Here is a 72089-nt window from a genome sequence, read left to right as displayed (position 1 = left end):
AAGCATTTGGTTGGATTTACTTGCTTCAGAATGCTTTAACTTAAGAGAGTCAACCCCAAAAATGAGTTGAGGCCAATTCAATTTCTCCCTGATAAATAGAGCCAGGGGTGTTGATGATGTGCGTCAACGGAGAAACCAACCTCATGGATCCTTCTCAAGATGTTTATGGAAGGAGGTCATGGGGCAAGAGGGGAAACTGGGCTCAGAGGGTGGTGCTGAGAGCTCTATTTCCTCCACCAGGATGTTAATAGCAATTTCTGGCCGAGCTTGTGGCTTGAGCTGCCCATTTTGGATTTGGCTGGTGACTCTTCTGGGCAGGCTTTGCGTCTCTGCCTGTTTGTGTTAGAATGCGACACATGGACCCAGCAGTCAGCCAGGTGCCAACCATGTAATCTGACACCATATGTTCCCAAATCAGGAGAGAATAGAGCAGATTTTTTTTTTCAATTTTGGAAGTAGGTTAATTACATTCATCTATATTTTCAGCTCTAAGGGTCACAGATGCAAGATTATTTCTGACATATTTAGGTGGTCATTTATGACCAAAATTATTAAGTATGAACTTTACCATTTACAAGACGGGGCAGAGAATATTCTCAGAATGAGACCACAGCTCAAAAAGATATTCCCTTAGTAAGACTCCTCATTGGCACAACTTTTAAAAATAGATTTAAAGTGTTGTTTTGAGGGGAAATCAGTGTTGCTCGTTTTATTGGCATCCTTCTCTGCCTAGATGTTGGTTTATTTATGATATTTCACTGTTTTTTCACTTGATATTGATGGATGGAGCCAGCTCTGTCATTTCTCTGCAGCTTTTGGTTCTTTAAGTATCAAAGCCAAACTTCTTACTAAAAAATGAAGTCTATTTGATTCAGGACATTTAACCAATGCAAGCTAATAACAGTCTTTCACATGGCTAACATTTGTTGAGAGTTTGATCAATGCCAAGGAGGTGCTGAGATGTTTACAATATCTTATTCAATCCTTGAGCAACTCTTGTGGCAGGGACTCTTATTATCCTCATCTTACAGTTAAGAGATGGGATATGCCCGTCATCTTGCATTAGCCCCTCCAAGTGTGTACCTTACACTTCTCATCCACCTGCCCTCTGGCTTACTTTTGGGTTTGGCCAGTGAAGATCCCTGACAAAGAAAGCTAGAAAGATGAAAGAAAGAAAGAGAGAAAGAGAGAAAGAGAGAAAGAAAAGAAAGAAAGAAAGAAAGAAAGAAAGAAAGAAAGAAAGAAAGAAAGAAAGAAAGAAAGAAAGAAAGAAAGAAAGAAAGAAAGAAAGAAAGAGGAGAGTGACCTAGAACTAGAATAGTTTGGATGTAAACCCAACCTCTTTATTCTGAGTAAGCCACTAAACATCTCTGCTCCTCAAATTTTTATCTCTGAAGTAGAGATGCTTTTACCTATCTCTTAGGTGGTAGTCAGAAGGATTACATTAGATGATACACATGAAACTACCTGGCCAGATTTCTCCATTGTAAAGGTATATTTTTCCTTTCCCTTTGCATTTTGCAAGTAGTCTGTGGGGGTGATATTTTGCAGCGTGTTCCCTAATGCAGCAGATGCCCACCTGCATACAGTGCATTCTGTCATAGCTACTTTTGTCTTCCTTGCTGGAGGGAGTGTGCCTTGTCCTCAGGAGGAACAGGCCAGGAATACCAATATTTTTATTGGTTCCCGTATTTTAATTTTTTTTTAATTTGCAATTTTATAAATTTCACAAAAATTTGAGTTTTGTTAAATGCCTTCTCAGTGTATATACTTCTATGATTTCCCCCTTTGATTTATTAGCATGGTGAATTATATTAATAAATCTCATGTTGAACTCTCCTTGCATGGCCAGAGCATTACTTTAATTAGCTATTTGGTTGTGTTCGCTAATATTTGATTTATTTTGGTGTCCAAGTTTACAAGTGAGATTGGTCTGTAGTTATTTGGTGCAATCTTTACCAGATTCAAGTGTCAATGTTATACTTGTCTTATAAAGGGAATTGAGAAGTTTTCCTTCTTTTTCTATTTTCTAGAAGTTAAATAACACTGGGATTATGTTTTCTTTGAGGGTCCAGTTTCTATATGAAATTATTTAGGCCTGCTGCTTTGTTTGTTTGTTGCTTTGTTTTGTTTTGTCGTTTTGTTTTGTGGTAGGTCTTTGATAATTTCTTTTTTTTTTTCTTCTAGGAAATTGGTCTGTTTAAATTTTGTCTATTGGGATCACATTAGTAAGTTGTATTTTCTTAAAATCGTCCATTTATTTAGGTTTTCAAATTTATTACACAGAATTATACAAAGTATTTTCTAATGATGTTTTCAGTTTTCTGTTTGCTTTTCACTGTTTCTTACTTTGTATATTTGTATTTTCTCCCATTTCTTTTTCTTGATTAACTGAGCTAGTGGTTTGTTTATTTTATGGATTTCTTGAAATGCCAGCTTTTTAATTTATTAGTTTTATCTTTTCCTCTTTTCTAAAGTATTAGTTTTTTGCTATTTGTTTTGTTCCTTCTGCTTTGTTTTGGTTTCTTTTGTTCTTTTTCAAACTTTTGATTTGGTCATTTAATCTAATTTTATTCTTTCATCTTTACTACAGATCTCTGCTTTAGTTGTATTTGATAAATTCTGACATATATAGCTTCTACAAATGATCACCATAGTGTGTTCTTTATTACACATTAAATTTTCATGCATATTTGAGCCTATTTCTCTTCTATCTTGTCTATATCATTTGTCTGCCTTTTTTTAAATTTTAGCATCAAAAATTTTAAGTTACTAGAGTTTTGTTAGTTTATAAGAATAGTATGGATTTTTGTGTATTTCTTTTGTAAACAACCACTTTATTAATGTTTTTCTTTTATTTTTTGTTATTTTTTTAGAAACCAATTTTTTAGTGTTTTTTTATTTTTGAGAGAGAGAGAGAGAGAGAGTGAGGAAGGAGCAGAGAGACAAAGAGAGAGAGAATCTTAATCAGGCTCTGCACTGTCAGCAGAGCCTGATGTAGGATCCAAACCCACGAACTGTGAGATCATGACCTGAACTGAGATCAAGAGTTGGATGCTTAACTGACTGAGCCATCCAGGCACCCCTATATTTTGTTTATTCTTTTGTTTTAAGTCATGGGGATAAAAGATACCGTGTAGAGAATATAGTGAATGATATTATAATACTGTATGGAGACAGATGGTAGCTACAGTTGTAGTAAGCTTAAGTATAACATACAGACTTGCCAAATCACCATGTAGTATGCCTGAAACTAACATAAAATTGTGTGTCAACTATACTTAAAAAAGAAAAAGAACACTGCATGTCATATTGGTGGCTTTAATGGGGATGTTTCTTGGGTCTCACTAGTTACTATGATTGTTAATTTGGGGGGACATGTATGTCTTTTTTCAAAAAGTAATTTTTTTTAACTTGGAGATGGATTTAAATTTTATCAAATGCTTTTGACAGGTTTTTTTTTTTTTTTGGTAATCATAGTTTTCTCCTTTGACCTATTTGTATGATGAATTTCATTAATGGATTTTCTAAGATTAAAATACTTTTGAATTCCTGGAATGAATCAATATGCATAATGTACTTCAGGATTCTCATTGTTAATGTTTTATTTAGGACTTTTTACATTAATATTTTTAAAGTTATGTTGGTTTGCATGTTTTCTTTTTATAATATCTTAGCTGTCAAAAATTTAATTCTTAATGGATTTCTGATAGTCTGTCATGTGGATGTTCCACAAATTAATGTCACAATGGTTCCTTTATAGATACATTTATGTTGCTTCCAGTTTTTCAGCATTGTAAATAAGTGACAATGAATACTCTTGTTAATCCCTCTTCCCCAGTCTCAGGTCATTCACTGCTTCCTAAGAGAATCCCTTTCTGACCCTCTGACTACACCAAACCCTTCAATGATCTGGAGTTGTCTTTTCTTCACAGAGCTTGTTATGACTGTAATTTACACGGACTGTATGTTTAGTTGATTGCTATCTATCTTCTCCTATTAGGTGGTAAGTGCCATGGAGTCCAGGATTGTGTCTGATATTGTACCTTTCCAGGAGCTCAGTGCCTGACCCAAAGTATAAATACTTTCTGAATACTGATTACCATCCATCTACATGAATTTACTTCTAAGGAGAGTAGACCTTTTACATAAAGGGAGATTTTACATTTAATTTTATTTTCTGACTCTGCATGTTGAGGTACCATTTTGGTTGGAGCTGGGAGTGAACTGTATTGTCATAATAGAGGAGAGAAGAATTTGGTTGGAGTTGGGATGGTGGAGAAGGGTCAGGTGGGCAGGAGTTAGAAAAGCTGTGATCTGTGAGGGGAAGCTGAGACACAGGTCCTAGAGTTGGTAGTGAGGAGAGTAGAGAGTTTCAGAGAAAAGATTTTTCATATGAAGTGCCATACAATGGAATCTTTCTCCATAGCTCTGAAGTCTTACGAAAAGACTATGCAATTTATCAAATGCTTAGTCTGAAAAGATTTCTTATGAAAATCATTTTTGTGAAGCTAAGACAGGTTATTCAATGAGTACAAAGATGACACTGTGATCTGAGTTTCACCAAGATTAACAGAGGGAAATGTAAAGCCCTGCATGCACATTAAAAAAAAAAAAAAAAAAAAAAAAAAAAGATTAGTTGTCCAAACAGAGGTTTGAGGAGCACCTGACTTTGAAAACATGGGTTATTAGCTGAGTCCAACATGAGCCAATTCTGTGTGGTGAGTATTGAAACAAAAACAATAAATGCAGTAATTAATAGGGGCACAGGGTCCTTGTCAAGGTAGGTCATGGTTCTACTTTACCTTATTGGTCAGACTCCATTTAAAGTATTCTTTGTAGGTTTTTACTTTAGTTATTGGCAGACTTGATAGAACCCCTAGTAGAAAAGAGTTTGGGAATCCATGGCCTAAAACATAATGTTTGAGGGTTTCATTTTGTTTTGATTCTTAAATTTTTTTAATGTTTACTTATTTTTGTGTGTGTGTGAGAGAGAGAGAGACAGAGCATGAGCAGGGGAGGAGTAGAGAGAGAGGGAGACACAGAAGCAGGCTCCAGGCTCTAAGCTGTCAGCACAGAGCCCGATGCAGGGCTCGAACTCAGACCGCAAGATCATGACCTGAATCGAAGTTGGACACTTAACCAACTGAGCCACCCAGGTGCCCCAAGGAGTTTAGTTTTAAAATGAGAAAACTTGAGGGTCACTTGTTGGCAATCCTCAAACATGCTGAAGGACTACTCTGTTGAAGAGGGATAGATCCTGTTCTGTGGGATGCAGAAGATATATTTGAAACAATGGCAGATATTACAAAGCAGAAAGTGTAGACTCAATATATGAAAAGGCTTTGTAGATTAAACTGGAATGCACTGCTGTTGGAAGGGGGAGATTTCTGGAATTGAGGATTCTTGCAGAGGCTGCATGACCATCTGTAGGAGAGACTGTAGAAAAAATTTCTGCATCAGTTGGGCCAGATATATGACTTCTTCATTCTCTTTCAGTGGAGAGTCTATGAAAAAGGCTAGCTGCCTCACTGCTTTCACTCTTAATACTAGCTTGGTATCTACTCTACCCTTCAGGCTATAAGCTCTACAAGGATGAGGCTGTCTATTTTGTTCATACTGAATTACCAGACCCAAGCACAGAGCTTTGTTTTCAATAATTATGTGGTGAAGTGAAATGAATGGTTGCCATCCTAGGTAGCCAAGGCCAATGGAGCAGTTTAGCTCCAATGGAACAAAGGAAATTAATCAAAGGGACTGGGTCAGTTGATTTTTGTTTTTCCCTAGGCCCTGTTCTTAATATGCCAGGTATTGAGCCAATAGGAGATCTTTTAAGTGTAGCCTTCCATTTCTCCATTCATGAGTTGACAGAGAAGTGGTGTTGTGGAGTAGTGAAGAGCACAGTTCCTAGAGTCAGATTCCCTTGCTTTACTTTCATAGGGTTATTATGAGGATTGAATTAGTGTGTGTGTATGTGTGTGTGTGTGTGTGTGTGTGTGTGTGTGTGTGTGTAAGCTGTTATAAATTGGTATAAATTCTTTTTTTTTTTTAATTAAGCTGTTGGAAAACATAGGACACATAATAGGACTTTGAATAGTACACATGATGATGAATTCTCTCCCTATATATAGGAGCTTATGAAGTCTTCTAAAATTTTTATGTGTCATAATTTGTACACACACTAGAGGGGTAGAAGGGTGGATCTGAGTTCCAGTTTTGCCATAAGCTGTGATCTTAGGCAAGTCATTCTCTTTTCTCCAACATCAGTAACATGGGGCTGAAAATACCAATGTTGACTACCTTGAGAGTGAAATGAGCTCAAATATGTGGTGAGGTCTTGATAACTATATAGAATAAAATGCACACCTTTAGTTCTATTATTGTTTATATCTTTGCTCCCTTAACCCCAATGTCCTCACTTTGTAGTGGAGGCCTGGATCAGCTACTGGTTTGGAGGAAAAAGATTTTCCCATTCTTTTAGGTTTGGCTCTTCTCCTTCTCATAATCCTTTCCTAGGAGGAGGGGGAAGGGAATACTCTCTTTGCTTCAAAGCTGATCAGGATGCTCAGGTGTGAGGTCCTAGATCAGAAAGATAAATTGTTATTTTGATTTCCACACTGTTCTTCCATGCGTTTCTTTCTCAGTCCCTTTTGAAATTTCCCTAGTTCTCCTGTGGCATAAAGTGAGTCAGAATGGCAAATGAAACATGCAGAAGACATAAATTCCAGGCATAAAATATATATCAAATATACATCTATCAATTGGCTTTATGCTATCTGAGCTGCCCCCAGGGTGTCAGTGGATCAGGTGAATGGATTTCTGCCACTGTGGGTAATTCCATAAGGTAATAGGGCGGGCCCTAATGCAGTGGAGAGGCAATATTCTCCCAGTTATATATCATGGTTTAAAAGGGGAATTTGTATATTTTGATTTTGCGAGTCAATGAAGTTGAATCCCCAAGGCACTCTCGGAGCTTGGGCTTTTTGAGACTGTGGAGACAAACTGGCTCAAAGCCAGCAATGTAGCCTGAAGAGAAGGAAGCCACTTCGACTCCAGAGGCCTGGTCCAGAAAGGCTCAGTCCTACGACCTCCCAAAAAGCTCAGGGTAGAGACAATTACCATATAAATGTTATATATTTTTCCCATTTAATTGGCCAACCTAAGTATAATACCAAATAGTGAATTTGTCTAACCAAATGGGAAAAAAGAAATTCAAGCTATTTGATTGACTGACAACACCCAATCAGAAAGGTCAGTCAACTAACTCTGCTAATTGTGATGATATCGTGAGCAAGAGAAGATGGAGATAAAGAGAGAAACATTATGGATAGTTAATACTTATTGAGATAACATTTTGTTTTCTTGTACTATGCTTTGCACTTTCCATGCACTAATTTAATACTTTCTACAACTCTATGAGGTAAGAACTATGATTATCACTTACATTTTATGGTTGAGGAAATTAAGGCATAGAGAGGTTAAGCAACTTGCCCAAGGACCACCTAGTTAGTGGAAGAGCAGGGATTTGAAACCCCTCTTAACCACTATACCATTACTACCTCCAAAGAAGAAAAAGAAGCTCCTTCCAATTTGGGGAATCGCTTCCTAACCTCCAGGAAGTCATATAATTTACATTGAGAAAAGTTTGATCGGAAGTGAGAGTATTAGAAATGTGCCTAGAAGCAAGTTAGTACTTCTGAATATAGCAATATGCTTAAGAATTGTTTCTACAGCTCTGCAAAATTAGTGGGAGGTAGGAAGAAACCTACTTTGACCTTACTTAAATAAAATCTGTTAGCAAAATCCACATTTGGACTGAGCCCAAGCAGTGTTGTTAGAGATTTGACTTGCCTTAGATTTAAGAAATGTTAAGATTCCAAAAATAGGGTCCTGAAGAAGGATGCAGATTTTAATTTGATTACTGAAGTAGAGCTGTGCTAAATGTTTCCTATCACTGAGGAGTCCCAAGTCCGGTACACAATACACAGTGTGCATTTGGTAATAAGCAGGATACAGCACATGAATACCTAATATCCCACCTCTTCCTGCTAACAGAACTCACTTTTATTCAGGCAGTCACCCCTCCCCTATGCAGCCAGCTACCTCAGTCACAGTTGACCTCAGTCCCAGACCACAGGGGGAAGTCTGAATGGATTTAGGGTAATCCAATTCCTCTAGCCTGTGATTGGTTTGACTGTAAGCATATGACTCATTACTGGTGAATCAGAATTGAGAGAAAGTGGGGTAGGAAGGAGAGAGGTTAAGTTTTATTCTATTTAAAAAAAAAATTTTTTTTAATGCTTATTCATTTTTGAGAGACAGTAACATAACATGAGTGGGGGAGGGGTAGAGAAATAGAGAGGGAGGCACAGAATCTGAAGCAGGGTCCAGGCTCTGAGCTGCCAGCACAGAGCCTGACTTGGGGCTCAAACTCATGGACTGTGAGATCATGACCTGAGCCAAAGTCGGATGCTTAGCCAACTGAGCCACCCAGGTGCCCCTAATTTTATTCTATTTTAAAAGAAATCCTTAGATTTTTTTTCTTTCCTCTGGAAATAGCTGTGTTTGTATAGTGATAACTATATATATCTCATAGTGCTTTATAATTTTCTGAAGACCCAACTAAAATCAGCTTTATGGGTTTATTTTATAATTTATCACATAGCAATGAGTTCAGAGGTAGGACAGTTCCAACATTGGTTAATTACAGGGGTACACATTTCCTTCCATATTTCTGTAATGTGTGTTGGTAGCTTTCTTTGTGGTGACAAGATGGTCATAGCAGCTCCGGGAATCATTTCACACAGGAGAGTAAAGACTGTTTTGAGGCAGGAAATGGGGAAAGTTCCTGACTTGTGTCCCTTTGTAGGAGTGTGGAAAACATTAGAAGGGCCAAGGCTGACTTCCCCTTACATTGCCAAGATTTTGTTACATGTGCGTTCTTCAAACAATTGTGGGAAGACAAATGGAATGCCCATAATTGGCTTAGATAATTAACAACCAGATTTAGGAGGAGTTAATGAAGTACACTGATGCCTGATACCTGAACAAAGCTGGGCTTCCTTAGAAAGGAAGAAGTGGGAGAGAGTGTAACCGAGAGTTGGCCACAGCCTGCAACAATTGTCATCAGGCTAACAGTGTGAATGAAGCCAACACCAAGGATGACAGGGTGGACAGATGGAAAGAATCTGGGTCCTTGATGACATAATGAGCTGCTGAATCAAACCAAGTAAGAAGACTGCAGAAGGACCTGTGGACTTCCTGTTATGTGCCATAGGTTCCTTATTACTAAATCGGTTTGAGTTTTCTGTAATTTAAAACTGAGATCACTAAACACAGATAAAAGGTCTTTAATAAACACTTGCTAAATGAACAAATAAATGAAAGAACAAATGAATGCATTTGAAGTTTATGTTCTAAGGATGAAAGTCTCTATCATATCTGACATTAGAGAATGGGTGAATTTTAAATAAGAATAAGTCAAATTTTGTTATATTGAGAACACACAGTGAATCCTCTTGAAAAGATATTTATCTTATAAAATTGTTCCTTTTTAAAAAAAAGTTAGGGAATATCTGTGGTTATTATGGTTGAAAGAAAAGTTCTGTAAATAATCAGGCCTCTTCTGGATAGATACAAAGTGAGGAGATTAGGTAGGTATACTGGGGAAGTATTTAATAAAACATTTTTCAAATATTTGTTAGGTGGTACGTGTGTGTCAAGCATTGTGATTGGCTACAGGGATGTAATAATGAGCAAGATGGACATGATCCTGGCTTTCAAGAAGTTTGGAGCTTGGGGGTGACTGGGTGGCTCACTTGGGTGGGTGACCAACTTAGGCTCAGGTCATGATCTCATGGCTCATGGGTTCGAGCCCCACATCGGGCTCTGTGCTGACAGCTCAGAGCCTAGAATCTGCTTCTGATTCTGTGTCTCCTTTCTCTGCCCCTCCCCCACTTGTGCTCTGTCAAAAATAAATTTTAAAAAAAGTAAAAAAGATTATTTTAAGAAGTTTGGAGTCTGATATAACAATTATTTCTTCTAGGTTTTAGGAATCTAGACCAAAATATCCCCAATAGACTCTAAACCAGTAGAGAACTATTACTGACAGTTTTGTTTTACTAAAAATTATGTGAATTGAATAGGTAATATTTGCTGGTTATATAGCACTTACGAAGAGTATATACGTATATATAATATAAAAATTATCTACATTAATATACACCTACCATTGATTGAGGACCAACTATGTGCCATGCACAGTTCTAAACGCTATAGTGTGTGTATATATATATATATATATATATATATATATATATACTATGTGTGTGTATATATATATATACTATGTGTGTGTATATATATATACTATGTGTATATATATATATATGTAGCCATGTACTTCTTATAATAATCCTGTTATGATTATTACTATTAATAATTATGTTTTGCAGAGGATATACTTGGAGAGAGATTAAATATTTTACTAAGGTTACATACCTCATAAGTTACTTAGCTGGGATTTGAACCCTGATATTTTTGTTCCAGGGCCTATTTTCATAACCACTGCTATATGGGCATGGGCTTTTATTCCCAGTGGTAACAGATGTGAATCTGAGGCTCAGACAGAGAATGTGATTCACCATCTTTACAGTGAGGCAGTCTGTACCTATCTCAAAGGATGTTCTAAGTATTAAATGAAAGAATATGTGAAAAAGAATATATATAAATAAACCCAGTGCCTGGTATATAGGAAGCCTTAAAAAAATGGAAGGCTTTATTATTATAAATCTAGATCTTGGTTTTCTGGTCTAATGCTCAGGAATCTCTGAGTATCTTCTTCTTTTTTTCTTTTTTTTTAATGTTTGTTTTTGAGAGAGAGAGAGAGAGAGAGAGAGAGAGAGAGAGAGAGAGAGAATGAGTGGGGAAGGAGCAGAGAGAAAGGGATACATAGAATCCAGAGAAGGCTCCAGGCTCTGAGCTGTCAGCACAGAGCCCGATGTGGGGCTCAAATCCACAAACCGCGAGATAATGACCTGAGCCGACATCAGACGCTTAACTGACTGAGCCACCCAGGCACCCCAGAAATCTCTGAATTTCTTAAACCCACAGTATTTCTTTACCACACCCATTTCTTCTAAACCATCACAACTTATAGGAAGTTCCTACTTGCTTTGCAGGTGGACATTATGAAAGATGATGCAGATGGTCTTCTCTAATTGCCTCATTTCACTCTTCTGAGAATGGCCGAGGTTAGCACAAGAAATCCAACTGGACCTTGAGTTCTCTATCAGTGTTCAAAAAGGTTAGTTATCACAGAATTTTAGGATTGAAAGGAACTTGAAAGGACAAGTAGTCTAACTTCCTTCTTTGGAATCCTCACCAAGTCTGAAATTTGAATTTGGAGCTGGGGTATATATGAAGATGTTTACCACCTTTCAATCACATGGAGAAAAACAAACCAGGTTAATTCTTTTTTTTTTTAAATGCATTTTTATTCAAACTACCACATATATACAGAAAAGAGCGCTATATATAGCTCTGTTTTCCCAAAATGAAACAACAGAAAATAGCTTTATGAATCTCACAAAGTGAATACACATGTTGTAACCGTCTTCCAGAGAAGAAATAGAACTTTTCCAGCACCCCAGAAGCCTTCTTTGTGCCCTTGTCCAGTCACTAACCCTTGAAAGGCAATCATTATTCTGACTTCAGTTTTGCCCATTTCTGAACATAATATAAGTGGAATCACACAGCATGCACTCCTTGTGTTTGAAGGACACATGACGGGTTTCATTCCGTCAATATAATGTTTGTGAGAGTTATCCATGTTGCATAATGCTATGCTTTCTTCATATTCACTGCTATGTAGTTTTTCATGTTTTTCATTGTATGACCATACACAATTTATTTACCCATTCTTCTGTTGATGAGCAATTAGGTTGTTTCCAGTTTGGTCTATTAATTACAGTGCTTTTTCTTTTTTTTTTTTAATGTTTATTTTTGAGAGTGTGAAAGCAGGGGAGGGACAGAGAGAAGGGGACAGAGGATCCAAAGCTGGCTCTGCGCTGACAGGCTGACCTCAGTGAGCCTGATGTGGGGCTCAAACTCGTGGACCACGAGATCATGACCTGAGTGGAAGTTGGATGCTCAACTGACTGGGCCACCCAGATGCCCCACAATGCTCCTATAAATATTCTTGGACATGCCTTTTGGTGAATATTTGTTTACATTTCCATTGGGTATATACCTGGGATTAGACTTACTAGGTCATGGGAATGCATATTTTTGGCTTTAGTTGATGCTGGCAATTTTCTAGGATAGTTTTCCAGTCTACAACAATTTAGTTTAGTGTTTTAGAGGACAAGACCTGGTGGGAAACATTGGAAGTCCCATTGTAAGTTATGCTACATCTGGGCTGAAGCATCAGAAATATCTGGTTAATAAATGCATTTGCTCAACATATATTTATTGAGCACCTACTATGTGCTAGGCCCTATTTTAGAAGCTTTAAGGCTTTGAAGACCATATGGTCTAATGGGGAGAGAAAATTTGAACATATAACCCCGTTGATAACACTATTTATAACTGTGATAAGTATACTATGAAGGAAAAGTGCCCTCCCCCACCTTTTTTCTTCCTAAAGGAGGCCATAAAGCCAACAGACTAGTGCTCTCCCCCACTGTTTTTTCTTCCTAAAGAGAAGGAAAAAAAAAAAGAAAAGAAACCTACCTCTAACTGTAATAGCCTTAATTGTGAACCAGCTTCTAAGCTGTCAGATTGGAACCTAATTAATCACCAGGGGTGGTATGGAATTGATGAATTGCTTTGGTGCTCTTTTGCTAGTATAAATCTTTGATTTAATGATTGCTGCTCTCTGATTCATACCATACTACCCCAGTGATCAATATGCATGATGAATGGCTGATTTTCAAGAACCACCCACTTGCTAATGCTCCTTTACATATGCAGTGTACGTATATATGAATTAGTACACAAGACAGATTTCTGACAAAGAGGCAGAGGGTGAGGTAATATTATGGGTTGAAGAAGAGGAGGGGTACAGATGGGGGAGATGAATGAAATTTGCTAATAGTAGTTGGAAGGAAATTTTCAGAAAGGGCAAAATAAAGCATTCAGTGGGAGAATCTTTCTCCATTTACTTTTTACCAGTCTCCCTCAACTTAAGTCTTTCAGTTAAAGGATTTGATATGGCTTTGGAGGAGACTTACTATCCACAGCTCCTTCAGAATGAGAAATTTATGGTAGGATAAGAGCTATATATAATTAGCTCTGAATATCTTTGCTTCATTTCAGAGTTTCCATTGTTGAGGGGGGTGGGCACACGGGTGGGAGGTTGACTGTGGTTTGCAGCAGTCCATGAAGACCTGTTTTGTGGTTTGTTCGTTCGATCTAGAACTATTTATTATATAGAGTACCTGTCATATTCCAAGCCCTAAGCTAGGCACTGGAAATACATTGGTGAGTAAGATAAAAACCTCGATCCTCAGGGAACTTTTTATCTGGAAGGATTGGTGGGGCTCCTAGAATCTTCTTTTGGTCCAGTCGATATGCACATGCTATACTTCACCCTGGTGTTGTTGAGATACATATTTTCCAGTTTCAGAGAATTATCTTTAGGCCTGTCTTTCTCCATCCGTTTCATACACACATATATTTTGTAATTCAGTTTCCTCCTCTGTCAAACTTTGCTCTCTCAAACTTATTAGGGAAAGCTGAATTTATGCAATGTAACTGTGAATGAGACCAATTCTGATGTGAGTTTTACAGAAACCATGCTATAAATATGACACTAACTTGAATAGTGAACTATTACATAAATATAAGGTGTTTTGAATTCCAAGTGACTTATTTGGAGGACATATTCAAAGACATCTTGAAAGTTTTCTTGTTGCGTAACTGTTTTTGATAGCAAGAAGTCACAAAAACCTTAAAGACCCATCATTGGGGTTATGATCAAACCTGATGAAATGATTCAAAATAATTATGCAGACCTCTTTGATATGAAAATAAGTTCACATCATAATATTGAATTAAAAAAGGTTAAAGAATACCATGTATAATTATGATTGCTGGCACATAGTATGTATTCAATAAATAGTTGTTCAAAAAACTAATAACTGGATTTTCGTAGCTGTCCACTACTTACCAATAAGCAAAAAGAGATGTATGGAATGATGCTTCCTATAATGTTAACAATGGTTAACTTGGGGTAATGGAATGGCAAGTAAAAAAAAAAAGCATTTTTAAAAATGTGTGTTGTAAATCGGTTGATATTTTTTATAATGAGTGTGATTTATTTATATATCCAGAAAATATGAACTATTTTTATTTAAAAAAAAACACGACAGTCTTTTGAGTAAGAACAGTTTCCATCTGTTCAAAGGGGGGCTCGAAACCTCTCTTCTCTGGGATTTGATCTTCCTCAGTATGGGGGAGAATTAAGAAAAGCAACTCCTGGGCAACCAGTAGAGTTTCTTTTCACAAGGCCTGGAGGGCTGATTCCGTCAAAGCCCCCTTGGAGAAATCTTAGTGATTCTGCGTCTCTCCTCCTGGGAGCTGGTTTGTTCTCCCTCTCCTGAAACTAGGGGATTCTCACATTTATTACTACTGTGGCTTTTCGTCCCCTCTTACCCATTTCACCCAGGCGTATTTCTTGTTTTATCTGGCACCCAGTAGAGCTCTGCCGAGCTGAGGGCCTGTCTTTCGCACCAATCCTCATCCAATTAATTGATAAAAAATTAATAATTTAATTTTAGTGATGGGAATTACACGCCATTCTCCAAGCTCTCTCTTCACCAGGCATCCCAGAGTCACCTCATACAGACAAGCACCTGAAGCAAGAGGAAGGAACATTTAAAAAAAATATTTTAAGTGGATTTGGCCACTTGAGCATCTTTGATTGGAGAGCAGGTGAAAGAACAGGAGGCACAGAGCAAAAACGGTCCCCCTAGAAATCAGGAGGTTTAAAGGAAATTGGTAGAGAAAAAATCACATTTGTTCCCTCTGTGCTTGTGGATATTTTTGGGACTTTTGCCAACCTACTTACTTATTTTAACCCTGAACTGCATATATGTGACACAACTCCATTGATTTTTGGATTCATTTAAAAGTAGGAGCTCTGAATTCAGTCTTCACTAGCTATGGGACCTTTGGCTTCAATGTTTTCATCTGCAAAACAGAGCTAATAAGACAACCTTCCTTGTAGGGTTGTTGTGACGATCAGTGAGATTATGCGCTTATAGCATTTAGCTTCACATTTGACACTTCACAAGGGCTCAAAAAGTTCTAGGAATTATGATGACTATTCTTTCTGCAAGTCAGTATTAGTGATTATTTACACAGAGGCTGAGCTAAAATTTATCATGTTATTAGAAGAGGATGTTTCTACTTACACTAATGTTAGTCTAGGAAGGAAGATTACTTGGAAAAAAATTTTCTCTTTAAGGCAATGATGTAATATGATTGCAATGGTTAAACAACACAGAATAGTTTTCAACTCCCCTCATGTGTCTTATAAACCCTGCTTTCAAGCAACCGACATAGAAATCATACATTTTTGTCAAGTAGTTATCCAAGTGCACCCTCTGCTAAATATACTGTCAATACTAATTTGAATTACTACAAGTTTTAAAATATTACTTCATTAAATAGGTTCTCTAAATCAGATATCTACTTAAATCAAAGGGGCCTTTACCTGTTTTGAAAAAATTGGTGGGGTTTCAGTGTACAATAGAATTGGCAGTTTAGACTGTATTAAACTGATATGAGGATTTGAATTAAACTCTTTTGGGTTTTATTCATATAAATTCCATGGTATAAAGAGCCTTGATGTTATTTGTAGGTATCTTCTACCTCCTCTATTCTACAGTAAGCCCATAGGGATCAGTAATTTCTCACTTACTTTTTTATCACACACAATACGCACACCATTTGTAGCCTGGTGTATAGTGTAGAGTAGGTGCTCAAGAAATGTTGAATGAATGCTGGCCAGAAGTTTGTGTCAACAGGTGTTTGCAGGGCTGGTTAAGGCGAATATGGTCTTAAACATGAGCATTTCACGTGTGCCTGCTTTCATCTCCTACAAAGATGAAAAAAACCCTTGTGCTCCCTCTGTGGTTTGAATTTCTTTTGTGTCTTTTCTGAGTATGTCTAGAATGGTGGAGATTTAGTAAATATGTATTGAATTGGACCAAAGTAAGTAGAAGGAGGCAAAAGTAAAATAGGCTGCTATTGGTCTTAAACCAAGAAAGCAATGGCTCTGATTTAAGACCTCCCGTAGAATTTTTGTGAGCCTTCCCAGCCTTCCAGTGCATGGAAACAGAAGTTGGTTGCCCATGGAAAGCTGGTCATATCAAGAGAGAATCTTATCTCCCCCACTTTTTGCACAAAGAATTGTGACTTATTTAAGAAGATCTACGGTTGACACACAGTTTGGATTTTATAGCTAACTGTCCTATTTTCTCAGACTCTGCTTTCAGCTGTGGAAGAACCTTGGTGCAGTTACCCAGCTAATTATATTTACCAAGCTTCTCAAATGGAGACAGAGGAGAGCTTTGGGGGAAACATTTGCTGCCCTTCCAAACTGAGATTTCTCTGCTTGTAAAGCAGAATGAAGCTACATGCTCAGCCTCATAGACCCAAGCTGACACGGACTCTGTCACTGGAGGGACACTGAACTTTCCCTCCCAACTTGAGTGGATACGTCGGCTTGACTAGGCATCTCAAAGCTTCATAGCCAGGTAGATGGAACTGGGGACCTGGTAGGAGAAGGATTTGAAGGAAGTTTGAGGAGAGTGGGGTCACTGAGCAGCTGATAAGAATGGTTCATCCTCAGTGTTACAGGGAAGCAGGCTGCTCCAAATCCTGTAATAAAAGCCATATTCTGTGTAGCAGGGAGAAGTCATTTCACTCATGAAAAGTAGCTGGGAATAGATAGACAATGGGAGAGAAGTCAGGCCTTTGAGATGATTTTATCTCCCCATTCCTAGAGAGGAATTAGTGTGGAATTGTTGGATGAGAGTGAAGAAGCTACTGAATTGGATACCAGCAGCTGAGGGAATGCAGCCTCTTGAGCAGTACAAAGCTCACTAGCCAGTGTTGCCTTTATGACAGCTGCAAAAGCAATGGCTACATAAACTTTCTCAAGGAGGGGAGAAAACGGAATGAGAGAGACATTCTTGCACTAAGAAAAACATAATAAATCCAAGAGCTACACATAGCTTGGGGGTTTTATGACCAGAGCCAGGCATGAAGGAATGACTGAACTTAACTAAAGCTGTTAATTACCTGGGTGAGATCAAAAGCCCAAGTAAGGGAATATATTTATGATGCACCTTACAGGATATGCTTCAACTTCTTACTTTTTTTATTAATTGGTTTGATTAAATAGATTTAAAGAGCCTGAGCGGAGCCTTTTAAATCATATTCCATATTGATCTAATGAAATAGTCAATAAATTTACTAACATAGCCCCTTTCCTTTGTACAGTCTGGAGGGAAATGCTTCACTGAATGGTTATAACTCAACTCCAAACCTCACTGCTATTCCCACAGTGACTCATAGAGAGCAGGGGGATTCTGGGAAAATCTTTCAGGCCATTCGTGGGAGTGCTTGAATAAGTGGTTTAACACCTGTTATAGACTACTCACCACCTCTATCCTACCCCCACTCCCAAGCCCTTTGGCACTTCATGGCAGACTTTACTTGAGCAGGCCAGTGTTGGGTGCCTTGTAAATTCTATGCATAACTTACCAAATTTGCTTATGTGAGCCACCATTTGTTACAGCCCTGATTCTGGGGTTTCAGAACTCCAGTCATATTTCAGAGCCTTTGTCTTTATTCATTTGTCCATCCAGTTCTGTATGTATTGACAAAATGAGGTTCTGTCAATAAACACAATATACTGTGCTGGGGTAAATAACAACTCTATAATGGAGATTCCTTAATCTCTCTATAAATCTGGACTAAATCATGGGAAAATTTAAAAAAGTAGTTTCTCTGTGTCTCTTTTCCCACATTCTATGGCAGTGAGGGGAACCTAGACACAGGAAGCATGTGGATAAGGGGTCTTTGGTGTCATTTTTTTAGACACTGACATTTCAAAATTTCTTCCACTGAGTGTGGAATGGAGCAAGATTTGGCATTTGCCTTATAGGCACTAGTCCCAGAGGTAAGCCTGAAAGCGATGTTCTAGGCACACAGTTTCCTTGGGCCTGGGTGTCAAGTCAGCACAGAGGTGACAGAATTTGACAATCTCTTTGAAGATCCCTTAATGCACTCACACAAGACCATTAGTGGTTTTGTGCTTCCAATTCCGCAAGAAATTCTTGTGTTTCCTCAAGTATGAGAATGACTGCAGAAAGGAACAGGAGCAGGGTAGGTGTCCAGCTCTGAGGAATTCAAACCATTCTGTCTTTAAAATCACCATCAGATGCTTAGCTGTGACTGGGGGATAGGTTGTAGCTCCCAAAGCAAGCCTGGCTGCCTATAGGTTTTAGCAGAACTTATTTTAATATTAAGCCTCTCTACCCTTAATGCAGTGTCATAGATTTAGTTGCGATTGTGAGGCTTAAACCAGGAAGTGGAGTCTCATCCTGGAGGACGAGGGTGGTGGACGGTGGTGGGCTCAGGCTATAAAGTCTGCAGGCCTACGTTAAATTAGGCCTTGATGCAGTTTCACTATACTCCAGACAGGGCAGTTTATGGATGTAAAGTGACTTTAAAAATTAAACACCATGGTGAATCAGATGTTGAACTCGTTCAGAGTGAAGGAGAAACCCGTGTAATTGAGGTCTTTCTCTCTTTTTCTACTCTCCCCCCTCTCCCTCATTGTATCTTCAATTATCTGGGTAATTTGGTCCTGAGGGCATAAATTCCTTTATAACTCAAATCCATTATGCAGAGAAGAGTCATCAGGAAATTACTCAGATTGCATCCCAGACACAGTGTCAGGGTTTTGGAGCAGATCCGGCCTTCCATTAGCCCAGCGCTGCTCTCGATTTTAGATTTGAGCCTGGAGGCTGGACATCCACAGCTTCCCTTCATCCCTCTTTGTTTCAGCAAGAGCTGCCTGTAGGGAAGCCCCGTGCTGGTACTGGCTGGCAGTGGCTTCTCTCCATCCGAGGCCACCGTGGCTGCCAGCTTCCCTTGGACGTTGTAGACATACTCATTCCAGGCCAGGGAGAGCTGTTGCCAGGCGGGCAGGCATATGTTTCTGTCTTGTCTCGCCATCTCCAAGAGCCAGGGACCCAGGCCTTTTAATTCCTGTAAACCTCAGGCCTTCTGGTGGAGAGCTGGTTTTCATGTTTGTGCCCTGACAGGCACTGTCTTTGTGCTGTCGGTGGTCTGTGAGCCGCCTGCCTTTGGGCTTCCAGGCACTCAAACCAAATGCAAACATTTTTTATTTAGATTTTGGAAGAGGACATTTTAGTGTCTGGCAACCTCTTTTATCTGGCTTTATTCTTTCTCGATTTCTGGTTTACTGGGGATATTAATTTGGGTTTGTTTTGTGTGTGTGTGTGTGTGTGTGCGTGTGCGTGCGTGTGTGTGTGTGTGTGTGTGTGTGTGTATTTTCCCTCTTGTTTTTTTTTTTTGTTGTTGTTTTTGTTGTTGCCACATAGTGGTGACCCATAGGAAGCATCTTGTGGAAAGGTCTTGGGTTTTTGGTGTTAGGCAGACTTGCATGTATGCACAGTTATGTAAACACCATGAGAAAGAGATTTTTGTCTATGTCCTGTTGTATCCCCAGTGCCTAGCATTGTGTCAGACACATATTAGGTGCTCAGTAAATACATAATGTGAATGAATGCATGAATAGGCTCAGATTTTCTCCCCAGTTAGAAGCTTTGTGATTTTATGCAAAGTATTTTTTAAACATTCTATTTCTCAGTTTGTCACCCACAAAATGGTCCTAAAGTGTATATAACCATGTTGAAAGTAGCTGACATAATCCTATGTTCAATGAATGTTAGGGGCTCCCTCTTCTCTTGTGTGTCAACCATAGGGTTGTCCTCAAGGACAAGGATCTAGTTTTATTCTTCATATCCCAGGACCTATCACTGTCCCTATAAATAGTAGGTATCCAATAATTATTTGTTGAATGAGTGAATGAATGAATGAATGAATGAATTTAATTCTCCATGAGGAGAGGGGTGCATGTAAATAAATGAAATTAAATATTGAGATCAGGCCTACAGAAGATACCTTTAATTTTTGTCTCATTCTTGTATCTCAGTTTCCATGCAGCGGAAACAAACTTAGAATTCTCCACCATTCATCTGGATCTGTGGATTATGTGGACCATTTGAAATGAAATTTTATACTTGAAATTTCCTTTCAGCCAAAAAAGACTATTCATTGGATAAAACCCCAGGTGATTTGTTGACCATAATTCTTTACATATTTAAAAGGTTTTATACTTTATATGTAACTTTTGCATATTTGTGATGTTATGCTATTTGACCCACTCTATGAGGTAAGTACACTTGCTACTGTTATACCCATTCAGCTGGTAAGAAAACTGAGGCAGAGCATGGAGATTTGCCAAAGTCAGACCATAGCTTAGTGGCATCCAAGTTAGAAACTCTGTTTCCTTGCCCCAAACACTTTTCCCTAGATGAGGGATCACATAGCTTCCATGATTATTGAGCTGAAAGGAGGATACAGGTGTTTTGCTCTTCTATTCACTTTGTCAATGTTGCTTATTTGCAAAATCTTCTTGCCTCTTTTTTTTTTTATATGACCTGAAGTCTGTATCTACCACACCATTTACAAATTGCTCCACACTCTATTTTTATTGTTATTTCTGACATATAGTCACTTTCTTAGCCTGCAGCTCAATTAATCATGCTTGAGTAATTTTGAAAGGAACTTTTGTTTAGTTGAGATTTGGAAGGTGTTGAAGAGTTGGTCTTCCAGATTCCAACACTACTTTTCCCAGATCTAACCCAGCTGAGAAATTCTGTGTTACTTACCATGTTAAGGTGTGTTTATTTCAATGTGCAAGAGTATTATCATTAATTATATCTCTCTTTGGGGGAAATAGAAAGAGAAGAATCTTTTTGTTCCTGTCTCAGAATAAACTTTCCAAAAGATATTCCTGTGCTGGCAACTTGAGGCTTTTTTTTAACCTCTGATACAATAACATGTAAACCAAACACAAATCGAATGTGACATACAATTTATTCACCATTGACAATCCTGATCCTGTCCACAGGGTGATAAATTAAGTACTTCTTCACTTAGTACTGGAGATGTTCATGCAAAGCTGTTTGTTAAAAGATGAGTTGAACATTTTTATGAAGGGGAATTAATGCAGTACAGTAACCTAACTGTGGAGACAATTACCAGAATGGAGGTGATTGTGATTCTTCCAGGTTATTCTTCTCTAATGTTTCCATAGGTATGGGCATTTGGATACAGGAGGAATCCTCAAACTATGGAACATTAGTTCAAGGATATCCTTGGTTAATTGCTGAAGCATAGACATTCCAAAATCTGGATTCACACATTTATGCTTTACTCCATTAGACTAAAAGCTTCCTTATCAAGAATGTGTTTTCATGATTTAAGTGTAAATCCTACCATGGCCTGCAAGGTCCTTCCTGAGCTGGCCCCTTCCCAATCTCACCTTGCTTTAGTCTAAGCTTTGCTCACTGCACTCCATCTACATTGGCCTCCTTTCTTTTTCTGCCAGAGCAACAGGCTCATTTCCATCATAGGGTTTGTATCTGCTGGTCCTTTTGTTCTGGAATGATTTTTCCCTAGGTCTTCATAGAGTCCAGTGGTTCTTAAGCAGAGGTGATTTTGTCCCCCAGGGGATATTTGTCAGTGTTTAGAGACATTATTATTATTATTATTATTATTATTATTATTATTATTAATTTGTTTATTTTTTAATTTACATCAAAGTTAGTTAGCATATGGTGCAACAATGATATCAGGAGTAGGTTCCTTAATGCGCCTTACCCATTTAGCCCATCCCCCTCCCACAATCCCTCCCCTAACCCTCAGTTTGCTCTCCATATTTAAGAGTCTCTTCTGTTTTGTCCCCCTCCCTGTTTTTATATTATTTTTGCTTCCCTTCTGTTATGTTCATCTGTTTTGTATCTTAAAGTCCTCATATGAGTGAAGTCATATGATATTTGTCTTTCTCTGACTGACTAATTTCACTTAGCTTAATACCCTCTAGTTCCATCCACGTAGTTGCAAATGGCAAGATTTTATTCTTTTTGATTGACGAGTAATACTCCATTGTATATTATATACCACATCTTCTTTATCCATTCATCCGTTGATGGGCATTTGGGCTCTTTCCATACTTTGGCTATTGTTGACAGTGCTGCTATAAACATAGGGGTACATGTGCCCCTTTGAAACAGCATACCTGTATCCCTTGAATAAATACCTAGTGCTGAAATTGCTGGGTCATAGGGTAGTTCTATTTTTAATTTTTGAGGAAAAAACAGTCATACTGTTTTCCAGAGTGGCTGCACCAGTTGGCATTCCCATTAGCGATGCAAAAGAGATCCTCTTTCTCCTCATCCTCGCCAACATCTGTTGTTGCCTGAGTTGTTAATGTTAGCCATTCTGACAGGTGTGAGGTGGTATCTCATTGTGGTTTTGATTTCTATTTCCCTGATGATGAGTGATGTTGAGCATTTTTTCATGGGTCAGTTGGTTATCTAGATGTCTTCTTTGGAGAAGTGTCTATTCATGTCTTTTGCCCATTTCTTCACTGGATTATTTGTGTTTTGGGTGCTGAGTTTGATAAGATCTCTATAGATTTTGGATACTGACCCTTTATCTGATATGTTGTTTGCAAATATTTTCTCCCATTCCGTTGGTTGCCTTTAGTTTTGCTGACTGTTTCCTTCACTGTGCAGAAGTTTTTATTTTGATGAGGTCCCAATAGTTCATTTTTGCTTTTGTTTCCCTTGCCTCTGGAGACCTGTTGAATAAGAAGTTGCTGCGGCTGAGGTCAAGGAGGTTTTTGCCTGCTTTCTCCTCGAGGATTTTGATGGTTTCCTGTCTTACATTTAGGTCTTTCATCCATTTTGAGTTTATTTTTGTGTATGGTGTAAGAAAGTGGTCCAGGTTCATTTTTCTGCATGTCGCTTTCCAGTTTTCCCAGCACCATTTGCTGAAGAGACTGTATTTATTCCATTGGATATTTTCCCCTGCTTTCCCTTTGTCAAAGATTAGTTGGCCATACATTTGTGGGTCCATTTCTGGGTTCTCTATTCTTTTCTGTTGATCTGAGTGTCTGTTTTTGTGCCATAAAGACATTTTTGATTATCATGACTTGGAGTTGGTTGCTACTGGTATCTAGTGAGCAGAGGCTGGAAAAACATGAAATGCTGCTGAACATCCTACAGTGCACAGGATAAGTCCCCACAACAAAGAATTATCCAGTCCAAAATGTCAACAATGCTGAAATTGAGAAACCCTGAGTTGTAGCTGAGCTTTCTCCATGTTCAATTGTTAGCTCAAATGTCACTTCTCCCTCAGACAGGGGCCTTTCTCACCACCTTCTCTAAAGCAGCCTCACTGTCTCCCATTACTTTGTTCTCTTTCTGCTATAGCTCCAAACATTATCTGAAATTTTTTTCTTTATGTATTTGTTTACTAGTTGTTTTGTTTTTTGTTTTTTTTTTGTCTGCCTGCCCTCTCTAAAATGTAAATAATGTAAATGTAGTAAATGTAGTGTAGTAATGTAAATGTGAATGTAGTAAATAAACTACACTGGAGGAAGTACCTTGTTTTTCTCATTCACCACTGTCTTCCCAAAGCCCAGAACATTGCCTAACATTTAGCAAATGTTCAGTACACATTTTTTGGATGGAAGGAAGGAAAAAGAGAAAGGGAGAGAGAGAAAGAGAGAGAGAGAGAGAGAGAGAGAGAGAGAGAGAGAGAGAGAGAGAGAGAGAAAGAAAAAAAGAAAGAAGAGAACGAGAAAAGATTAGATGGATGGAAAGATGGATAGATGGTGGATAATGAATAAAGACTGAAAAAGCTTATGGACATTATCTCCCCTTTTTGTAATGATAGGTAACAAAAATTTCTTATAGACAAACCCTGTTTGCTCATCACATAGAATTTTATGTGGTCATAAGAATACTATTGCTAATAGTTCCTGGTGGATCATGGAAGTATGTACTGTAAATAGTCATCAATATGACTACATTTTTCAGAAGAATCTCATGAGGTCCATTAACACTGGTTTCCAGTCTGAAGGAGTCACGGCTTCACTAGTTTGTTAATAGCACAGATGAAATCCAGGAGACTAACTCTGGGATCTAGTCATTTATATGAGTATTGATGTTTGTTGCTGAGACTATCTAAATTTCTTTTCCATGCATTTGTTCTGAGGATTAGGGGCTTTTATTCATTTATTTTCTCAGTTATGGCTGTTATTAATTTTCACTGCTTTGTTTTTATTGCTGCTTGTCATTGCTTACTGACCTCTTTTGGTGATTACATGTTAGACTGAACTTTTGAGGAACCTCTTTGTTCTTTGGCATCATTTATGGATAGTTCAACTAATGAACCATTTTACTTAAGAGAGAATTACAAAAAGTCACTTGGATTATCAATTGTGAAATAAAGTTAATGCAATGTAATGTACTTAGTGCTGATATTAGACTGAATGTAACTGAGTCGACATTTTATAATTGGGAAGGTAGCTCGAGATAACAATGGCCTCACAATCATCATAATGATTTTGAATTGTTCTTGCCCCACAGGTGGGTGAGAGTGCCAAGTCACAGAGAGAGATTCCCTGGGTTTAATGGCAAATGCGTTTGCTCTACCATGGAAAACACATGTTTCATAAAGACATGACTTTATCGACTTTTCCTCTGGCTTCCTACTGAGCCTTTAAACTCTGGAACTTTCATCATGCTTCCATCCCCCACTCCCAGCCTCCGTCTTTATCCCCTAATTACATGAGCTTAACTTCCCCTGACCTACACAGAGTCAAGAAAAATTGGCATATAAAGCTCTGTTGTGTTTTGGTCTGACCTATGGGTCCTTTAAATGAAGCCAGGGTACAGTGTGGGGGTTTGAGCTGTTAATGTCTGAATGCCCTTAAGAAGCATAAATCTCTCCAAACCCAAGGGGGACTTGAATGTGGTGATTTCCAACCTTCTTGGATTTGTGACACCTTATGGTTTGATTTGCTAACACCTTTGTCCCCCCTTTTAAAAGTAACAGGTGTGGCATATGTTTATTTAAAAAATTAAAGTAAATAATTATTTATACATTTTTATTATTATTTTTCTTTTTTCTTTTCTTTTTTCTTTTTCTTTTTTTTTTTTTTTTTTTTTTTTTTTTTGAGGGTGAGGGAAGACGGAAATACTTTGGAGACTTTTTAATGACCATAACAGTTGATTCCTTGGAGTTAGCTCAAATTTAATCCTCTCTTTATCCCTGACCCCATTACCATGATTCTAGCTAATTTAACCTTGCGTGCTTTGAACTGTCTTTTGTACTCTTTTGTATGGCACTTGGCGGTATGCTGTTCTCTATTGTTCTCTAATTGCTTCTAGTATGTTCTTTATCTCCAGTGATATCATTCTCCTCAGATATGACTCATTTCTAAGCAGAGTAGATATGCAGTTTAAAAAAAACAATTGAGTACTTGGAGACATCCTTGGTTGGGAGTAGGGACACAACCCATGATTAGAAAATAACCTCAGTGTTCACTGAATAACTTCTCCAAGAACAGAGAAGCAAATCTTTCCTATGTTTGCTTAAGGATGCATCTGTATAAATTCTGTGGGAAGAGCAGTGCTAGCCCTACCACCAGACCTATGGATATCTATTCTTTGTGTACCTGGATGGAAATTTGATCTTCTGCAATGGAATTTGGAGGCCATCAAATGATTCCATTTAGAAGGGCCATGATGTATCCAGGAACTCTTACTTATTATTCTAAGCTTGTTTCTACTCTTTGGTAATGTAGGAAAGACAACCATAGCCATCCTGGCTCTCTTGGTATCTTACCAGCCATCATACATGGCCATGGCCTCATCCCTCCTCCCCTAATATATCATTCTTCCCAGTGAGGTTGGAGAAGGACCTTCTCCCAACTGGCATCTCATTCCTTGGATGAGGATTCCAAACAGTGTGGCTTTAGTTTTTCTTACATCTCTCCCAGTATTACAATTTTGCATTCAATTTATTTCTTTAGTTCTTATCTCAAGGGTCTTGGGTAAGTTTATGTAAATGAGATTGGACTGAGAGATACACAAGAAACATTCAATTATGTAACATGTTACAAATCTCTTTTTATATCTATAATAGATCAGTGACCTGGGGTTTAGTCACAACATCTCCAATCCTTCTGCCTTCAGGATGAACTTTCTGCCTGGGTACTTTCCTGATAGTTAGAAGGTAGGCATTTTACTTGATTTTCTTTGAATTCTAATCCCAATGTTATGGGAACCTCCCTGTACTAGAAAGTTCAACTGATACCTTCCTACTCACAGTACTTCCTGAGGGAAATTCTTACTCTTTGTACCTTCCTGCAGTGGGTCACAAATAGATTAGGGATGGCCATGGGACACAAGGGTGACCAATTAATAAGTTTGCCTATTAAACATGTTAGTGTGAGAAATGAGCTGAAGAAATATGAATCTCATTTTTAGAAGTTTAAACTGAGAAACTTGGAGAGCCCAGGGTCACTTGCTAGTAGGGACACAAAATGCCCCAAGCTAGTCATGGTCATCCAGAATTATATGGAAGTAGAGTTTAGAATGGAACAGAAACTATGAGTACAAGGAGCAGCCAGTTGATAGATGGGGAGAATGGTGCAGAAGTGCAAAGAGTAGCTAAAATAATATGAGAAAAAGACCATTAGACCTGTGTGAAAGCTGGGGAAAGTATTCAGCCCCTAGATATGACTCCATTCTTCTTTTTTAAAGTTTAAATCCAAGTTAGTTAACATACAGTGTAGCAGTGGTTTCAGGAGTAGAACTTAGTGATTCATCACTTACATATAACACCTAGTGTTGATCCCAACAAGCACCCTTCTTAATGCCCATCACCCATTTAGTCCATCCCCCCCCACCCAATTCCCCTCCAGCAACTCTGTTTGTTCTCTGTATTTTAAGATGTCGTTATGGTTTGCCTCCCTCTCTGTTTTTATCTTATTTTCCCTTCCCTTCCCCTATGTTCATCTGTTATGTTTCTTAAATTCCACTTAAGAGTGAAATTATATGATGTTTGTCTTTCTCTGACTTCTTTCGCTTAGCATAATATACTTTAGATACATACACGTTGTTGCAAATGGCAAGATTTCATTCTTTTGGATTGCCAAGTAATATTCCAGTGTGTGTGTGTGTGTGTGTGTGTGTGTGTGTGTGTGTGTGTGTGTCACATCTTCTTTATCTATTCTTTATCTATCTTCTATATCTATTGATGGACATTTGGACTCTTTCCATAATTTGGCTATTGTTGATAGTACTGCTATGACACTGGGGTGCATGTGTCCCTTTGAATCAGCATTTTTGTATCTTCTGGATAAATTCCCCATAGTGCAATTGCTGGGTTGTAGGGTAGTTCTATTTTTAATTTTTTGAGGAACCTCCATACTGTTTTCCAGAGTGGCTGCACCAGTTTGCATTCCCGCCAACAGTGGAAAAGTGTTGCCCTTTCTCTGCATTGCCAACATCTGTTGTTTCTTGAGTTGTTAATTTTGGCAACTTTGAAAGGTGTGAGGTGGTATCTCATTGTGGTTTTGATTTGTTTTTCCCTGATGATGAGTGATGTTGAGCATCTTTTCATGTGTCTGTTAGCCATCTGGATGTCTTCTTTGGAAAAGTGTCTGTTCATGTCTTTTGCCCATTTCTTCACTGGATTATTTGTTTTTTTGGGTGTTGAGTTTGATTAGCTCTTTATAGATTTTGGATACTAAGCCTTTATCTGATATTTCATTTGCAAATATCTTCTTCCATTTTGTTGGTTGTCTTTTAGTTTGTTGATTGTTTCCTTCACTGTGCAGAAGCTTTTTATCTTGATGAGGACCTAATAGTTCATTTTTGTTTTTGTTTCCCTCACCTCTGGAGACATGTCTAGTAAGAAGTTGCTATGGCTGAGGTCAAAGAGGTTGTTGCCTGTTTTATCCTCTAGGATTTTGATGGTTTCTTCTCTTACATTTAGGTCTTTCATCCATTTTGAATTTATTTTTGTGTGTGACATCAGAAAGTGGTCCAGGTTCATTTTTCTGCATGTGTCTGTCCAGTTTTTCCAACACGGTTTCTTGAAGAGACTGTCTTTTTTCCATTGGATATTCTTTTCTGCTTTGTTGAAGATTAGTTGGCCATACATTTGTGGGTCCATTTATGAGTTCTCTATTCTGTTCCATCGATCTGTGTGGATATGACTCCATTCTTGGTGGCTTCCCATTTCTACTTGACATATATACTTATAATAAACTTTCCTTTCCATGAGCTTACTTGACTGAGAATTCTTCTTGATGCCGAAGCCTGACCTCACACCTACCCAACACCGATACAACATATGATTATTTTCTCCTGGAAAGCTCTTTGGCTTCTTATAAGGGTATGACTTGTCAGGGCTGACCCTGGCATGCTGGAGTCTTCAAAAGGGATGGGCCAATCAGGTCACTGGCTTTAGGTGTTTTAAAACACACAAAACAATATTTTCATCTGAGTTAGCAATGTCACTTTTTACTTGAGGATGATATTAAGCTTGTTATGAAATTGCTTCGGCCACAGTCCTAATTCTTGTCCCTATTAATCACTTCTCCACTCACTGATGTGGAGCTCAGCCTTGAGAGTTACTTTGGCCAATTGATATGGGCAGAAGTGGTAAAGTGCCAGTCTTAAACTAGGATTTAAAAGGCATCGTAAGCTTCCATATGCTCTCTTGGGCTTCTGCCATCACTGGGAAAAGACTATACCTAGACAGCTTACTGGTCCCAAAAGAATGAGAGACATATAGAGCAGAGCAGTCCCAGCCAATATGTACCCCTGCAGCTTGAGAAGAGCCATTGTACCTGAACATGTGAGCAGGTTAATAAATACTTATTTTGCTTTCTTACTGATATTTTGTGATTGTTATATAATCATAGCTGATTAATAATATCTGCCTTCTGGAACTTACTGTTTCTTTTGATGATACTTCCTTTGATTTTACCCTCCTTTCTGGCTATTTCTCAATTTTCTTTATGAGATTCCCTTACCTTCTTTTTCCCTACCCTTGAAGTGTTGGTATTGTTCAAGCTTCTGGCCAAGCTCTCCCCTACTTTTTTTTTTTTAAATATACATTCTCTTTGAGTAACTTACATACTTGTGACTTCAATGCTTTTTATAATCTGATGACTTTCACATTTCCTTTGGTCTAGACTTCTCTTCTATTGGTCTAGATGTCTATTGGTCATTTCCTAGATACTTTGCAGGCTCCTTGAAATCAACATATCTGCAATGGAATTAATCTTCTTTTCCCCCCAGCCTCAACTTGCTCCTTCTCCTAGATTTCTTTTGATGTGACTAGCTCTATCCTCTATTTACTTGTCCAAGCCTTGATTTCTTTCCCTTCCAGTCCTTCATTTTCATACACAGGTGGTCACACTGTATAGATTTCCACCTACTAAATGGCCACTATGTTCCATTCACAATATTCGTGGTGATAGATCAGACCTCTGTCCTTTCTCACCTGGAGTACAGTAACCCCTTCCCAAGTGGTCTTGCTGCCTCTAGTGTGGATCTTTTACCATCCATCCCTTTGTTCTTTGGAAGTCCATTCTCTGATATTTCTTCAAAGTTATCATTACAAAAGGTATATATGGGCATGACAAATGTCTCCAATGGTTTCTTTTAAAACCCTTCAGGGTAAAGTCTAAACTTTTTAGCAGGGCATATAAATCCCTTTATGACCTGGACTCCTCTACTTTTTACTATGATTTTTTATTGTAATTATTGTAAGTCACAGTTCTTGTCCTCAACTCTGGAGACTAACAAATACACAGAAAAGTACTTCGATTATAAATACTACAAAAGGACCAGGCAAGCATAGGATGCTATACATATAAAAGGTCCACCTAATCCATGATGGGGTGGGAGGAGCAGAGACTTCCAGATCCTCCAAGCTAATCAAAGGCCTGAAGGAAGAGGAAATGTTAACTGCACTGAGGGGTGAGTGAGATAAGGAGAGTGGAATTGTGGCCTAGGCAGAAGGACCTGCATGGGCCAAGGTCTGGAAGCAAGCACAACATGCTTGAAGAACTGAGAAAATCAGACCAGTGGAGCATAAAGAACAGTACTGACTTCAACTGCAGCTATAATGGGTCTTATGAGCCATATTAAGGAGTTGGACTCTATTAAAGCAGCAAATGACAAGCAAGATTAAAATGTTGACCAAGCAAAATAAGTTATATAATTACCTAGAAGAATATTTACTTTGGGGATTCTTGGAACAGACTTGATTACATCTTAGGTTTGTAGTCTTTTTAAGGATCGTAGTACGATTAGTCTAAAATGAATTTTTATTGACTCTCAGAGCACAAAGGTGAAAGAAAACTCCAGAGGTCATTGAGATTTTAGCCCTGCCTTTAGGCAGAATCATACATAAATCTTTCCAGACAGATGGGTGTTTGTTGGCAAAGGTATTCAGCTGCAAAGAAGTAATCACTGCTTTTGTTGACAGATTTAGAGATGTTTTGCCAAACACTATCTTAAAATACTATGATTAGATGTAATTTTGCAAAAATGAGTCTATAATGGAGGTGATTCACTAGCTGTATCAGCTAAGGAGTATCTCTTCTATTTACAGTTTATTTAATTTACATTTGATTAATTTACACTGAGTGCAAGCAGTTACTCTATAATTATTTCCTTGCCTGCATCAGGATACATGCAACATTATGTTTGGAAAATTGTGAAGTCAGAAGATGTTAACATAGAAAACACCCATTAAGTAATCTCTTTCACCTACTTACCATCAAAGCAAACCTTTTATGACTTTAGATTCATGGAGAGTTTTTTAAATCTGTATTTCCCACACATCCTAACACAAAAAATTATTTACCTTCCATTTTCACAGTTTAGTATCTAAGCTGTCACAAACCACAATTTTTGTTTGTTTAGTCCTGCTAACTCTACCATCATTAAGGAAAGCAATTATTTCAAAAATAGTTTGGGGGAAATCATATACATGTATATCCTATGAACTTCTCCTAAGCAAGAACTGTGTTCTCTTTAATCATTTATTTCTTTAATTTTTTAAAGTATTTATAACGCACTTTGGAAATTATGGTGGATGGCACTTAAACATACATTTGACTCCAAATAATGTAAGCCAAGGGTTGGCAAACTATAGATCTTGGGCCAGATCTGATTTGTTGCCTGTTTTTATGTGGCCTTTGAGCAAAGAATGGTTTCAAGATTTTTTTACGTAGTTGAGAAATATTCAAGAGAAGACTATTTCATGACACATTAATATGATATAAAATTTGAATTTCAGTATCCGTAAATAGTTTTATTGGAACATAACAGCACTCATTTATTTACACATTGTCTATGGCTGCTTTTGTGCTGTAAGGGCACATTGAATAGTTGCAATGGAGACTGTATGGTTCTCCAAGCCTAAAATATTTACAATCTGGCTTTTTACAGAAAAACTTTGCTGATCCCTAGCCTACAGCAATTGTGGTAATCTCATTTCCCCTGCAAATGAATGATTTGGGAATGAACATAAAACCTAATCCTGGGAAATGGAATTTCAGAAGTATGTTGGAGACAGGGTTCTGGCTACTCTAAATAAGACACAGGAAAAAAAATGGTTCTTCCTATTGTACCTGGATGGGAGGCCTGGAGTAGGGCAGCCATCTTATGTCCATGAATAAGGCAAGGCTGCCTCATTGAGATGGCAGCAGGAAGGTGGGAAGAGCCAAGTTCCTGATGTGGATGTTGAGTCATCGAATGAGCCCTGGGTCCCACCCTGCCTCTGTACTTGATGTTGTATGAGACGACATGCTTCCTTAATGCTAAGGCAGTTTTAGGTGCGGTGTTCTGTTCCTTGGTGCCAAAGCTTCTACATATGTCTCTACAGTACACCAGCCACTATGCTGGTGTTGGAAATATAGCACCAAAAATAAAATAAAACATAGTCCCTGTTCTACACCAGCTCACTTTAGTAGGGAGACACTTCTAAGAAAAGTGGGATAAGGAATATTAAGGGCTGTCTTGAGGAGTTGGGGTGAACTTCACATCACTGCAAATATTTGATCTGTGATTCAGACAGTGATTTGGACTTCATTAGGCCAGTTTATAGGGGACTGAAATTTCCAGGAAAAGAGAATAATATATAAAAAGACACAGGAGAGATGAAACACTATGGTGTTTGGGGGTAATTGCAGTTTGGTATGGCTGAAGAAGGAAGGAGTAGTCAGAATTTCCCAAGTACAGAACTTGGACGTGCTGTTGCAGCAAACACTACTGCAGCTACTTCTAGGATAAGAGCAACAACTGTAAAGAGTTGCTATTTTTTTTTTTTTTAGTTTTTAAATGTTTATTTATTTTTGAGAAAGAGAGACAGAGTGCAAGCAGGGTAGGGGCTGAAAAAGAGTGAGACACAGAATCCAAAGCAGGCTCTAGGCTCCGAGCTGTCAGCACAGAGACCGATGTGGGGCTCCAACTCATGAACTGTGAGGTCATGGCTTGAGCTGAAGTCAGACGCTTAACCAACTGAGCCACCCAGATGCCCCTGTAAAGAGTTGGTATTAACAACAACATGATACCATTTTCTGTGTGCATCCTAGATTAGGCACTTTAAATGTATTCTCTCATTTGATTCTCATCAGAATTCTACAGGGAAGGTTCTATTTAATCATTCACATTTTAAGATTATTTACCAAGGCACGATGAAGTTAAATGACTTGTCCAAATTCACTTAGTAAGTGTGGAGATGTGAACAAAACCTAGATATTTCTGACTCAAAGTTGGCATCCAAACTAGTATACCTAAAGCCTTAGAGGTCCTATGGGACAGAGTTTGGTCAAATCTTGTTGCATGTTGCATATCCAGTGGATTCAGTGACTCTTGTATACCTTGTATAATCATGATTATAGCTTCAGAAACTGCAATACAGTTGAATTTCACAGTTTGTTTTTAAATCTTTTTAGTATTTATTTATTTTAAAAAAATGTTGTTTATTTATGAGAGAGAGAGAGACATAACATGAGTGGGGGAGGAGCAGAGAGATAGGGAGACACAGAATCTGAGGCAGGGTCCAGGTTCCCAGCTGTCAGCACGGAGTTCAACGTAGGGATCGAACCCACTAACTGTTAAGGTCATGACCTGACTTGAAGTTGGATGCTCAACTGACTGAGCCACCCAGGCGCCCCTAAAGTTTTTTAAAGTTCACATTTGGAAGAGAATATGGACATTTTAGACATGAACTTAGACTTACCACTTCAAGTGCTATTCATGACTGTGCCAGTGGGCACTCCTGACAATGTAGTTTGTACAATAGAGAATCCTGGTTTGTTTTGTTTTTTAAATGCCAGTGTCTGTGTATTCTAATATCCAGTTGCAGATAAATATATGTTACTCTACCTAGTCGCATTCTATATATACATGTCCTAAAATGCAAATTTCCAATACCCTGCTTTATGAAGCAAAAATTTAAGGTGCAAGGAGAAAGAGGACAATTTTAGCATTCAGAGGCAGTGGCAAATAGCTGGATCAAATGAAAAGCAGAGCAAAAGCTGAGTTGTCAAATGCCTGGGTGTCAGAGGCAATTAAGAGAAGTGGCTTCAAATGAGTGGGCTGATGGGAGAGTGAAAAGGAAATGGGAGAGGCTCTGGGGTCACATGGGAGTAAAGTGACAAAAAAGGATCAGGAAAGGAGGTGGTAGAAAATGCAGGAGGTCAGTCGTGGGTGGGTATGAAACGAATGGGGTGAGTTTACAGATGGAACAGGTCCAAGCAGGAGTGAGGGCAGGCTTCTGTGGCCATGGGGTCATATGGCCTGCATTCCAGTCCCAGCTCTGCCACTGTACCACCCATTGAGGGTAAATAAATCTTTTAAGCCTTTGTTTCATCATCTGTAAAATGGGGATAATCATGGCACCTACCTTGGAGGGTTGTTAGGATTAAATGAAATCGTCTCGGTTAAGACACGTAGTAAAGTGTTCAATAAATACCAGCTGCATTGATACTATTATTGTATCTGGCAGGATAGAGCCAATCAATCTTCCAAACTCCACACAGAATCTTCCTCATCATAAGGCAGAATTCTGATGTCTGTCCAGGACAGCCATCTGTTGAATGAATGAATGGCTCTTACTCTTCGAATTGTTATCATTATTATTTTTTGGTTGGACCACTTCTGCAGTTGATTTACCCGTCCTCTCGCAGAGTATACAGTGGTGAGAATTTTAATGCATGAGTGGTTTGGGCAACAGCCTCAAAATGTCTTATTTTTACTACGTATTATTATAGCATTACATTCATAGTTAGGGGTCAGCTGCCATTTCCTGAGGTTTATAACATGCCTGTTTTAATTAACATCAAGCTAAATTTTGGCATACAGGTGGTCAGCCCAGATGTGAATGTTATTTTTAAAAGTGCCTTATGGCTGTTAAATCTCTTTCTTTAAAATAGCAAAACATATATGAGTATGTGTGTGTGGTGGGGGAAGGGGCTGGAGTGTACTAAAAATCTGAAATACTGATTATTCCAGGCCTTCTTTAGACAAGCTTCCATGATGAAAAGATTCCTTCAAAATTATTAAAATATGCTTTCATAGACCACAAGCTAATAAATTGAATAGAAGCCAGAATAACAATAAAAAAGAAGTGGCCACACAGTGGATAGATAAAAGAAAGTATATAGAGGTTGTATATATACTCTGCAGCTTAGAAAAACAAGCACAGAATATGAGTAATATGTCACAGGGATGCAGTTTATAGAGATAGGAGGTGAGCATAGGATTTCTAACTTTTATTTAGAGATAAAATAGTGCTCAAAGTTTTAGTTTATATAAATATATCCTAGATACATGTGTATCAACACAGAGTATACACACAAATACCTTTTCTGTTTCTCTCTTATGTATATGTATCATATGTATAGATGCCATATACACATAGCACATGTTATGAACTCTGTCACTAATAGGCATATGTTGATTTTTGGAAAATCAATGCACTCTCCTTGAGGCTCATTCTTTTATTTCTAAATGAGGGTGCTGGGCTCAGTGACTCATGCAAGTCATCAGGGATACCCCCTTCTTCTTTATCCCCGTATCCAATCCATTGCCGATTCCAGTTAATTTTACCTCCTACACATTTATCAAATCTTTCTACTTCTCTTTATCTACCAGCACTTCATCTAAAGTCACTGTCATCTTTGTCTGGGCCACTGCAATACCTTCCAGTCTGGTCTGACTGCATCTACTCTTGCCTGCTTCCCAAGCTATTTTGCATATAATTCCAGAGTTAATCTGTTTAAAATAGGTCTAAACAGGTTATAACTCTGGTTAGGACATTGGCGTTCCAGTCATTCACTGCTCTTTGGGTGAAGACAAGAACTCTTCACCTTGGCCTTCAAAGGTCTGCAAAGTCTTGGCCCTGCCTATTTCTCCTACATGACCTTCTGGATTGCTGTGGTCTGAATATACTGAATTTCTTTATTTCCCATACTCCTTACTAATGCAGAGCCTTGCTTAGGCTGTCCGTTTTGCCTAAAATGTTCTTTTCCTTTCTTTCCCTCTTGACCCAATCAGTTGGACTTAAAATTCCTTAACCTGGGGACAGTCTTTCTCTTTATGGTGAAAAGGCATGTACAAATGCAGGTACCTTTGGGGCACGGAGCACACTGATTGTATGATGGTGTAAATGACATATCCTGGTTTTCTTGCAGATAGTATGTCTTGATGGAGGGGAAAAAAATAAAAAATGACTGAATTTCTAACCATTATTCAAGAACATTGACTCCATATAAATTCCAAGTTGTATGTACCTCTCCTACCCCAGAATCCCATCCTGATCTAAAATACGAGGTAAATACTATTATCATTCTCATTCTATGGTTGAGGAAACTGAGGTGAGGAAAAGCTGAATAACTAACTAAGAAAACCGTCTAGTTACTGACTGGTTGGTCTGGAATTCAAACATAAGCTCTGACTGTAGAATTATAGCTCATTCCTGTTATTGCTCAGCTACCTTCATGTGAAAGAAAAAAAAGGCACAAGTATAGGGCTTTAGATGCTAATGCTATCATCTATCAAAATTCAATACGACTTCTAGTGTCTAGGCTTGTAGGTCAATTGTTTATCTGGTGTTAAAGAAAAGCAGTCCAGTAAAACATGACCAAATGACAGGGCATTACCATAGGGCTCCAGAGTCTTTTGTGTAACTGGACATCACTTGTTTCCAATAGACCCTCCCAACGAAGGTTTCCTGATCCTTGCATGGTACCCTGAAAATAGCAGCGGGAGCAAACCCCGCCCACAGAGAGTTTAACTCCTGCTTTCTTGCCATGTTTATGGCAAACAGTCAGTAAGCCTGCTAGAATTAAATGGCAAAATTCATCACAACTAATTTCTATTTGTCATCTATTAAGCTACATTGTTTTGTCCTCAACGTCAGGTTAAATAATGAACCTCTCACAATGGAGTAAATTAACCTCCATAAACCTCCGCTTTATGTTCATGTCATTGTCAAATGGAAACATCACTTGCACAAATGAGAAAGATTCATTAGTAACACAAATGCACAAGCTCCACTCTAGTAAAAGATAAGAGCGATTGAGACCTTGTCATAATGCACTGTCACAGAGCCCCTTGTTATTTATGATGCCTGCTGGAATCTGTGGAGATTATTTTTGCCAGTGGCAATTAGCCCACAGTTCATCGGGGCAGTTATGGGGCAGAGTCTGCCTCTGACAGGTGCGTTGCCCTGGCTTCAATGGGTTGTGATCTTTGAGAAACATGAGAAACATAATCCCATCTGCATGCTGCCGGGAGTTCATCTGGTTTTCTTGTCAGAGGAGACTGGGGAAGTAAGCTATGCATGGCCAGCTACTTCTAAATGCTCAGCTGCCTGACATGAGGGACATTTCTTATTCACATTGCTGCCTGATTCTGAAAGGTCATGGCCGTTGCTCATAGATAAGGATCCAGCATCATCTATCTTTTGCCAGATTTCATTCATACCTCATCAGGACAAACATTTCTCAGTTCTAATCTTGATTGTTTAAGTGGTAATTTATTTGGATCTTTTCCTTCTTCTCTTTTCTGTCTCCTATTGGCCATTTTATGGTATGTTTGACTTTTCTTTAGGAATCAGATAAAAATAATAATGATAATACATCCACACACTGGTGGGGATGTAAATTTGTACCCCTTTTCCGAAAAGCAGGTCAGCAAAGAGGATCAAAACCCTAAAAATGTGAGTATCATTTGACCCAGGTGTGCCTCTGCTAAGATTTTACCCTAAGATATCAAGTGTGTGCCCACACAAAGATTTAGGGCCAAGGCATCTTTATATTAGAGGGCTTAAGACAGGGAGAAGATAAGATGTGTGCATTTGGCTACCTCTTTTTGCTGAGGTAGGTTTATTGAAGACACAACTTGGGATGGCTGCTCAGGCCGCAATTCCTCTGCTGGTTATATCTTGGCTAATCCTCTTTTTCTGGCGGTATTCCCTGCTCCCATTGGTCATGAGGGGTGACACATGTGGCCTAGGCCTGGCCAATCACAGTATGCATCTCTCTAACCTCAGCAATTGGCCAGTGTGGGCATGCAAACCCAAACCACTCAGAATTCTTCCTTGAGATTTTTAGAAAAAAAGAAGCTTGGATAAATGCACTTTCTTTCCATTTTTGTTTGTAGAATTGTAAGGATGTGGGCTATTAGCTGCCTGCATGTTTCCAATCTTGTGGCAATGGCATACTGGCCAGTGAAACCTGACATCTTGAGTAGAGTATTTGCAACTGAAATATGCATGACATGATATCTCAATCTGAGGCAATTACAAAGCCTATGATCTAAATGAGCCACATTTTCCCCTTAATTCCTCTTGAAGTCAAAAATTGGAAGCAGTGACATTCTCGTCTTTTTTGAGTAGGGCCTCAGTTTCTCCATATTGTAAAACGAACTCAACAATACTGATCTGTTCCCACTAAGGGGTAAAGCAAGGCTTTGTGAAATAAGAGTTCATCAAATACTTTGAGATCCTGGACTGAAAAGCACCTGAAGCTCTAAAGTGCAATTAACACCTTGCTCTTTCTTTTTCTTTTTTCTTTTTGGCATAAAGTTTTGAAAAAGTTCCTTTAAAATGTTCTATTAAATCGATTTTCAGGATCGTGAATGCTGGAAGATTGACAGCTCTGGGAAGAGCGCCATCTCTCAAGTGCACACTTTAGGAGTAGCAGTGAGTTGAAATTGCCCCCCTCTCACTACCTTATGAAGCCTCTGCTGACATGACGTGATGTGCCCAGCACTCAGCACGAGAGGGAGATGTTTGCGTGACTCCTTCGGCTCTCATTTTTTCTGCCACTTACTCCAAGTTACTATGATTTCATGGTGCATCTTTGTGAATGTGAATCGAAGCACTTCTAACTTTTGTTATCTGTGTCACTGAATACGATAACTAGGGAGGAATTGGGTAATTGGGAAGCAGGTACTAATTGAATTCAACCTTGGTTTTCTGACTTAGGAACAGATTGTCTGCAAAACCCAGAAAGAGCCCCGCTGGCAAAAATAAAGGTGAAAGTAGAGTTTTTATTACAGTTGGCCATTATGTGTTTACACAGAAAGCAAAGTACAGTTGGGCCCCTCAAAGAAAGCCAGGAACTGAGGGGCCTTTGTGTTGCTCAAGTGTCACAGAATCTCTCTCATTATTGCTGGCCTCTCTGCTTCAGCTCTCCCTGCTTGCACAGGGTCTGGATGGACATGTCAACTTCTACTCAGTCTCTGTAAACCCCCTCAGACATCTAACCAGTGGAGTCTCTGTGTGCTTTGTTCAAATGAGAGAGAGACAGAGAGACAGAGAGAATAACTGATGGTTCATTGAGCCCATGGATTGATTTTCCTTGGGTCAAATGTCTTTCCTAGTCCAGTCATCTGTATCTAGAGATGGTCACAGCTGTGTGGGGTTCTAGAGGGGAGAGGAGTAGCAGGGGGTGCTGGTGAGTAGGCAAGAACTGGCATTACTAGTCCATCTTTCAGTTGGATGGCTTTGTAATATAACAACTTACTAGGTTGAACCTCGTGTTCCCAAATCTCCTCCCTGTTTTGTATCCAGTTGTGGTGGGCTGCCAGAGAGGTTCCTTGTGTGAGGTTTGGAGGTTGGACATGAAGTAGTAGCCATTCTGTAGCTCTCACACATCGTACCTTATCTGAAGGATCACCTCCTTTGCATGAGGCAGCAGTCAGGCAGGTCTCCAACTATTCCTTCTTCTTGGGGACTCTCCTTCAGTTTTTCCAGCTCTTGGGCATTGCGTGTGTTTAGATCCATGATGAAAGACCTGTGCTTCTGCAGTAAATCCACACCATGTAGGTCAGAAGCAATGAGAACTTACATAGGTTTTGGTTCTTCCTTGTGGGCTCCAGTTCATGCAGTGGCTTCCAGCTTGTCTTTGTTCACTTTATGCCCATCTTCCCTTTCCTACTGCCTGCCTTACAGGCTCCATGATCCAGCATGAGATATGAAGACCACAGCTTTACAGAGTCTGTTTAACAAGCTACCACAATTGTATAAAGTTAAATTCCTGTGTTACATCGTATAATATACACATATACATATGTACATACATACATATCTCTTCTCTTGGTTCTAGTTCTCTGACTGAATCCTGACTGATACAGTTGATTGTCAGCAGCCTCACCTAGCTGACAGTATTCTTTCTTTCTAGCAAAGTGCTCAGTGCCCACTGTCTTCTTTTTGGTGTCCAGATCCTCTATTCAAACATAATTCCTTGGGGGAAATTTCTTATACTTTTTGTCTCCCTTGTGTTATCCTCTACATATTAATATAGTAAGTTAATTCACACTAAGGTATTAGGAGGTGAGTGAATGATAAGAGACAATGTCCTGAATTCCTACCTAGTCCACCTTATCTCCTGCTTAAGTCTTATCTCCTATCTTTAAGTCTCATGTGTAATGGACTCTGCTTCAAGAGGCTTTCCCATATCACCACATATTATGTTGGACTTGTTGATGGGGGAACAGCTGCTTGGACCATGGTCTTGAGAAGGATTCTGAGACTGAATCTATGTTTGAAAGGAAAGTGTACTGTGATTGATTAGTGATGCCTTCCACTGGTATGGGCTAGAGCACTATAGAATACTTCCTGCATATTTTTCTTCTAGGGATGAAAGAATTTTGCATTAACAACAACCCCCAGATTCTGGCAGTGCTGCTGACTTGTTATATGATTTTTACTTAATTATGTGAACACTCTGCCTGAGCACCCTCACCAATAAGTACCCACAGTGATCTCATAGATCACCAACACATGAGCAGTGGGGGTGGGGGTGGGGGTGGAGGTGGATGTTCAATAGATAAACATGAATATTCAATGACATTTGGAGTTCATGAGCAAGCAAGAAAACTTTAATGCCATATTTTTAGAAATAATGACCCCTCACCTATATTTCTATGCAAATATTTATAGGAAAAAAGTATTAAACTTGGCTTTTAAAAAGCTAATAAATAAAAAAAAAGGAAGGTCCATGTGAAAACGCCTTCTGGTTGCCTAATTCTCTGAGGGTACTAGAGAAATGGGGTGTGTCTCTGGGTTATGTAGTTACTAACCAGAACTGTGACCTTTGAGCAAGTCTGTTAACCTCTTGGGGCATCAACTTTCTAATCGGTAGCAGACCTATTGCACTTCTTCTAAGATACAGTGTCAAACCGCCTATAATAAAAATGTTGGCAAGATGGAGAGACTCTAGAAAGTGGTGAAATTAAAGGGTAGGAGAGAGATCCTCTGGGGAAAACAATGGGGTTTGTTGGCTGCTGATGCAGGACTGCAGCATTGCTTTAGGGAAGACGGGGAATCTTCAAATCTCTTTTCCCTGGTGTCTCCAACCGGTTTTGATCTGTGACTTCAAATTAGTGTGTGAATGACAAGACACTACAAAGAAGCATTAGGTGCTTTTGTGGGCAGCCTTCATGTGTCCAGGGTGGGAGAAAGGGCAGGGCTGGGGATCAGCCTTGGTCCAGAGAGACACTGCTGCCTGCCAACTGCCCCTTGGGGAGCCCAGCAGCAGTCTGGGGAGTTACATGACTCCAGGCAAGTCTGATCAATAAAGGGCATCCTTACTATAGCAACACAGCAAGGTGTCAGGGCTGCCTGTGGATCACGTGCCCTTCCCCAGACACTGTGGAGTTGGGAGCAGGCAATTAGAAGTTGGGGGCAGCTTTTCTCAGAGGCCGAAGAGCTGACAGATGAGCAAAGAGCTTTTCTCCTCTTCCATCCTGGTGTGGGCATGGAAAACTTTTAGCCCACTCACCTTTGGTATTAGCCCTTCTTAGATTATATCAGAAAAATCACAGAAAAGGCTTAGGAGTAGAAGCATGGAGAAGTCCACAAAAGGAAGAAATTTTCTTATTAATAATAACAACAATAATGACAACCAATTTTTATTGTTTGTGTGACTTTTTTTTTTAATGTTTATTTATTAATTTGAGAGAGAGTGTGTGTGTGAATGGGAGAGGTGCAGAGAGAGAGAGGGAGAGAGAAAATCCCAAGCAGGCTCTGTGCCATCAGTGTGGAGCCCCACACAGGGCTCGACATGGGCTTGACGTGGGGCTTGATCCCATGAACTGTGAGATCATCATCTGAGTCAAAATCAAGAGTCAGTCGCTTAACTGACTGAGGCTCCCAAGCGCCCCATGTTCGTGTGACTCTTTGATTAATGTCTGTCTCCCCCTGTAGATTGTGGTTCTCTGAACACAGAAACAATAAGGGTTTTACACACTGCTATGTTCACTGCATCTTGTGACTCAATATATATTTACTGAATGAAAGATGCAACTGTTTAATATGTTCATATGTTTAATATGTTCATTGCAAGACAGACACTATACTGGGGCTTTCACATAGATCTTCTTGTTCAATCCTCACAATAATTTGGTAAGGTAGGTATTATTATTACCCCCATTTTATTGACAAATCAAAAAGAGGTTGTGAGAGTTAAAGCAAGTTGCCTAATGTCAGCTAGAAGTATGTATGCTATTACAGGAGGCACCTTAGTTTCATAGGTACTAAAGCTGGGATTCTTAATGGTGACAATAGCTAGGTTTGGGGTTGGGTTATTTTTTGTTGTAGGGTGCTGTCCTGTGCTGTGTAAGATGTTAGCAACACCCCTAACTTCTATCCACCAGCAGCCAGTAGTACACTCCTTCATTCCCATTTGTCTCTGGATATTGTCAGTTGTTCCCTTGGGGGAAAATCACCCCCAGTTGAAAGCCACTGTACTAAAGGAAAGCCCAAACTGGGCTGACCTCTGAAAGATGGTTTATTTTCCCTGCCCTTCACAGTGTGTATGAACTGATGGTGTGTTTGTTATGCTTATTATAAGTGAAGGTATTTCTTGGTGAAGTTTTAATGAGGTCTTTCGTAAAGCCACTTCAGTGTATTTATGTGTGTGTGAACAAGGGAGTCATATCGTATCAGGGCTTTTGGGTCATGGCACACTGGTTATAAACTGGGAAAGTCCCTCATCCTGGACCCTAGAAGAAGGGAGAAGACTCCAAAGCATCCATGAGGTTACCTCTGAGATTGACGTTAGCTCTAATATAAAATTGGATTTGTCCTAGAATGATGGGTGTAGGCAGCCTGATATATAGAGAGAGCAAAGGCTTAGGAGACCTTTAGACTTTGATGTGAGTTTTCATGGGAAATTCATTTAATTTCTTGAGCTTGCTTCCTCATTAGGGATTCTGGGAAGATTACCTTAGATAATGGTCACTTCCAAGGCACCCAGGATGACAATGGCTCCTACTTGGAAATAGTGTTGTTAATGTGAAGGCAAGGAGACGGGCCAGTCCAAAGGTTTCCCAAAGATGACGTATTTATTCCCATTCCCATACTCATAATTTGTAACCTGCACTGAGCAATTTTTGTGTCACTATTGTAAGAGTTTCAGATGTATTAACTCACTAATCCTCATGATTCCTGATAAACACAACCATGTAAAAATCCTTGGCTAGCTGATCGCAGAACTGGATTCCAATATCTTTCCCTTGGTGACATTATTAGAGAACATGGTTTAGGTTCAATGAATTATCAACTGAATTTCAAGAAACAATTTTGTTCCTATCTGCTGTATATGGAATTTTGAGACCATTGACATTTTTATTCCATATAACATACATGATAAGATAGTTTCATAATTATTCTTGAAGCAAGATGGGACCTTCATGCTGATGGGAGAAACAAAATAATTTCATGTGATTCTCCCACAATATAATACGTATTGTATAATTTTCCTATTGAGAAGAATGATGTTTTCCAGATGCAATCATATATAAACCTAATTATGAAATGCCCACCAGGGTACAATTTAAATTAATCTATTCTGTTTTTAAAAAATGCATTCCTTCCACACTGAGATATTTTATTTATGCTTTAGAAAACTATATAATTTGAATTTTTAACTATCACGCCTAATTCCTCAAAGGAAAGCAATTAGTCTTTGGAACTTCTTTCATTTGCTGTAGCAAATCTTCTATTCATTTTTAAATTCTGCTCAATTTTTCCTGTTCTTTGGGTTTGGGGGTCCTATAGTCTAGTTAGGGATACTAGTGTTCACAGAGCTGTATTCTAAACTATTCTCTTCTACCATTTTGCCTAAAGCAATTGTTTACAAACTTTTTCATGTCACATCACTATCACTAAAACATCTTTGAGCATGCATCTCTAATGTATGCACAATTGTTATAAATTATATACATGTTACTTGCTATATATTGATATTAGAAAAGTTCTACTTGTTTCTTTTTTTTTTAAAGAAAATAATGATAAATATAGGCTGTACTGTTTCTATATCTATTTAAGTCATTTTCCACACATCCCATTTGAGAGTCCACTGTGACAGGAAAGTAATACAGTCTATTTTCTTATTTTTTTAATGGGGATCTTATCTATCTTGCTTATTTCACAGAGTTGTGAAGAGCATCAAATGAAATGATAATGATTATAATAACTGTATCAGTTGGCTATTGCTGTATAACAAACCACCCAAAAGTCAGTGGTTTAAAACAATAATTATTTATTACCTCATGATTCTGTGGTTCAGCAATTTGGACTGGGTTCTTTTGCTGGTCTTAACTAGACTCATACTTGTGGTCACATATCAGCTGGTGGTTTAGTATGGGCTAGTGATTCAACATGGCCTCATTTACACATCTGGGGGTTGGTGTTGACTGTTGGATGGGCCTCCATGTGGTCTCTCATCTCCAAGGAGACTAACTTGAGCTTCTTCACATTGTGATGGGATTATTTCAAGAATATGAGAACACAGTGGCAAATCCTCTTAACATCTATTCTTAGAACTGATCACTCTACTGATCAAAACAAATCACAAAGCCAGTGAAGATCCAAGGGTTGAAGAGAAAGATTCCATTTCCTTTTTACTTCTTTTGATATTTATTTTTGAAAGAGAGACAGAGACAGAGACAGAGAATGAGTGAGGGAGGGGCAGAGAGAGAGGGAGACACAGAATCCAAAGCAGGCTCCAGGCTGTCAGCACAGAGCCCAGTGCAGGACTCCAACTAATGGACCATGAGATCATGATCTGAGCCGAAGTCAGATGCTTAACTGATTGAGCCACCCAGGTACCCGGAAAGATTCCATTTCTTTATAGGAGTTGCAGAGTTCTTGAAGCTGGGTTATTTTAATGATTCCCCCACATAAACTTAAGATATATTGCTATATTAAGATGTTCTTAATAGTTTAGGTTGAAAGTCTTCATTTAGAAGACTTACCATAAGTTTTCAACTATGTTTTGCTAGAAGTTTCATTCTTTTTTGCACCAAAGAAGAATAATCATCTAGTGTAACCTTTACTTTGACAGATAGTGAAAATGAGGCCCAGGGACATTTGTTATGATTACTTTTGCCTCACATACTTTCCAAAGATCTGAGTAGGCTTATAATAGAAAATATAGATATAATAGAAGTGAATACATGGATATAAGTTTTGTTTATTTGTTTTTGTTTTTTGAAGTAGGATGGAAAGAAGAATGGTTGAATCAAAAAGTCTTGACTGAGGAAAGCTATAGTACTTGAGGATAAATATAGGTTCTAAGCTTTCAAACACTTAGGACCAAAGGAGAACATGTCTGCATAAGTATTATTATCCAATGAAAGATGGCATTATAAGAGAAAATCTCTTTTATTCCTTAAAGTTGAACTCAGAGTGGCGGGGGGGGGGGGGGCGGATTTGCCTTGCAGTTGTTTATATAAGGAGCATCATGTCTTGATTACTGTTGTTATTATGAGATATTATACATATGTCTGTTTTTTATGCTAATCTTCTATGAGAGGAATTATGCTGAAAGTAATAAATAAGAGACAGTAAAACTCTTGGGTGAATTTGAAAAAGAAAGCAAATAAAACTTCAAAAAACAGAGTTATTGAAATAAAAAGTTAATAGATGGATAAAATTGCAGATTAGACACAATTAAAAAGCAAATTAGTGGATTGGAAGATAAACTTGCAGGAATTACACAGAATGCAACACAGAGGAAGAAATTGAAAATGTTAAGAAAATGGAGTGATAGAGTAAGAGTGTCTAAACTATGTCTAAACAGAGTTCCAGAAGAAGAGAATAACAAAGGAGGCAATATTTGAGGAGATAATAACTGAGAATTTCCTGGAGTTAATAAAATTCTCAGATTAAGAAAGAATAATGAACAAGATAAATAGAAGTAAATCTGTAGCCAAACACAATAACAAAACAAAGAGATATTAACAGCAATTAGAAAAAGACCTCCAGATCCTCTATACACTTAGTTATAATTTCTACAAATGGAACATAAACAATGAAGACTGACTTTCAGTAGCAACAATGGAGTCCAGAATATCTTCAAAGACTGAAAGCAGAAATCTGTCAACCTAGAATTATATATCCAAGTAAGCTATCTTTCAAGAATAGTTGAAAACAGGGGTACCTGGGTGGCTTAGTTGGTTAAGCATCCAACTTTGGCCCAGGTCATGATCCTGTGCTTTGTGGGTTCGAGTCCCGCGTCTGGCTCTGTGCTGACAGCTCAAAGCTCAGACCCTGGAGCCTGCTTCAGATTCTGTGTCTCCCTCTCTCTCTGCCCCTCCCTTGCTTGCACTCTGTCTCTCTGTCTCCCAAAAATGAATAAATATTTTTTAAGAAATGGTTGAAAACAAAAAGAAACTTGCATAAAATCTATCAACCTAGAATTATATGTCCAAGTAAACCATCTTTAAAGAATGGTTGGAAACAAAAAGAAACTTGAGTATAGACAAAAACTAAAAGTGTTTATAAGCTACCAACAATTCCTAACAAAATCACTTCTAAAAGATGGGCTTCAGAAGGAAGGAAAATAATCTTAGAAAAAAAAATTGAATGAGATAACACAAGCAATTGAGAAGGAGAAAGGAGAAAAAAGGAAACCAACACATATATAAATCCAGTTGTTTGTTTTTTGAAAGAGAGCCACCTAAAATTATAAGAGCATAGAAAGGGTGAGAATAAAAGGATAGAAAAAGGTATAGCTGGCAAACAAAAGAAAGATTATAGAGCTCTGTTAATATCCAATGAAATAACAGTTTAAGACAGAACCATTATTGAAGATAAAGAGTGTTGCCATTTAAATGAAAATGTTTCAACTCATTAGGGAAAGATAATGTTCTTAAATTTGTGTGTACCCAATAACATAGTTTCAAATTATATAAAGTCAAAACTGAAAGAATTACAAAAAGAAACTGACAAACATCATAGTGGGAACTTAAATATAACTTTTCTCAAAAACTGATAGATCAAGCAGATAAAATATTGGTAAGAGTAGAGAATATTTGAGTAATAAAATTAACAACATTGATTTATGTATCACATGTAGTTCTATAACCTAACAATGAAAAGATAATCATTTTCAAAGACACATGTAACTTTATGAAAATTGACTCTACTAGGCCATAAACCAATCCCAACAATTTTTTAAGAATCATCATAAAAAAAAAAATCAGTGCCATGTGGATACTGATTCATATAGACTGATTCATACTTTCTTACCATAGTTAAGACAAACAAAATTAATCTCCCCCCCAAAATATTTGATGTATAGAAACTAAGAAGAGCATAATTCTAAATAACTTGTATCAAAAGGTAAACTATAGTGACAATTAGAAAATTCTTGGATCTGAACAATAACAAAAACATTACATATTAAAATTTGTGGGATATAAAAGAAAGATGGTGCTAGAAGAAAATTCAAAGCTATATTTGCTTATAATAGAAAAGAAGAAAGACTAAAAATTAATAAGTAAACATCTTATTTAAGTTAGAAAAACAGGGGTACCTGGGTAGCCCAGTCAGTTGACTTGATTTCTGCTCAGGTCATGACCCCCAGGGTTGTGGGATCCAATCCCTTATCAGGCTTTGTGAAGAGCATGGAGCCTGCTTAAGATTCTCTCTCTCTCTCTCTCTCTCTCTCTCTCTCTCTCTCCTCCTACCCCTCTCTGCTTGCATTCTCTCTCTCTAAAATCAATAAATCAATCAAAATAATTTAGAAAAAAATGATCAGAATAAAGAGATTATAGAAGCAAGTAACTAGTAAAAATAATTTAAAAAATTAATGTAGAGGAAGCTTGAGCTTTTTCACATGCTAGCTGTGATTGTCACAAGTGCCATTCACCAAATATTTCTGCTCCTGGGCTAATAGGGTGGCATTTTCCTCGCCCTTGGAACTATGTGTGGCCTTGTGATTTATTTTGACTGACGAAATGTGAGTGGAAGGAGGATGTGTCATTTCTGTGTGGAAGCCTTGTTTGCTAGTGCATGGTTTACAAAAAACTCTATGTTTCCCTTTGCCCTGCTGAATAGCAATACTCCAGATGGTGGCTGCTCCATTAGCCTGATACTGAAGCGGAGCTCCCAGCATACCTACAATGGACATGTAGTGTGAGCAAGACATAAAGATCACTAGTTGTGATTTGGCAGTTGTTTGTTATAACAGCATAATCCAGTGCAGTGATTCCCAACCAGGGGTCAACTTTGCCTCTGAGGAAACATTTGACAGTGTCTGGAGATATCTTTGATTGTCCCAACTGGGGCTGGGGGGTGGGGGTTGTGCTATTGGCATGCAGTGGGTAGAGTCCAGGGATGCTGCTGAACATCCTACAATGGACAGGACAGTCCACAGGACAGACAAAAAGAAATATCTAGCACAAAATATCAATAGTGCCAAAGTCGAGAAACCCTGATGTGGTGTGTATGGCTTGATAAAATAGCGTGAATATTTTAAAAGTCACAATTCTGTTCTATAGGAATGGTAGAAATGGCCTTGAGTTGAAGATATTGGGATAGTAATAAGAAAATGCTTGTCAGAACAAGTGGAATCACACTGAGTTTTTGGCTTCTATTCCATGGGGACGCTTCAGTAAATCCCCCTGATTTTGTTCAATATGTTCAGGCCTATTTATTTATTTTCCCTCCAGTGAGGCTTGGTGAAAATTAAGCATAATGATTGTACCAAGAGTGTTAATGTGGAGTCACTATGTACATAGTGATGTAGGCACAGGTCACTCACTAGTTGGGGATTCTCTTTCTCTACCTTTCCAGGTAATTATCTTCACTGGAGTCATAAGGCTACTCTCAAAAGGTGTCTGTACCTACTCCTTTCTCTGTCTCTGTGTTTATTTATTTCCTCTTGCCTTTCCTCTTTTTTGCTTCTTCCTTCCATGCAGCCAAAGTAGTGGCATGGCCAGGATCTTTTCCTCGGAAACAAGATGAGTCATCTCTGCAGTTTCTTCTCTCATGTAACAAGTCTGCGAGCGACTTCACTGACCACAGCCCAGGCCAGCTTAATTTTGGGCATTGCAAGCAAGCATGCTGTCTTTTGTAGACTGTGGATGTCTGGGTCTATTCATTTTGGAGCTGGCAGGTGTGATGGATTGATTGTCTAACTAGACAAAAGCAGTGTTCCACATGGTCCAGTCCAGTCCACTTGAATTCTCTGCACTGATGTTTGGAGCCAAAGTCTCTACTGATAGCGTTACTTCGATTTCCATCTGCCATTATCTCTTGAGCATATAAATCCCATGGATGAGGCATTTGAGAGGACACCTGTAGTTTGGGGTAAGATTAGGGTATTTCAACATTCCTTGGCCATAATATTATATAATTTCAGGCCAAATAAGCCTCATTTCTCTTCAGCAGTTTAATTATCCAGTTTAGCAAAACTAAGCTCATGATTGATATCATTAGATAACTTTTATACTCTTGCTCAATACACTCAATGATGATTAGTTATCAGCCAGCATTTTTGAGCACTTACTATTTACTAGATGGTCATAGAAGCATTTTACATGAATTATATTATTCAGTTCTCAAGAACCCAATTTTAAGCAGGTACTATTATTATCCTTACATAACATGTAAGAACAGTGGAGAGCAGAGGATTTAAGAAATGTGCTAGTAACTAGAACACCTGGCACTGTAACATGCCAGTCTTGGACTCCAGAGACTGTAATGTTAACCTCTGTGCCATATTGCTTGTCCTAGATTATAATCATCTCATTTTTCTTTCGGGCCGGAAGGCGGTGGTCTTCCTGTAGTGAAACATGTAGACAAAGTAAAGACCCACACTAGGTGGAACTGGTTCTGCCCCTTCGCTCAAACGTGTCCTGCCTGGGCCTTGGGAACAGCAATTTGAAACACTAAGTCTTGGTATGTGTCACCCAAACTCAGAAGTCAAAATGGAAAACTGACCTTGTGCAGTTAGAACACTGGTTTCTCTTGCACAGAAGACAAAGTCTTTGGGAGTCTCTCAGGGGACGTCAGGTAGAAAAGCAAGTACATCAGGCTGATTTGGGAAATTGGTGCTATAAGCTCCTCAGAATCACAACCCTCGTGTTTCCTTAAGTAGAGAGGTGGCCCTACGATCAATATTCTTGCTATTCCTTGCTATGCCATTCCCCTTACGTCCCAGCTAGCCACTCTGGGGGTTTTGAGCTGACGACGGTGCAATCCTCCTGGGACTGTGCAAGGCACAGAGGGGGAGAGGGAACATAATTTGTTGGCCTGTTATATGGGGTTGCTAAGGCATAGGACTGCATACATCAAAGCCAGCATGGTTCCTCTGCAATTTTACATTCAGAATGCATGTTCCATGGTTCACTTACAAGTGATGGCAGGATGTAGCAGATAGGCTTAAAGCATTGTCTGGAAATGTTTATGCATTAAAAAAATTGTTTTTTCCTTTTGCTGCAAAAAGAGAATATGCAAAACTCCAAGTAAGAAACACTGTCCCAAGACCTGCACTCTTCCCAGATGTCCGTTACCTGCTGCTTAGGAATGCACAAGTACTTGAGGAGGAAGGATGGAACTTTTCTATCACTTTGGGAATCTGAAACTACTTTATATCTTCTTACCCAATGAAAGAAACCGAGGTGAGAAGAGAGAAAATAACTGATTAGTCTTGAGGCATGGTCAAAACAGGTCGCCTCAGCTGTGTTTATAGGGATAATATAATTACAGCAGTTTTCAAAAGTGTTCAGCCTCCCCCAAAATAAATATTAGTGAGGAAAGATAAGTTAGGAACCCCAATTAGCCAGATTGGAATGGTTTTACTGCTTGGATACATAACTCTCCAGTTCACTTTTCTTGTATAAACACAGCTGTGATGTACCAGCACATGCCTTGGCATGCCAGGATGCAGAGGTAAGATGGAAGTTCTTAAAGAGAATTCTGGAAGCTGTGTTTATCATCTTGTCCCTTGCCACCGTGCCTTAGGACCATGTATTCATTTGGCATAAAATTGACACAAGCTCAGCTAAATGATTCCTTTATAACCTAAAGAAAAGACCTTGAGTTGTGACCTCAAAAGAGTTATATCAATAAAAAAAAAAGTCCCTTAAAACACTCTTCTGTAATTTGAGCTATTTCACTGGTGTTATTGTTAAAGAATGAATTGGCATATTATTTCACTTGCTCCCCATTTTGGGACAGAGAATGGTCTAATAAAATGTCAGGTTGCTCTTCAAAAAGGCATTGTCCAGCCTGAAAATATACACCGTTCCTGAAACTTAGTCTTCATTTGGGAAATTAGTGAATGACAATCAAAGAGAATGTTTAGAGAAGTAGTGAAGAGAAAGGAAAACAAAGGGAGTTAAGTTTGAACATGGGTGAATTTATACACTCCAGCTTTGGGGTTTGAAACAGCATGAAATCCAACAGCTATTCATTGAAGATCTCCTCATTGTAAGGGATTGATGCTCTGCATTGGGGACAAAAACATGAGTTTGTTAGCTCTCAGTATTGGCACTCAGTAACTTTATAACATGAAGTGAATGGAAGCTTTCAACTGAGTAGTTGAGCGTAATGTCTTCCTTATTTAAAAAAAAATTTTTTAATACAATTGTCTGATGAAAGAGTGTTCTTCCCTGCGCTAAATTAGCACAGTCAAAGGAGGGAACCAGATAAATATGGAATGGCAAAAGATTTCCTTTCTTGTGACCATACTGATTGGTCGAGTCAGCTTTGAGAAGATGACTGAGGCCAAGTCTGGGTTTGATTAATGATACCTGTCACAGGCATGGGAGGAGGAAATTGTGGCAAGATATGGTATATTTGATATCCATGATGTAAATTGTATGGTTTGAGCTGTAGCAAAAGCCGTCCCTGCCCCCCAAATAACTTCTTCACTATTTTAGTGAAGTACTTGAAAACAATCACCTCTTATTTGCTGCTTGGCCTACATTATTATTAAAAAAAAGAAGAACTAATATGTATTGGTTGTTTGTACATGCCAGGGAGTACTTGCACTTTGCACATAGCATATTATTTATTCCTATTTTACAAATGAAGACAGTGGGACTCATTCTCTAGAAACTGAATCAAGGTCCTCTCTGGGCTCCAAAGTCTGTGTCTCTAACTAACCACTGTGTTTTTATACCACACTCTTTTTGTACTTTCACTGAGGCCTTTCATGCCCCTCTTCATTATTTTGAGAGAACATATCTTCTGAGGAACCAGGAGAATATTGAGCAAGAGCGTGGAGAACAGAAAATGAACAACACAGACCTGGAACAACTTTGACGCTAATATGTTGCTAGCCACAATTTCCCAGGTCAAGCAAGCCACTGATTCTTCAAAAAGCATTGGTCTCTTTGGTGAAGGCCCTCCTTAGAGATCCAGTATATTTCCTAAAATGATGAGGTTGTAAAATTTGCTTTTATTAGGGAATAATTTAAAATTGCAGAGAACACAAAACGGGGCTATATTGATGACAAGAAGTGCTTAGATGGGTATAAGGCATGAGACACTATAGTAAGACAAGTCGGAGTAGCCATTGCAGAGGGGCACAGTATCCCATTCACTTCTTTATTCAGTTGTTCATTTATCCAACAAAGACTTATTGAATACAGCAAAGATTATTTTGCTGTCAGCATTGCACCAAATGCTGGAGATGTACACTCCTATTCACATGGAGGTTTCAGAAGGGAGGAGACTAGCCCTGAAAAATAAATGATATACTTACAGAGTTTGCTTAAGGTTGTACTGACTTCCACCCTTTCCGCTTGGAGACTCTGCTTTCTTCACTATTAATATCACTATTATTATAACACTCACATCACCATTTTAATTCTAAACAACATAGATGAGACATGAAAATATGTATGCATCGTATTAAGAAAGGTCAAATGCAATATTTTATCTGAAATAGGATCATAGCCATGTAAAAATTATATGAGTGTAGCAGGATGACCTAACTAAAAATGTGTCTGAAGATTTTGAAACATTTATGAGTAAAAGATGAAAAAAAAATCCTGTCATTTAAGAGCTGCAAAGATTTTCTGCCTTATGAGAAAGTCAGCTTTCTGAACTTGTCTGATTCAGACTGGCTTTTTGTTCTAGGAAAAGCACTGAATTGTCTCTATGTAACCCAAATGTAAAGCAAAACTAACTCTTCTTTTTGGGGTGGGGGCGGTGTAAAATCATAGAGATGCTCTTGACTGAGAAACCGAATGCCCTGTATGGTCATGTACATTTGTTGCCCATGTATGAGCCAGAGTTCCTCATGTTTCTTTTATCTAGGTGGTTTAGACTGCACGGTGCCTTAAATACGGTTACCAGTATCTGGGGTGGCTTGGAGATTACTACTGAAGCTGCTGCCTCCCAGGGAAGGATAAGCTAACACGATCTCCCATTTCATTCTGGGAGGACCAGACTGGGCTGGGGTGAGGGGCTGGACTGGACTTTTGATGATCTGTTTGAGATCTGGTAATCCAGACTTTGAGAAGTGCTCTGATTCTGGATTATTGTTCTCTTATATTAATTTCATGTTGGGACCACAGTGTGGGGCCACATTCTTGTGGGTGAGAGTAGGGTTTGCTCTGGGTGGCAATGATATAGCCTCTGTCAGTCACCCCGGTAAAGAGTGGATCTATTAGGAATGGAGATTATGGTCTGGAATGAGGAGCCACTTCTTTTCTCCTTGGGAGACATGGATGTGGGAACTGGACTATAATAAGGAAGTCGGCTTTGAGAGTTCCAGACTGAAGAGGGAAGACTCACAGCAGCTCTCCCTCTGAAACCACTGTGATGAAGTAGAGACCTAAGTTCCTGGAACTGTGGGAGAGGCAGGCTGCAGGGAAAGTCAGGTAATTGACACCTCTTCTCCCCAACAGGGCCCCTCCTCCACTCCTATTTCTCCTAGATACAAAAGGGAAGGGAACCTTGAAAAGAGGGCCTCCTAAAATTTAGCAGTCAAGCCGGTAAGGCTTAGAAACCTGGGCCAGGCAAACTCCTTTGTGAACAATAAAAAGGGAAGAGTTGGTAAATTTTTTTTAAAAAGGAAAAGAAAAGGAAAATAGAAAAATGAACCTAGATTTTTCAGCGCCTATTCTGTGGCTTCCCAACCCTGTACTTTCCAGGTCCAGGCTGTGTTATTCCAATCTCAATGTCCTTTTATCCACTTTCATTTTCATCGTCAGTGTCTTTTCTTCTCATCATAAACCAACCCATGCTTATTGCAGACAAGTTGTAAAATGGAGAAATACATGAAGAAGAAAATAGCTACTATTCTGAAATAACTGGTGCTAACATTTTGTCACCTTCTCCTGACTTTGACCTTTGTGTTTCTGATTGCTGGAACTTGATTCTTACTTGGTGCCTCTGTTTTGCCTTTGGACTTTTTACTCTCTGGTTTACTTGATGTTTTTCAGTACCTTTCATTCTGCCTGTTCACACAGGAATCCTAGCTTGACATGGGTTGCAATTAGCCCAATTTTAAAGCACTCAGGTGTAGCATCAGCATATATGGGGAGAAAATGATGTCGTCAGCTTTATCCTTGAACCAGGTTCAGTGCAGCAAAAGGCTCACAATGTGAGAGGCACGAGGAAACCAAAACCAGAGATAGGGAGAACCGCCGATTCAGGTTGCCTGATTCACCGTCACTGTGTTACTTGTCTTTGGAGAGGAATGGAGGGCAAAAATCACACACACTGTGTATGTGATTCTTATATCTTTCCCTATCATTATTTTTCCCACCAAGATCATATACAGTGGTTGAATTCATGTAATTGAATGTGCAAATGACATACTTTCTTGAGAAAACGGAGCAGCCATGGCTGCTAAAACACTTAGCTTTCCAAAACATTGAAAATCAGTTGCTCAACATTAGTGCATTGTTCACTTTAGCTGTGACAGCTACCAGAATATTATATTTTATCTCTAGAATATGTCTGTAAAACAGTATCTGGCTATGTGTGTGTATGTGTGTGTGGGTATGCGTCTTAGTATATATATAAAGCCAGAGTGGGGGGTGTTGAGGAGGAGCCATTTTCTTCACAGCGTTTCAATAATGAGTAAATGGCATAGAGAAATACAGGTTGTCCCGAGAGGCAGAGCCTGTCCTTGGCTCTGGGCTATGCAAGCCCTATAGGTTCTGAGCACCAGTGATACAAATTGTGCCAATCTGTTAGAGCAGACCCAGCTTCCCAGTGGTTTTGTGACTGTCGCCTGCCTCTGCATCTCATAATGAAATGGTTCTTGGACAGCTGGGTTATCAGCAAAGAGCTATGTAGGAAGTGCCCTGCCCAATTAATCAGATGTCATTCTGACCAGATTTCTTTAGCACATTGCTCCGTAGTGAACAGCAAAGATTAATAAATGAAAATCAGAAAGAGACAAAGAAGAAAGGCATTATTTTTATGTACGCTTGTCTTAAGGCATATTTTTCCATTTCTGAAACTTGAAAAATAACCATCTGGAAAGAATCATATTATAGACAAGGCATGTCATGACATTTACAGCAAATATTTTTGCTGTGAGGATCAGTGTTCTCTCATTGCCCCATCAACTGCCATATAATCAGATACCCATAAAGTATTCAATAAATAAAGCGTTCCTGAAATAAATCAATAGTGCAGGAATAATACGTTTTAAGTGTTCACAATTTCTTTTGTTTATCCTTTTTTTTTAAACACACATTTTTGCATCACAAACCTCTGTAAACGTTTGTCTTTGTTTCTTTGCCTCTCAGCCACCCAGTCTCAGGCAAATGACATTAAACTGCACCACTGCAGAGAGATCTCTGGCATAAATAAATGTATCAGGAGGTCAAGAGGTCAAGAGCATAAATGAGGCAAAGATTTCAAAGAAATCACCGGCCAAATGATTTATAAATCATGGAAAATACTGCTCTGGCCATAAAAGAGAAATTAAATTTATACATCATGAGCTTCAGGATGCTTTGGGTTCTGGTGGGTAACTGGGTTAGAAATGGAAGAGCTTATGTCATCCTGTTGTTGGTTTGGAGCCTTGTTACAGTGGCATTTACCCCAGGACTCTAAATCAGGAGGATTGAGATTAAACTCCCCCTCCCTTCTCCAGCGTCTCCAGAAACATTTGCTTTTACCTCTGACCTGGAATTCCCACCACACCAGACTCAGCTCTGGAGTGGGGTAAGAATCAATTCACTGTTGTGCAGAAATGATAAAACCCGTGAGTGAAGACAACCCTCCTGTCTGTTGGTGAAAGGCTGACAGTCCTACCTTTGTGTATAGGAAAGCAACGAAGAATTATAGCATCTGCCCTGGCTGGCCAAGGAAGCAGTGAAACTGGGGACTTCTGGAACAGAACAGCTGAACCATCTATAGGAGAGAGTAAAATGAGCCAGTCTCTGTAAAAAGAACAATAATACTTTATGCTATAATGACCTGTAAAGGGAATCTGTCCAGAACTTTTACAGCTTCAAAATAATCCTTTCTACTTTTTGCCGTATTTTCTTCAAAGGCACAATGTTCAATCATTTCTCTCTTCTCCCCCCTGCCCATTTCTTTTTCTCCTGTATTTGGAAAAATATCAGATTGGAAACTGTGAAGCTTGAAAGTGTCTATTTATTTTAGCTCTCTATGAATTCGTGAAATGTACACAATGATCTATACATAAAACTGAAGTCATTTCATGGGGAACTTGCTGAAAACACACTCAATTGGGGACGTCACTTCCGAGTTAAACAGATGTGAAGCAGCAAATGACACTATGAACAGCCATCAAAGTTTGGGAGTGATTGCTTCTCTTTATGACCTAACTGATGGAGACTTAAACTTGGGGCTAGTTTTAAAGTTTTCCTGGAAACAAATTTTGCTAATCCCACTCAATGGAAACAATATGCTGGTTCCGAGCTTGAAATATAGATTTGTGGTGATGACAGAGAAAAACATTATACTGTGTCAGAATTCTTTTGCTTTCACAATGCAAGGTAGGATTTCAATGAAGCTCTAAGTTTTTTTCCTATTCTCTCTTTCTGTCTTTCCTTCTCTCTTCCTCTCTCTCTCTTTCTCTTATGCTTCTGTCTTTGCTTTCAGATATTTTAAGAACAAAATCTGTTTGAGGTTTGTAAATTTTTGGTTGTGTGTTTTGATTTTTAATGTCTTCAGGCACTTTTTACTCGAGCATTGGGAGAAGGAAATGGAAAGCACATTTTTCCCCCTTAATCTCCTTTTTCTAGTATTCCTAAACCTAATGGATGTTAAAGGAAATTTAATCCACAGCTTGCTGATGCACTTATGCTTAAGTCATCAAAGCTGGATTTTGAGTCACCTTGCTTAACAAGTCTCTCCAATCCTCTTTTTCTTTATAATTGGGAACTTGGGCCTCATGGGTGGGGCCACAAATTCATGTTGTGTTTGGAATTGATTGGCACCATTTTCTTTATCCACTCTAGAAGGATACTTTATCTTCCCTACCTTGGAATCACTCTAAATAACCCAATGAGCCCTCTATCCTTAGCATCATTCCTTTCCCCAAAGAGATTTAGTATAAAAAGTTGAATAGGTTAAAGAAAGGTAATCTCACATAAACTGTATCTGCTTTTCTCTGGATTAACTGTTTTCACTTTAAAGAGAGGCAAATGTGGAAATAAAATGGAAATTTTGCAAAGATCTGAACATGATATTGCAAACCTTTTCAATGGTTTCCCCCAGTATTTTCATAGACATTATCTTGAGTTAAGTGTTCATTACTCTCTATTAAGGACAAAAAAGAAGATATTAATTCACATCTCAGCAAAAATGTATAAAGTATATGTTTGGAGATAAATTTAGGACTAGGCTGATGATTAGTTTATTTGCATTTTTTGGTGAATTGTTAGGAATTTTGAAGATTTTCTATAGAGCTATGGTTGGCTGCCCTTTTAATCTCTTCCCACACCGTGGCTCCACTGTTTTCAGACATAGCTGTATGGCTCAGAGTTAGGCTTTCACGTAGTTGGGTCTGTTGTAGGAAAGGTGATCTCTGCTGCCACTAAAAGAAATTGCTGACTTTGTTACATTTTAACATTTTATTTGTTTTCATGGAAGTGAGCAACTTGTTTTGCTATATTTGCCTTTTTTGGCCCATTGGCTTTTAATCACATCTCATGGCTTTTTTAGCGCATGATTTTTTTCTTTTTCTTTTTCTTTTCTTTTTTTTTTTTGACACACACACACACACACACACACACACACGTGCACATGCAATCAGGTGAGGGGCAGAGATAGAGGGAGAGAGAATCTCAAGCAGACTCTAAGCCGGGAGCCCAGTGCCATGGGGATCAATCTTATAACCAGGAGATCACACCCTGAGCTGAAATCAAGAGTCAGAGCAAGAGTCTGACTCTTAAACGATTGAGCCACCCATGTGCTCCAAGCCCATGATGTTTTATTTGCAGTGTTAAAATTGTAATCTTGGACATGCAAATAGAGAGGGTACTGAGGTATCCTGTAAACAGACTGTGTGATGGGATTTATCTATTATTACACAGCTGCTATAAAATATAGAATACATCCTGGATGACAGGCAGGCTGATAGTATGGTGGGAATCCAAGTAGAGAAAAGTAACACAGTAATTCAGTAGTACTAGTCTGATTAGGGGAAAAAAATCCCCTAATCTCTTTTTTCTGATTTTATCATGGAATTTCTTTAATATTCTCTGACTTGAGAGTATCTGATATAATTTTCCAGGGCTTGCTTTAAAGAACAGATAATTCTTTATACATAGTGCATCATGTACAGAAGACTGGTTTAAGAGTTCTTGATATTTTTTCTTTCGTTGTTTAAATATCTGATTCCTCAATTTCCCTTTGTTCCATTGACCTTCTTATTTAAATTGTAGTGAAAAAGATTAGGAGAATGGCCTCTGTGGTTAAGAGTTCGAATCCTGCCTCAACTACAAACTAACTGAGATTTTATGCAAGCTACTGGGCTTCTTTGCCTCAGTTCTCTTCTCTGTAAAATGGTAAAGAGAGTATTACCCATCATGTAGAGTCATTTTGAAATTTAAGTTCATGGAAGGCATAAGAGTTCTTGGCATATGGTTAAAACTTATTAAATGTTAGTTGTTACTACTATTATTACTACTGTTTTTTAGCAAACTGTTTAGCACTCGCATTTGCAGACTTAGTTTAAAAGAAAGTGAACCAGTCCATGTTCATATGATTCTAACCTGGTTCTGTGCAGATTACTAAAATTACTCTAATACTCCTAAGTTAAGGCTCTGAGATCCCCAAAGGTATACTGTAAAGTCAAGCTTTGGTTATGTACCAAGAGGTACCGATGTAAGCATGACTATTTTATGGGTAAGAAAAGTGAAAATGAGGAGTACAAATCTGATCCCGAGGGAAGAACAGTGGATTTTGAGTTGGAAGATGTGCCACAAAAAACAAAACAAAACAAAAAACAAAAACAAAAACAAAAACAAAATCAAAACAAACAGAAAAAACAAAAAATATGTGACCTTGGGCAAATCATGTATCCTGCTTGAATCTCATCAGCCAGATGAGAGTGGGAGTGATGAGGCCCACTGTGTGTCTCCCAGGGTTATTATGGGATCTTATTAGAAGACGCATGGACAAAGAAAGTCACTCTGAAAAGATGAATGTGCTGTTCAGGCAGGACGTGATGCACCTTGAATGACAGAGCAGGCTCCTGCCCATCAATCCTGCATTTCTGCCTGTTACTTCTCCAGTCTGGGTAGCTGGAGATGGCTCAATTGCAAATTCTAGGGCATGCATGTGGCCTGTTGATTGCGCTGGTGCTTGCAGTGCAAAAGGAGCTGGGGTACATTTTTATGCATCAATTCCAGGCAGATAGTTTTGCTTTGGAAATAAAGAGGCTTTCCTGGGTGAAATGGGACAAATGGATAGACCCCAAATCCTCCCAAGGAGCATCCAAATGTTTGAAGCATTGTGCCCTTTGGTGTCTGACTGATACCTAGCAATTTTGTGACAGTATTCCTTAGTCAGAGTCGTAGAGTTCAGCAGCCACCCCCTAGAGCCCTGGCAAAAGCAGTTTCTGAAAATGCCAGAATGGAGAGGAGTTAATGTACAGTGCAGTAGAGCAAAGGCCCAGGGAGCCCAGATCCAAGCCAGGAGACAATGTGGAGAGAGAGGGAAAATTTGAGAGAGAGAGAGAGAGAGAGAATATGAATGTAAGGTACAGATGAACAAGGAGGACCAGAAATCAGCCTAGGCCACCAATGCAGATACAGAAGTAAGAGGAGGGGGCTTGGCGGGGGCCCTAATCCATCACTCAGCCTGGTGCGGGCAGGGAAGTCACGAGCCTGGCACCAGCCGCTGCACTCTGGGGCCGCCTCCCCGCCTTGGGCGGCAGAAGGGCTGCAGGCTGAACCGTGACGTCCTGGGCCTGTGCTCCTCAACAGATGGCACTGTAAATCTGAAATATTCCACAGGAGAAAGACAAATGGGAATCAGCCGAGAAGGCTTGGAGCCTGGCATACGGAGTGGAATAAATAGAGGCCCGGCATCCTTATGGAGCCGTTCCTTCCTCCCGCTCTTAAATATCACACTTCTGAAGTCATCTCCCACTGGAACTCCCAGCAGCTGAATAGGTCCATAAACACAGTTCTCTCCAGGCAGAGGGAAACTGAAAACCAAGGCGATACTCCTATAATTCCAGTCCGTGGATAGGTGAGGGGATGTTTACCTTGAACTTTGAGTAATTTCATCCCCCACCCAGCTCCTACTGGTGACTCTCTGCCCTGACCCCCAGGCCCCAACACTGGGATACAATAAGCTCTTCCCTACTGTTTCCTTCGGATTTTCTCATTCATTGATCTGTGCTATATCCAGGGCACTATAATTTATTAGTCATTTATTCCTCCTTTATTGAGCAGCTTCTATGTGCCATGTACTGTTCTAAGGGATTGAGGCCACAAAGAGGACTATGATGGTGACTTCTTTTCAAGAAGTTCAGATTGGGTCTCATGGATTGATGCTAAACAGGCTTACAAAACCAAATAAAATGGTTGAAGGGCTCTCTCTGCAGAGTCGGAGAAGCTCTGTAGGTAGATTAGCTTGGAGTTCAGTATTAACCTATCAGTGGTCTAATGAGTCCATTGATGACAAACTTCAACTGCGATGTTTCAGAATCTCTGGTTTGGGACTGATACATAGTTTTAAGAGCACATATTAAAATGTTTTCATAGTCAACATACAGAAAATAAAGTTCATCTCTTATCAGTTATACTGCTGCTTTGCCTGTCTTCTTGCCTGCCAACTGCTTTGTTGCCTCTGGATCTTTATGCACGCTGTTCTGATTTCACTGAACACTCTGCCCTTCTCCTTGTGTAGGTACCTCACTGCACACTTTCAGGTGTCAGCATAAATAACATCTCTTCAGGGAGGCAGGATAGTGTAGTGGTTGAATGTAGACTCCAGAGCAGGCCTGCCAGGATTAAAATTCAAATCTGCTAATCACTAGCTATATATATGATCTTGTGCAAATTCCTTAACCTCTCTGTTATTCAGTTTCTTCTTTTAAAAAAATATGTGGGTTGTGATGATATCCATCCCATAGGGTTGTTAGGAAGTTTAAATAAGGAAAATATATGTAAAGTAATTATGGCAACATTCAATAAATGTTAGTTTTTATTCCTCCTTGGCCATCGTATCTAAGTTGGTTCTCTCCTGTTATTCTGTTAGGCTCCCTTTTGGTTTCTGCTATAGCATTTACCACACTTACATATAGCAATTATGTAAGGCAATTCTGTATTTATTTACTTGTTGGTTATCTGTCTTTCTCACTAGATTCTAAGCTCCACAAGCCTTTTTACCATACCAAAGTATCCCTAGCACCTAGTATAATACCTGGATATAACTGATGCTCATTTGTCAAACAAATGAATGAATGAATGAATGAATGAATGAATGAACAAATGAAAGCTAAACCAAAATATCCTTGGATAGTGGAGATATATATAGAAGATGCAATGAGAAAGCTTTGTAGTGGGTATGAATTAAAACAAAAAAAAAAATTGGAGATTGATGTCTGAAGTATGGGGCTTGGAAAACATTCTGTCCTGGTTTCCTAACAAAGGAGAGTTCTGGGCGTCAAACAAACTTTCACAATTTTTCCATATTGTAATGGGCTTCTGGAGATATTCTGTAGATAGCATGATATATATGTGAAACATAGCATGTCTAAAAAGGGAAAAAAATAGCTGAACCTTTTTCAAATACGGGTGGGAAGTTTGCATTGAATCTTCTTAATGAAAATCAATATCCTAAAAGTTAAATTAAGTTGATGCAACTAACAATTCATTCAGTCCAACTTGCTTATTAGCAAAAGCACCCAATCCACCACTGGGATCCCTGTTGCTAAGTTGCCTCAAGAAACAAATTGATTAATGGATTTTCTTTTTTCTAAAGGCCTTTCAAGTTAGCAGGTCAAATAGCTAAGATTTCATTAGGTCTACTCTAGTCAGTGATAGCTGTGCAGTTTGGTTTCACACACCCAATTTATAGATTGGCCTAAGCCCCACAGAATTGATTGTGTTTGGGGGGTTTGGGAAGCCTGTGCATTGTCATTAACTATCTTTAAGGAATTTGGGGTCAGTAAAGAGAGCAAGAAGCCTATGGAGAAGGGCATTTCAGTGCAATGAAGGACTAGAGTTAACACACTTCTCCTTTCACCCTACGCTCTCAAAGCCCCAATATACATTAAAATTGTCAGTAATGTTTTTAATAAGAACTTCTTCAGTGGAGAATTGGGAGTCAACTACATGCAATTTTATGCTGATAGGGGATTTGGAAATAACAAAGGAGATGATAGTAAAACCCAATGGCTGAAATTTGATAGAGGAAAAAGTTTATTTTTGATAACTGAGACTTTTCTTATTAAACTTAATCAAGTCTTCAACTGTCTGCTTCATTTTGGTACCAGCAGGATTTTAAGGGAATAGCATTAGGACAGTAAAGGTAAAGATACAGATAGGTAGATAGATAGATAGATAGATAGATAGATAGATAGATAGGCATATATATATCCATATGTATATATGTATATGTATATCCATACATATATTTACCCATATATATATCTGTATCTATATATGTACCTCTGTCCTCTATGTCTATGGCTCTGTATCTAACTGTATATAATTGTGGTTCATATTGTGAACTGATGTAGTAGGCACATAAAAATGATTTTCTATGTAGTACTTTCAATTCAAAAGAATTGAAACTGGGAAAACAGCTAGAAGACCCATGGTAAAGAAGGATCAGGAAAGTAAGGGTGGCTGAAGAAACCCAAGGTTCTACCACAAAAGATACCCAAAGTAGGAAACCCCAGGATCCAGATGAGCTTAATTTTATAAGATAAGGCAATATCTGAAACAGTTTCAGAAATTAGAGTTTTCTTCTGTGAATTTCCAGATACAGTTGAAAGTCCGTAAATGATAATTACCAAGATAATTTTTTAAAGGATAATGTCAAGTGTATTTTTTAAAGCTGAAACAGATTTTATAAATTCTATTTAAAAATTTTTAATAAACTTTTAGAATTTTGCATAGTTTTACATTTATAAAGAAGTTGCAGGAATTATAGAGAGTTCCTGTGTATTCTATACTATTTCCCCTGTCGTTAACATTAGCATTGTACATTTGTCACAATGAATTAAGAAATTTTAATTCAAATTCTTCTGTTACAGACAAGGAAACTGAGTCTCAGAGGATTAAATGATTTGTTCCTTGCCATGGCAAGGGGAGAACCAGGACCCGATTTCCTTCACTGTCAGCCAAGGGCTCTTTCTAGTAAACTGTGCATCTCTATCTTGTGATTTCATACTTTTCTCTGTTATTGCTGATGAATCTTTACAAACAAATCTGGTTCAGAAATTCAAGGTGTGAAGTAGATGAAAGCAGAGCCCTTGTGGGTAAAGTGTCCCCTGCCCCCTCACAGCCTGTCCCTTGGGGGCACCTGAGGCATCTTTGAGTAACTCATAGGGCTCAAAGGAGGGTAGTTTGGCAACAGCTCAGCGCTTCAATAGCAGAACGTGTAAGTTAACCATCTGGCACCATCTGCCCTGTAAGGCTGGGGGTGGGACTGTCACTGATTGAACTAAGATCAGGCATGAGAAAGGAGGTAGATCAGGTACACAGATCACAGGTGGGACATGCTATTTGATAAGAAATATATTCTTAATCCTTTTCAGTTAAACTGATTAAAGAAATGGAGAGTCAAATAAGCATATGTGAGTTCATACAAATCTCCTAACTGTATCTATAGTATTGTGCATTGCGGGGAAGATTGGCTGACAGTGTATGTATGGGTCATCTTGTAATGTATCCACTTTCTCTGTTTTCCCCATTCCTAGAAAAAAATTACTTCTTCCCCTTCCTTAATTTTTCCTTTTACTGGTATGGGCCAGAGGAAAAAGGAGTAAATAAAAGCAAAATAAAACAGAGAGGAGAGAGAGAGAGAGAGAGAGAGAGAGAGAGAGAGAGAGAGAGAGGGAAAGAAAGAAAGAAAGAAAGAAAGAAAGAAAGAAAGAAAGAAACAAAGAAACAAAGAAACAAAGAAACGAAACAAAGAAAGAAAAAAAGGAGAGGAAAAGAAAGAAAGAGAAAGAAAGAAAAAGAGGATGCAAAGACAGAAAATATGACTTAGGGCCTAAAGTTGTAGCCCAGAATGAGAAACATTTGGGTTGAATGCTCAGCCTTGACACACATGAACTGTGTGATCTTGAGGGAATTATTCAATCTCTCTGTGAAACAGGAATGATAATCTTGTCAGGTGCTCCAGGACCTTGCTGGGGGCATTAAGTAAGATAATGCATCTAGTTTTGTCCCATGCTTGGTACATTGTCAGGTCTTGATAAATATTAGCTATTATTATTTTGACTAGTACTAGAACTGTTTGTATTATTATCAAAAGGGGAATAAATGTATGAGAGTGAATAAGCAAATTTTCAGAGGGCAAGCCTAGCAATCTTTTGCTTTTAGTAGGCTTCTATAGGATGCTTACCTTTTCCAAAGTACTTGCTTTTTCCTTTGAATCTTTTTGACAACTATTTATTTAACAATAATAATAATTATTCATTACCTCATTCAAACAGCATGATTAAGTTGCCAGCATTGAATTGACTAATTTTATTTTATAGCTTTTTTTTTTTTTCAATAGTCTCATGCTTTACCAACCAAGCTATCTGGGCTATATGATCTTTTTAAAAAACAGAAATATTTGACCTTCAGTAATTTTGAATCAGTCATTTATTCAACAAGTATTTATTGAGTGCCCACCATGTGCCCACCTTGGGACACACAAAACAAAGATCCATGCCATAAGGCGTAGCTAAATCTAAGATAGCATGATAGTAAATTATACTGTATGTCAGAAGGTGGTAAGTGCCATGGAAAAAGAAAAAAAAAGTAGGGCAAGGTAAGGAACATTGGGAGCACAGAGGCTGGATTTTATTTTGTTTTGCTTTTAATCAAATCTGACCCTCTTAAGACCTCTTTGAGCTCTGTAGGCAGGTCTGAGTGTCTGCAGATAACTAGATGCTGAAAGAGCTGTATCTCTACCACTCTTGCCTGGTTCTCCATTCTGCCTTGGCAGCCTATCTCACGTACATAGCTTAATTATTGTCTGCTACCAATTCCAGCTGATCCTTTTGGGGGTTGGAGATGGGGACAAATCAGAACCAGGCCCGTATAGTTACCCCCACTCAGAACGCAGCCAGAGGTAAATGAAAAGTGATATTCTAGAGCATGAGCAATTCCTCTCCTCCTGGTGGTTTTCCAGGATTATGTGCAAATGAAAGGACTCCATCTGGGTGTTAGGTGATGGCCCCTGGGTCTTCTAGTCCCTCTTGTGGGAATTCCGGCCTTCATTCCCAGGTGAGCTGCCAGAACACTCAAGTGCAAGGTAGCATTATCATTAATCTCCCAACCCAGGCTCCTATTAATGTGTCACTGAAGCAACCTATATATTTTTTTGTACCAGTTCCCACCCCTTTGATATACCGGACATGTGTCAAAAAAATCAGAGGCCATCCATATCTTATCTTACATTAGGAAGAGTCATGTAGAAATGTCCCTTCATTACCAGGACAGTCATGTCAAAAAGAATCGACTTATTGTCAACGTTTCTAACCTAACAATGTTAATGGAGCCTTTAGACATCCTTTCTCCTCATTTGTTTCTTAGATGCCTATCAAGGAGACAGTTGCATGAGAGTTTCCAAGCTCTGGGGAGCCGTGTGTATGTGTATTAAATGACAGCACTCTAGGCTGCTTATTATAAAGGGATATAGGGGTAGGTGGGAAGATTGAGACAGTGGCAAGAAACCGTGCTTTTGGCAGGGTGGCAGGGTGGTGAAGGACTCCAGGCAAGACACAGGCTCCAGAGATAGCTATGGTTTCTCCTCTTTCCTGTCCTTCCTCCAAAATTTTCCAGCACTGCATAACAAATATATTTATTGAGTGAAGGTAGCCTTTAACAAGTTCCCAGCAATGTTAAAATACTTCTCTCCCTCAATTCATACATGTTGTGCATTTCATTTTTCCCCCCTGAAGCAGAGAAAGAAGTAGGGGAAGAAACCATTGGCTGGAAAATTTTCTAGGGCTTCAGAAAGTACCTGGTTCTGGGTAAGAAGATTTGCTGGTCAGCCAATCTTGGAGGAACCAGCTCTCTGCCAACATGCCGTCGGCCACTCAGTGCTAATCAATAGTAACGAGATGACAGGTTGATATTAGTGAATAAAGCAATAAGCCATTTCCCTGTAGAAGTTACACAAATGACTTGTCCTAACAGCATGAAACTATTGGAATTTTTCTAGGAAATGCCCGTGGGCTCTTACAGTAAATCTCTTTCATATATGGATAATTCATCCTTCTTTCTCTTAAAACCCAATAGAATGTGCTCCTTAGGTCTGTCTGTAAGTCCTAATCAACCCCACTCATAGGCAGTTGAACTCTGTCCAGTGAGTATGATTCAGAAAGATATAGCAGTCAACTGTGTGCAGAGTACTTTTATAGGCTTCAAGGGATATTTACTATTTAGGGGAATGTTCAGCAACCAAATACCTCTCCTCTGTGGAGATCTCTCCTGTTAAACTCCTGGAGGAAGGTAGTGCTCTCCCTCCCATGTTGGAAGCTGATAGGATCTAGATTCCATTCTTGTCAACCCCTGACAGCTAGGGAGTGGGCTGAGGATCTCGGTTCAGCCATCTGGATGTTTCTGCTCAGCCCTTTGGGTTGTGAGCTGGGGATGTCATTTAGATAGAATTATTCATAGTAGTGGACCTAGTGGCAATGGCTGCAACTTTCCGTGGTGGTGGCACTGGTTACTGGTAATGGTCATATTCTCCCTGGGGTGTTCCTTTTGAAATCAGCTGTGGATCCCTTGGCTATGGGTTGTTTTCCTGATTTTTGAGTTTGGGGCTAATACTTTGAGTAACTTGACACCCTTATAAAAGTACCTTTCCACTTATGTTAGCCAGAGTTGCTTTCTGACCATTAGAGAAACTCACCTTGTTCAAGTCCTATTTCAGTATGAGAGTATGGGATTTCAGACATCACTTTCTACATTCTGTAAAAGAGAAAGCTGAGGTTCAGCAAGGCGAGTAACTTGCCCATGTTTTTGCTAGTGAGTGGCAGAGTTGAGAACTGAAGTGAGCCTATGAGACCCATGGAGGCAGGGTCCATGTCTTATTTAATGTGGTACGTCCAAGACCTGGTGAAGAACATGCAAAGGACTCTCCAGGGACTTCTCAAGAATATTTGTACTCCACATTCAGCTTACAGGATATGCTATTTTCTCTATTTGATGAGAAAAAGACTATGACCTGTAGTACATCATGACATTTCTAATACAGAAATGTTTGTCCTTTATCAGGAGAATGGGCTCAGGAAAGCTGGAGCACAACCACAATCACACCTATATTTCTGTCCAAATTGATCCCATTATTCAGCATTCTCAAAGGGGAGCATAGCATGGAAAGATATTGTGGGAAATGGAGACTAAAATGCGGGGAGGGTGGAATGTCACTTATTTATGCAGTTTTCCGAGAATGTGCATAGAATTGTTACTCTGCTTGTGTTATGCTAGGCACCTGACATATATCCATCTCATTTCATCCTAACAATGGTTAACAATATGACGTAGGTGATATTATTGCCCTTATTTAACAGATGAGGAATCTGAGACTTAGGGAGGCTAAGTTCCTTGCTCCAAATTCATGGCCAGTAAGCCACAGCATCAAGGACTGACGTTATGGCCCAAGCTCCTAGCCAATATACTGTACCAATGGGGCTTGTTGACATTTAGATCTGGGGTTTGTTGGTGATGGTTGACTGCTTTGTAGCACATTTCATTTTTTAAAAAATGTGTAGAATTGCTTATGTAATTTCAAGATTGTGGTCTTTGAGAAAGATATTCCCTCCTCCACTTTATTTATTTATTTATTTATTTATTTATTTATTTATTTATTTATTTATTTTGTGGGAGAAAGCTGAAATTTGGAAGACTTGGCAAAGAGAGTGTTAATGTGCTAACATCAAATGAATTCCATGGATTTTCTATTCATTAAGGCCCATTTCCCTGCACATAACTCACCTCAGCTTGGTTATACCACTCCAGGGTATGCTAGTAAAAGGGAGAAAAATGGGGAAGCCAGCCAGAAAGAGGTGTTTTTGGCTGCAAAAATCAACTTACACCTACCAACAAAGAAAAACAGAAAGGCTTTGCCAAACAGTAAATATCAAGTTCATTGCCTAAGCCCCAGAAGAAAACGTATTAAGCAATTTATGATACCTTTTTGAGTCTATGGTCACCTGATACTACTTGGCTGTGAATTGGGGGAATTGCAACTCAGCAATTGGGAGATGAATCACAGCAAAAATTCTGGTCATTTCACACCTCCGATAAAGTATTGAGGGCTGGCAAAACATGAGTTTCCTTTGCCTTAGATAATGTACGTTTATTTATTCATTCACTGAATTAATTTACTGACTACCAGGCAATCTTTTAGCACTAGTGATAGAATAGTCACCTGGATTTGCAATAGCCCTCTCTTACTAGCTGGGGAATATGGATAAAATTAAGAAAACAAAAAAATGAATAATTTCAGAGAGTGATAAGTGACTTAAAGAACACCAATCAAGTGCTGTCATGGAAGGTGACAGATGGAGAGGTAGCAATTGAAATTGGGTGGTCTGGAAGCTCTCCCTGTGGCCTGAATGTTAAGAAAAAGCCAGCCATTCAAAGTTCTAGAGCAAAACATTCTGGACAGGAGGGTGAGCAAGTGCAAAAGGCCCCATGGAAAATGGAATTTGATGTGTTAGAGAACCAGGAAGAACTATAGACCAGAGTTTAGTGAGAGAAAGGAGACAGGGAAGAATTGAGGTCAGAGGTCAACAGGACAGATCATGGAGGGCCTTTGGCCATGCTCAAGAGTCTATTCCTTATCCTAAGAGCAGTGGAGGCACTTGGGAGTATTCAAGCAAGAGCGTTGGTGTCTGATTGGCGGTGATTGAAGGCTCCTTGGGAAATCTCAGTAGAGGGTGGTGGGGAGAGGCCTAGGGTGTTAGACATGATTAGGTATTGGGAGATGAAGATGCTTCCATGAACTATACTCTAGTGGGTGTCTGTTGTTTTTGGTTGTTTAACATCCATTCCAATTTCTTTTTGGAGAGAGAGAGAGGTGGGGATGTGTTCTCCATTGGCTCCTCTGCCAAGATGCTTTGAGTCACCTGGGTTCTATTCATTTTGAGCCTGGTTTTGCAAACTTCCTTTGATCCTGGGATACCTCTATATCTTTCAACAAATCTCCTTTTTGCTATAGGCATCCAGAACCAGTTTTCATTGCTTGCAACAAATTACTCCTATTCCTGTGTGATGTGGTGACCATTTAGAGAAGGAGGACTAGATGTGCAATACCCTAAGTTGGCAAATAGGCTAAATTTGCATTCTCCTATTGCACTTCCCACAATCATCCTCTCTAGGTCTCTCTCTGATTTCAGCTTTTGTGAAGATCACTGACTTCTCTTCCGGGATGCACGTCCTCCTCCATTTATTTACAGTGACATGAGTGCCAACACAGAAAGACAATAGATACTCAAAAAGGATCATACTTTCAATCTGTTCGTTTAGCAGCCAGAGAGATTTTTCCAAAATGGAAATCATGGCACTCCCCTGCTGAAAACTCATTAATGGCTTCCTATTGTAACTAGGATAATGATAAATTCAATATTAAAGTGCCTATCAGGCCCCAGGAGATGTGATGCATACAAGAATTCAACTTAATCTTGCCCCATCTTTGATATCTATGCTCCAACCACACATGCATTTTTATAGTTTCAGGTAGGTACTGCATTCCAGCTGCCAGAAGGCCTTTGCACATTCTTTTCCTTCACTCAGACTCTTCTTTTCCCATTTTGCCCAGGAAATTCCTTCTTTACACTTCAGAACTGTATTATTTCCCCAGATAAGCCTTATCTGACTATCCTGACTAAAATAAATCCCAGTTCTCTACCCCTCTACACTCCTCTGCTCCGGCCCCAGCTACTAAGCATATCTCATTTGAAGCACTAGTCACACAATGACAATCTCGCAATTTGTTTTTGTGATTCTCCATATTTGATTAATGTTTAGGCCCCCACTAGTCTGTAAACTTTGTGAAGGCAGATCTCTTACTGTTTTTTTTTTTTATCATTGTGTTCAAAGTTTACAGCATAATGCTTGGTACATAATGATAAAAATGATAAGAATAAGAGTAACAATAAAAGTAGTAGCTACCATTTTTATACTACAAGATGTTTTAAGCCTCTTACATGTGTTCTCAACAATCTTATGAGGCTCCATCATTATTCTCACTTAATTTGGGGGAAGCAGATACAAAGAGGCTCTGTGACTTATTAAAGGTCACAGAGCTAAAAAGTATTGGTAGAAAAGGAGAGGTTTACTTTTTTACTCTTTCTAGTTATTTGACTTTTTTCTTTTCCTGCAAAGTATCATCTGAATTACTTATGCAATATGGTTCCAAAGTTGGCACTTTTAACTATAATGTTATCTTTCTTCTGTGCATAATAGTTGTTCAATAAGTGTTTATTGAATGAAGAAATGGATGAAAATATGAATGAATGAACATAACCCCAGAAATCTGGAATAAAATTCCAGAGACCTAAGTGCAGTACCAACTCTGTGCCTGACACCTCTGGGTAATTTCATCCTTGAAGACCTCTGTTCCCTTTGTGTGAACAAAGGGGAGTGAGACAGACAAGTGTTAAACACAAACACTCTGGGACTCTAAGCTGGCACGATTTAAAAGGCCACATCTGGATTCAGCTCTTGGGCTTTGAAATCTTAAGACAAAAATGACCAAGGTAGAGAACTTATTCCCCAAATCATAAGGGAATATGTGGCCCCTGGAGATGAAACAATAAAAGAAAAGACCATATGAATGGAACCTACATCATGATTGCAGACCAAGGAAACAGGAAGTTGTAGGCCTTTCTCTGCCCATCACTTTAGGTATTGCACAAGGTGCGATTTAGGGGATAATTATCAACAATCACTTCCTTCTTGAGATATATGCATTATTAACAGTTATGAATGCCTGCTGGAGAAATCGCAGAGTTAAATTTCCCCTTTCTTAATGTAGTTATACAAAGTCTCATTGCATTAATACTTTTGCAATTGTGCTGTAACTGAAGCCACAGAAAACTGCTCACCAGGGATCCTGAGCCTTGCAAACAAGTCTCCCTAAGCCTGCATGGAAAATGCAGACATGCTCCTCTGTTGCTAGTTAAGCTTGCTGGGATGTTAATGCATGCCTCCTACAGTATTTTAGACCCAGGCCCCAGGCCCAGGCCCCCTTCCCCACCCCCAAAGCTGCCACCAGGGTCCTATGTGCCTCCTAAACACTTGGCTGCAGCACTTGGGACATTTTATTGAGGCAGCTTTACTGGAAGGATCCAATTACAGGGTATAGCAAGTTAGATTCAGTGCCCCGGTTAACAATGCTATGGAGAACACTGAGGTTCCTTTAGCCCTTCCTGGTATAAAAGAAATGAACAGAGGTAATGGCAAACAGGCCCTGAGATGGCTGCTGCT

The 72089-nt window shown here is 38.9% G+C and overlaps 1 long non-coding RNA gene across 1 annotated transcript; it reads left to right on the top strand.

The window, feature by feature from the left end:
* The first annotated feature begins 14238 nt into the window (after nt 1-14238).
* On the top strand, nt 14239-38782 carry LOC123379718. The gene is made up of 4 exons (XR_006584594.1): nt 14239-16763; nt 20258-20395; nt 26329-26418; nt 38353-38782. It is a non-coding gene; the product is annotated as an uncharacterized LOC123379718 (long non-coding RNA).
* Nucleotides 38783-72089: the final 33307 nt, after the last annotated feature.

The sequence above is a fragment of the Felis catus genome, chromosome A1 (assembly GCF_018350175.1).
Source record: "Felis catus isolate Fca126 chromosome A1, F.catus_Fca126_mat1.0, whole genome shotgun sequence".
In the NCBI taxonomy this organism is placed as follows: Eukaryota; Metazoa; Chordata; class Mammalia; order Carnivora; family Felidae; genus Felis; species Felis catus.
This window is presented reverse-complemented; position numbering and strand designations above follow the sequence as displayed.